We start from the raw sequence: 71036 nt of genomic DNA, 5'->3' as shown, positions 1-71036 counted from the left end.
GACTGTACAGCCCAGTCAAGTGCTAAGTCTCGATTAGCGAGCTGATCCTGCAGATGTCGGATGTCCCTTCTCAGTTCATTAATTCTATCTCCGTCGGCGACCCAAGCATCGGTCCTGTGTTGCAGCGCTGCTTGAAGTCGACTCACACGGGCTTCAAGATCTCCGATGGGGTCATTACTTCCACTGCTGCTGCTTTCATGTCGGGGAGCCAGTTGATGCCGAGGCACCCCAATTGGTCCCGTAGACTTGCGTGCTGTTAGCCTGGTGCGTGGCGGCATCTTTTCTAAGGGGGAAAATGTTTTTAGTATGATGCATGTATAATTACAGAATCAACCTTAGTCGATTCAACCTTCTATACATTGCACTCTTCCTATCTGGTCTTTAAGATAGACTCTTCAGAATACTCAGGTAAGAAGAGAAAAGAATTTTTAGGTAAGACTTTTGAAAATCCTTTTGAAGATGCCCCATAATATCTGCAAAGAAGGGCTACGCTCCGATACCAGCTGTGACGGAACCTCCCAAGTAATTAGGCCCACCTACAGTTGTCCTTGTCCAACGGACCTCAGACAACCCTGTAGGTGTCCCTGAACTACTTGACAAGTTCGGTATATTTCCTTACCTTACCAGGAACGTTTCACCCGTTTTGCAGACATTACAGAACATCGGAGATAAAGAAATGCGGAAGCAATTATGTAAACTTACATTTATTTCAAAAGCAAGCTTGAGTTATTTTATTACAGACCAGACTAAAAGTGAGTGCAGAGTAGTAATGTTATACAAACCAAGGGAGGCACAGACTCCTCCCGATAAGTTATAAACAAAAGATCCTATGTGGAGGACCAAGTCCTCCCGCACTTCAGTCTTGTTTTTCCTCATTTGGTACCACCTTGGAGCAAAAGCAACAAAAATTTGTCGCTTCCTCACCTAAAAACAACAAAGGGATAAACCCTGAGTATGGAATACTCAGCAAGTCTTACCCGACTAAGGAAAAGACTCTCAAGGGTATGCTGGATAAATAGGAGTCAAGGAGAGGCTTTAGCAAAAATCAACTTATACTTTTGCAGAAGTAGCTTACTAAAGTGAGTCCTTACTTTCAATCTTTTAACGCCATATTAAGTATTAATAGATTCTATTTGCATCTAGTCTAATTTCAACATCTCATCAATACAACATCATTTTTATCCATCGTGTTCACATCCTGACTTACGTTGTAGAAAAGTGACCAAGTCTTCATAACCGCGAAGGTACGGCGATCCGAATCGATTATACTCAGCTGAGGATCTCCAATCACACGACATATGTAGCACTTAACCCTTGCATATGTCAACCCGCCACCGGGGTTCTTAAGACCGGATCAGGTTCACGCAAACCGAGAGCACAGATACACCACCGTCCAGCCTCTTGCCACGGAGGGTACACGCTACTCTCGCCACCGCTCCACGCCCATTTCGTGTTATCTTATTCCGGCCTTAGTCTGCCCGAGGCAAGGCTTACCCATGACGAGGCATGTGACCAGTTAAAGGGTCCTCGGTCAGCACGCCTACAAACGCGTTAATCCTTAACCAACCTGGGTAGAACATCACCTGTTCCTAACCCAAGTCTCAATTTAAGTATTTCCATCCTTAGGATTGTGTCTGTTCCTTAGGATGAAAGAGCATCACAGGGAACTTTGCAGTAAGATCCCACTATTGCTCCAAATGAAAATATTCTTGCAGGTAGAAGCCATCCTCTCCATGGTTAAATTGAGGACAACCTCTATCCACAAGATCTAAGCAAGGCTAAGCATTTTTGTAAATCATATTTTGATACTTCACAGAAGTATCTATAAAGGTATGAATATCATGGAAAGTAATGCATTAAAGGGTTTCAAGTAACTCCTATGAACCTAATGCACATTTCACTAGACTTAAGTGTGCAAAAAGTATTTAAAAACACAAGGAAAGGGGTTGCATGCACCGGGGCTTGCCTTCGTTCACAGGTGAATCAGGCTCAGATCCGCAGATATCAAAGTAAAAACAATTCCCGGCCTGAGACTCCGAAGGTGGTGGTGTCTCCTCTTCAGTTACTTCGATTTCTTCTTCACGTTCTAACCATAACCATACATAGGTATAAGAATGGATGCCATGGGATGCTCATGAGGATGCAAAGATTATATAAACTTATTATCTATATCTTGAATACAACTTTCCTTCACGGAATTCCGGGAACTTAGGGTTTCCGGAGTCGGTAAAGGAGTTCATAGGGCAGGGGGGTGTTTTGGGGTTTGGTGATCAAACAAGGTCCAAATCAATTCAAACTCTACCCAAGGCTTCTAAATATTGTTTTAAGTTCCCATAAAAATTTTGGGCATTTTTGGACTTACCAATTATTTTCTAAAAATCCATAACTAATACTTTTAACTACTTTAAATACCCTAAAATTTCTTATTTCCACTAAAAATCACAAAACTATTTTTATTAAATTCCAGGGAAAATAACAAGTCTAGGAAAATTAGTTTCACAATTTTAGCATTTTTCTACATTTTTCTATAATTGTTTTGGCTCTGGAGATAAAAGAAAAAGAAAAACAATTAAATAGCACTAGGCCGAATCCAGCCCAGGCGGCCCAGCTAAGGTAGAAAGGCGCCCGCGCGCGCGCCCTGGCAGCTTTGCAGAAAGGGACTCGGGGTTTTTACTAATCGCAAACAGGTTCTCTCACTGTTTAACAGAGTCACTGACGATTTGCAGAAATGCCCTTGATGTTCTATTTCTTCACCCGACACATCCTCGACGCCGTTCACGCACGGCCGCGCTCCGGCGAGCACTTACACCGGCCGAACGGGGCAACGGCTGAGTTCTCCGAGCAACAGACACCGAATTGGATCGACCCTAAGCCTTTTCTCCAACCCAAATTCATCTAAGACCACCAAGGGAGCACTGGCCACGGCAACCGTGAACCCTACGGCCAGACAGCCGTGTTCCCGGCGATTAGGGGCGGTTTGGTTCGATTGGAAGGGTCGGAGAGCATCACCAATACGTAAGCATGCTAGAACAGGGATGAAAAAGGAATGAGCAGACCTGGGGACGGCTGGCCGCGGTGAGGGTGGGTTTCACGGCGGCGGAAAATGATTTGGGGGAAACTCCGAATTCGCGGACCTCAGCGAACGATCGGGGCTAATTCAAGGTGGCTGGTTAGCTTAGGACCTTACGGAACTGGTGGGGGCTCAATTTATAGGGAGCGACAGCGGCGGCGATCAATTCGAGCAGGTTGTGCTGGCGGCCGGAGGGGAGGAAGAACCTTGGCGCGCGGTTACGTGTCCTATAGCGTGGCAGTAACTCCGGTGAGCCACGGAGAGTTCAGAGGAGGTCACGGCGACACGGTGAAAGAGTTGAGCCACGCGGCACACGGCCGAGAGGCGGCGGTCGACGGTGAGCACTTTACCGCGGGCGGTGAGCCAGGGGAGATATGCCGTGGCCGATCGGGGTGGCTTCCAGCTCGGCGGTGACGACGATCTTTTGACGCCGCGAAGTTATCCACTTACCCGAGCGCGAATCGTGACGCCGGCGACGTGAATCACGGTGGAAAGCCACCGGCGGTGAAGACAGCCGCGCTGGCGACCTTATCTGTTTCGGCTACTGTACAATGGCGAACACCAATTCAGAGCAGCTGATAGAGTACTTTGGAGCTCCAATTTCTCTTAATTCCATGTGGCAACAGGTCCAAGTCTCTGCATCAAAGTTGTAGTGCTACATACCAGCTACAACTCGACTATAGGTTTTAAACTTATTTGAGCACTGGATCAAGGTTGAATTCATACTCAAAGTTGACCCTGTTACACTGAAAAGCTGAATTTCAGAATGAATCCAGCCTGACAGCCAAAGTTTGAGCATGATTATCTCCAAATTTTTCTTAACAACTGAGCTCACACTCTTTAGCAAAGTTGTTCTCCTATAATTGGGCTACAATTTTGATGTGGTGACCTAGGGCAAAAACCCTATAATTTGAAAGATGCAAAGCTCCTAAGTTGAGCCAATTCTCTGATTTCCAGACTTAGAATAGAACTCAATTGAGGTCCATTTTGCATTTAAGTCCAAAACTTAGGGTTTGGCTTTCAAGGCCACATATTTGTGAACCAAATGACTTTATATGTTTAAACATGGTAGTTTTTACACTTTAGTCCAAAGGTTCATCACTTTTGCACATAAGCCCCTAGAGTTTGGTTTCATGGTTTTCTAGGGCTCCAATTAGGGTTTCTGGAATCCCAGGGGTATAAATGTGATTCAACTTTATTTTTGGGGTCATTTTATGACTTTTACCCTAAAGCTTTTAGGTTTTCTCATCTTAGGTTAAGTTTTACCCCTTTAATCCCTATTTAGGGTTAAAGCTTCCTATCCAGGGTCCTATTTGCAAAACATTAAAACAATACAACTTGTTTGAAATTTTTGCCTAGTGAATGCACTCTAGGTGTATCAAACATATGCAATGCCAATGCTTATGATGCCATGCTCAAGTTTTAGTTACAGTAACACCAGGGGTGTTACAGCTTTTGCTGGATCGGCCTCGCCTGGGGATAAACCTTCAACTTGTGCTCGGCCAGTTCTCTTGGGACTCCCGGCATATCCGCAGGTTGCCATGCGAATACATCTCGGTTATCTTGCAGGAACTGGACGAGCGCGCTTTCCTATTTGTCGTCCAAGCTGGAGCTGATGATGGCTGTCTTGCGCTCATCAGCAAACCCTAGGTTGATTCGCTTGGTTTCTTCAGTCGGTTGCATAGAGGTCACGGCCTGAGCTTCGTTTGCCGGTACTGCGAGGTCCTCCTCAGGCTTAGAGTTCGCCAGTGTAGAAGGGACCGTTGACGGCTTGGTGGTGAGGGCTGCTTGGATGGCTGCGGCGCCTTGGAAGTCGGCGCGCACAGTTATGATCCCTTGCGGTCCTGGCATCTTTAGTATCATGTATGTATAGTGCGGAATGGCCATGAATTTGGCCAATCCCGGCCTTCCGATGATGGCGTTGTACCCGCAGTCGAAGTTCGCCACTTCAAACCTCAGGAACTCGGTTCTGTAGTTCTCCGGAGTTCCGAAGGTTTCCGGCATGTAGATGTGGCCCAGCGGGGATTCCCCCTCCGTCGGCACGATGCCGAAGAAAGGAGTGTCCGACTTGTGGAGCTCTTTGAGGTGAGCCCCCAAGCCTTGGAGTGTCCGAGGGAAGGTGACGTTGATGCTGCTCCCCCCGTCCACTAGCACCTTCTTCACCCGGCTCTCTCGGATCACCGGATCGACGAGGAGCGGGTATTTGCCTGGATGGTCGAAGTTGAGCCATTGATCCTCCCGAGTGAAGGTGATCGGGTGTTCTGACCACCGGTATGGGGCGGGAGGACCGGTGGTCGCCACCAGTATCTGGCGGTCGTTGAGCTTTTGTTGTCTTTTGTTCTCCTGCGACCCATGCCCGCCGAAGATGACGTTGACCTCCCTGTCGACGCGCGGGAAAGCTCCTCCTCCTCTCTCCTCCTGCTGATGGGGTTGTCGTGGTTCATCTGGTCCTCCCCTCGGCGGAGGAGGAGGTAGAGGTTGGAAGGGTCGGCTGTGCCCGACGGAGTGCTTGAAGTCCCGGCAGTTACGAAGAGTGTGGCGCATGTCCTTGTGGTACGGGCACTGGGCGTCGAGGATGTCGTCCAGCGTTCGTTCGCCTCCGCGAGGTCCTCCTCGGGCGCGAGAGGCAGGTGGTCCGGCGGCGTGTACTTCCTCGCGAGGCCTTTTCTCCCATCGTTTGTCGGGTTGCTGGTTCGCGTCGCGTCGTGGTGCTGCCGGTGCAGGCTTTGCTCCTCCGATGAGGTCCTGGGCCCGCTTGTCGGCGGTGATGTAGAGGTCAGCTTCCCGGAAGAGCTCCTCGGAGGTAGTCGGCGCCTTCTGTAGTATGGCTCGGACGAAAGCCGAGTCATTGGATCCTCTGTAGAAGTCCTCGATCACGGCCGCCTCCGTGACCTTGGGGATACGATTTCTCATGGTCTGGAACCTTTTGAGGTACGACCGGAGAGTTTTGTCCCCCCGGCGCTTGATGGATTTGAGGTCCCACGGTTGCGCTGGCTTGTCGGAGAGGGACTGGAAGTTGGCGGTGAAACGTCGACTGAAGTCTCCCCAGTCGTCGATGCAGTGTCGGGGTAGATGTCGTAGCCACTGTAGCGCATCTTGCCCAAGGACGATGGGCAAATACGCGGTCATAACGTCCTCGGATGCCCCGGCAGCTCGAGCAGCGGTAGTGTAGACGGCTAGCCAACCCCCTCGATCCTGCTTAGGTTCATATTTGTCGACATTGGATACCTTGAAGTTGGGAGGCCATTGGATGGCCCTAAGGCGTGGGGTAAGAGCGGACACTCCGCACGTGTCCTCCTGTCGTCGGGGACGATGTCTGTCCCGGGGAGGGGAGTTGTGATTGTGGTTCCTCGACCGTCCCCGGGTGGTACCGCCAGTTGAGGCCGTTGCCGACTCAGTCCTGGTGGCCTGGCTCTGAGTCGGGATGCCATGATCCCGGTCGTACTCCTCCCGACGGCGAATCTCGTTCTCATGCCGCCGTTCGCGCGAAGCATTGATGGAGCTTCGCGCGTCTCGGCGACTGTTGATGGCGTGTCGTAGGTCGTTTGGCGGGTGAGCGAGCGGTAGAAGATGGTTGGCCGCCTGGGTGAACAGACGTCGGTAGCCCTCGGCATCGTGAGTCCGAGGAAGTCCGTCAGCTATCCGAGCCAGTACCCCTCCAACTTCACTCGGCGTGTTCATAGCTCGGGCGAAGTCGGGATTCAGGTTGCGCCCGAAGAATGGATTCTCCCGGTGTTGCCTTGCGTCTTGCTCGGCCTGTTCCTGAGCCCGTCGGCGATCACGTCGTCGGGAGTTCCTTCGTTCTCTGTAAGCGCGTTCTTCCAGAGTTTCCCCTATCTCCGAGACCTCGTCTCGCGAGACAGGCTGCTCCGGATCCCGCTCTCCGGCCGCGTGATGTCGTCGAACGTTCCTGCGCCGGTTCCTCCGTCGGCGGGATTCTCGTTGAGGCGGTTCTTCTCCGGGCGCGGTCGGTTCGTCGTCGGAGACGGTGGGCGACTCCACTCTCCCGATGAAGAGGACGTCGGGGTAGAATGGTGCTGCTGTCGTGGCGACTTTCTTTCCGTTCTCCTTTGAGGCCGGAGGAACGGAAAGAACGACTTGCTTTTCCCCGGTTTCCTTCTTTCTTGCGATCCGTGTCCATTCTTTTGTCGGGGAAGTAGACAGCGGAGTCTTCCGGGTCAGCGAGCCCTCGGCCCCCGACTTTTCGGAGACGATCTTTTTCCGGAGAGCTAGAGGTGACACTTCTCCGACATTTTCGGAGTTTGTTGGAGGAGACTTCTTTTCCGGCGGATCCGCAATGCGGTGTAGAGTTCCCTCTTCATCTGCTACAGATGAGATTGTCCCGAAGCAGAATACGGATCCGGGACGCATGGTGATCTTGCTGTAGAAGGTGACGGCCATTGAGCTAGCTTGGATCGTCGACACACCCCCTACCTGGCGCGCCAGCTGTCGGTGTTTTGGGTCCGACCGCACACCCGGGGTTGCCCCTCGAGGTGTTTTTAGAAGTAGGACGGTGTCGACGACTGTAGCAAAATGGTTCGTGCTGACTGCACGAGGAACAGTAGACAAGGTTTACAGGTTTGGGCCGCTTAGAGATGCGTAACACCCTACGTCCTAGTGAGTATGTTTGGTGAATGTGGTTACAAGAGAGCTCTCCGAATTGAGAATACAGAGAGTTGACGCGGGTGGCTAAGTAATAGGGTCGATCGTTCTGAAGGGGTGCCCTCTAGGCCTTATATACTCGACCGTGGGGCAGTACACGTGGATATGATAACAACAAGTAGCTAAAAGGTAGTGAACCTCTTGAGTTTATCCCTACATAACCCTCGCCGACTTATCCTTGCATGGCTCCGTTGCATGGGGGCTTCAGCGCGGGAAAGTCGGGTCTCTGTTGCGATTTACTCGCTCGACGTTGTGGGCTGTCTGGGTTTGCTCCAATCCGGTCTCACGTCGCTCTGCTTTGTTGGTTGTTTCTCCCCAGGCCCACGAAAGAATGACCTTACGATTTATTGGGCCCTTGGGCCTTTCGTGAGGTCTTTTACTCCTTTAGTGGACCCGGGGGATATATATCCCCCACACCCATAGTGATCCATCGAGGTCTAAATAGCCTTTTCCCTTTTAAGTCGGTTCCCTTTTCTGCTATCATGCCGAAGCTCCCTTGCTCATAGCTTCGGCTCCGCGTCAACCTTCATATTCTTTGTGTTTCTCACACTGTGGTTCTGATCCGAGTCCGAAGGTACCTGTTCATGTATTACACTCCAGAAACATTGTTAAATCCTGTTTTTGAGGACCTTCGAAAGATGAAGGCCCCCAACAGACATAAACACAGTCTAGGTATGCCTTGAATAGAGGGGATTATAGGAAAGCTGGTATCACAAAAGTTCATTAGCTAGCTCTATAACGTCTTCATCCACTAGTTGTACTCTAATACCCTCTCGTGTGAATACAATGCCCTTGACATCAGGGAAACATCATTTTTAGTTTAAAAGATGATCTATTATTTTGAATTCTTTATATTCCTACTTATTAGCAACTGTTTGGTGGAAAGAAGATTCCTTACAACCTTAACCTATGTTTGGACAGTTCTCTTGTGCAATTTAGCTAAATTTTCCATGGTCTTTATTTTATTTTGACAAACGATGTGGCATAATGATGTGCGATGTTTTACTTAAGTGGACATAAACACATCAATATGAGTTTAAGTTCATGTGTGTTGTGTGGCCATTGATCATCGACCAGAGGCTCGTACACCTCACCCCACAAATGTTTCCTTGCCATAGATCAGATTTTTGGATTTTTGGTGGAGACCGTTTCATGGTCAAAATCCGTAGGTGTTAGCCTTCTGTATTATTGAAAATGGTCGTTCATGGCTATTTTCAGCAAAAATGAAGGTTGTGTGGCCATAGATCATCGATTGGAGGCTCCTACACATCACCCCACATACGTTTCCTTGCCATATATCACATTCTTGGTTTTCTGGTGGAGACCATTTTTTGGCCAAAAATCCGTTGGTGTTAGCCTTCGGTATTATTGAAAATGGTCCTTCATGCTATTTTCGATAAAAATGGGAGTTGTGTGGCCATTGATCATCGACCAAAGGCTAGTACACCTCACCCCACGTATGTTTCCTTGCCATAGACCACATTCTTGGATTTCAGGTGGAGACCATTTCTTGGTCAAAAATCAGTAGGTGTTATCCTTCGGTATTATTGAAAATGTTCGTTCATGCAATTTTCGACAAAAATGGGGGTTGTGTGGCCATTGATCATCGACCAGTTGCTCATACACCTGACCCCACATATGTTTCCTTGCCATAGATCACATTCTTGGATTTCTAGTGGAGACCATTTCTTGGTAAAAAATCCATAGGTGCCAAAGGTGATGGGCATAGACATTTTTCCAAGGGCCATGACTTGTTGCCCTCCGAAGCCACAGGGAGGGTAAGTTGAATCCTAGATTTTGTCCTCTGGCTCTTGCATCTGCTTGAAAGCCTTTGCAAATATGATGTCTACTGCACTGCCTGTATCAACCAAGACATTGTGGACCACGAAGCCTTTTATGACATATGAGATTACCATGGCATCTCTGTGTGGATAATCCTTAAGACAAAGATCCTCTTAGGAAAATGTGATGGGAATATGAGACCACTTAGTCTTGATGTAGGGTCCTTGGACACCCACATGTTGCACCCTTCTTTGGGTTTCTTTCCTTTGCTTCTTGTTGCTGGGTTCGAAGCTCGAGCCCCCAGTGATAGGGAGCGCAAGCTTCTTCAGGCCCGATGACGAAGCTTGGTGGTTCGTCATGCTCTTTGTTGTGGTCGTGGAATCACCGGAGGTGGGCGTCAATGTTGGTCACTTGCTTTTGATTACTACACGGTATCAAAAACAAGGCAACACAAGTTAGCATATTGTGATCTTCTCCCTTTAATTACTCCTTTCTAAAAGGATAATTCAAGGGAGAAGATATAAGATATGAAAGAACACATATGAATAAATGTAAGAAGTAACCAAAAGTAAAACATGTTACTCATCTCTTTGCCTCGGCACTTGTCACTTCATCCTTTTTAATATAACATGTTATTACAAACGTACCTTCGTCTTTACACAAGAAAGAGCATGAAGGTACTTCGAAGGCTAGGCTGAACGAAGCTACAGACCTCCAAAAGGTGAATTTATGCATGTCACTGTTCCTCTATTTATAGAGGAGAGGAACGGCTTTGTACAAAATTACAAGTATGTCCATAAAGGGTCTGTTTGGTTGGGTTGTGGCTGTGAAAAAAGCTGCTGTGGGCTGTGAGCTGTGAAAAAAGCTGTTGTGGCCTGTGAGCTGTTAAAAAGCTAAAAATCATTTGGTGGAAACCACTAAAAACTTCTAAAAGTTCTTCCATATATATTTTTTCACAGTTCCATTCGAAAGCCGCTAAAAGCAGGTCCAGAGGTGCTTTCAGTTTTGCACTACGAGAAAGTCGGCTTTTCAAAAAAGCTGCTTCCTAGATCCAGCCCTTTGGTTTGGCTTTTGGCTTTTAGGGGCCAAAAGCCAAACCAAACACACCCAAAGTTTACACATTCCATTCACAAGTATTACGGGGCACTATAGTCTTTTCTTCTTCTTTCTTGCTGTGCAAGCCTTCAACATCTCCTTTCTCTCTGATCCGTGCCGAAGCTTACGACTTCGTTGTGCGCCTTCGTCATGCACACATTCGGGCGAAGCTCCTCTTCTCTAGTTCACTAGTCGCTTCGGCCGAAGGTCAGCTTCGTGTGATCCCCGCATTGTACCTAAAACACACTTTACAAATTTGGGAACGAAGGGTTTTGAGGACCTTCGGCAATATAGGCCCCCAACACTAGAACTAGATCTAGCAACTCTGAATTCTTTACCTAAAGATAATGCCCATCTCTTGACTGCGTCCTTAACATCATCACCGCTCGAATATTTAGCTCCCTTCACTACCTCATTCTCTCTGTACTCGTGTTCTTGTTGCCTTGCATCAGATACCATAGGGTTACCAAATCCAGGATTGCTCCATTGTGATGGTATAGGATACTCTTCATCTGACGAATATTCATACTCCTCCATATGTGCAGCCTCCATACTTTCATTATGCATTTGCTGCACAATGCTCGGCAACACCTCACCTTCATCTGCCACACCTTCTGCTTCCGCCTCAGTACCTTTCCGTCCACCATCCTCAACTTCTCCTTCGACATCTGGAACCTCCTCATGCATATCTTCTTCCACCTCTTCCTCAGATTCATCATCCTCACCCGCCCCGTCTCTGTTGGTTTCTTCCTCGTCACCACCAACTGCACCTTGCCCATTCGGATAACACCGAACAACAATGGCGGTAGGTCAGTCACGTTGCAAGGCATTGTCAATATACATCTTCCACTCATCAGTGTTGTTGATCGTCATCAACTCCCATACTACTCCTTCATTAGCCCAATTCACAATGGTTTGTACCGACAGGAAATGTGTCTCCAGACTTGTTCTCAGTCCAAGGACCAGCCAATTATATATGGACTCGAAACTTCTTTGCCCTGGTCTATCAATATATTTACTTGTTCTTTTAAAATTATTTAATTGTACTCCATTTGGTCCATTGTCAACAGTACCATCTCCGAAATATATCGTGAACTGCACCTTGCTAGACATATCTGTTAAGACCAGATGTAGTTCATCACTTTAACTACCTTAATTGCATGTGTTATTCGATTAATAGCGTAATTAATTAGAGTGATAATATTACAAGGATAATCCTACAAAACAAAAATTTCTATCGTACATAAGTTAATTTAAATTTCTAATATATCGATTAAATTTCTAATATATAATTAAATTCTAATATATATATATATAATTAATTAATAGGGTAATTAATGTCTAATATATAATTAAATTCTAATGTCTAATTAAATTCTAATATATAATTAATTAATAGGGTACTTAATTAAATTCTAATATATAATTTAAATTTCTAATACAACTAAAACTATGTATAATTCAACTAATATCAATGAAAATATAATTATTATAACTATATTAATATACAGACAATAAATATTAAAAGTACCTTACCTCTACTCTATTAATTAAAGTAATAGTACTACAAAACTAAATTTCTCCTAAAATTATTCCAACTACCCTACATAAAAATATATTTACTATAAAGAATAAGACAGAGAAAAATATTTACCAGAAAGTGTCACGAAAATATTCCGGCAGAGGTGGTTTCCTACCTCTCCTTCACCCCTCTCTATTTCTAGCTAGTTCTGGTGACTCGTGCCTTCAAACGAGGGGGGGAGCGAACGCTTAGGCTATCTCCAACCATTTCCCCTCCAAATCCCCATATTCGTACTTTCTATTCATATTTAAATACCACCCCCTCAACCATTCTTCCCCTATTTCTCTTCCTCTCCAACCATTCCCCCTATTCAGCTCCCCCTTTACTCTTTAACTGAGCTATTTGCCTTTTATACATCAGTTTTCGAAGTTTTAAAAAATACTACCATATTTATAGTACAGTAATACACATTGTTATCTGGTAATTATATTGAAAAGGTATTAATTTCACAGTTAAAGCACTGATTAACGAAATGGGGGGAGATTACACAGGGTGAGCAGCCACCCTCCCCCTCCGAGGGGGCACGACAGGGGGGCGCCGTTGGAGCGGCCAGCACCCCATTCGTACACCGGCCAGGGGACAGGGGGAGGGGGCTGGTGTGCCGTTGGAGAGAGCCTTATATAGGCAAGGGGGGGCTGGCGCCAGGGGGCCTGGCGCGCCCACTCTCTAGCGCTAGGACCCAAATGCATTTGGGTCCTGGCGGCCTGGGGCCTGACGCCCAACCATCTGACGCTAGGCCCCCGGGGGGCAACTTTTGCAGATTTTCATATTCATCTATTATTTCCCGAAAAAACTTTAAAATAATTATAAAAATAAAAAACCGTTAATTGTGGGATGTGCATCATGTAAAACTAGGCCGCCCACTAAGACATTTGTATTTTCCCTTTGAAAACACAAATATTAACCACTAATCTACTAGGACTTTATAGTTAAAAATATTAGTATTCAGCGAACAACATTTTTTTAAAGTTTTAGTTATTTTTTAAAACATTCCGGATCCACCCAATCATATAAAACCCACTTGCTTGATGACGTCATAATTCTGAACTAGATTTAATGGAATTGACATTTTGATTGCAGTGTTTTATGTTTGACCAAAATGTTAACCGCTGCTATTAACTGCAGCTAGCAGCCCACCAGCCGAAGGATGTCGAACAGCAGCCGAACTGCCGCTCATTAAATTGAAGTAACTGGTCACGTAACTCAACAAGTACAAACCTCGAGGAAATTCCATCTTCCATGTAACTCCTTGCAGTTGCGTGTCCGCCCGCATGTTGCCAGCCTGCTTGATGAGAGTTGAGAGACAGTGCGTGCAGCTGGTACTGTTAGGCTTAATCTTGATATTTTATTATATTTTAATGTGTCTGTTAGTGAGAGTTTCTAGTGTGCATGTATTATTAGTGTGTGCTGCTGTGCAGCAAACTTGTGTACGAGTGAGTCCACAAGCTAGCTAGTGAATGTGTGAGTGCTCAACGACCAATGCAAGAGATGTGACCAGCGAGTCGTGTGAAGGAGCTGGTCATCCGGATCACAGTTGCATGCATGCACGTTGGAGGCGCTACAGGTGCGAGTGGTGGCGCATGCATGCAGACACCCAGGCGTGTCCGAGTCTCTGGCGGAGCAGTTAAGCGCGTGCATGCAGGACAGCAGGAGTTCGTGAGTGAGCGTGTGGCGGAGCAGTGGTGGCGCATGCAGGCACCCAAGCGAACGCCCCCGTTACTGTCTACTCCAAGGGCATGAAAGTAAAGAACTGGTAATATATTAATTTGGGTTCGATTGTGTCCAGCTCAATCGGCCGTAACCCTTCATCTATCTATATAAAGGGAGGAGGTCTGGACCCGTTACAAGGCGTTCTCCAACAGCTCCCACGTGATTAGAGGGATAAACACGCGAGAAGATAGGAGTTTTAACAGCCTGATCTAATCCTATCGCGGACCGTCCGCGCCTATGGGCGGACAGTCCGCAAGCCAGACCGTTCGAGCCTCAGGGCCGGACCGTCCGGTCGTGCCCAGTGCCACAAACGGTGCTCAACACATGCCCCCTGCCTTTTGGGGAAGCTGAGCGAACCAAAAGCATCGGTGCAAACTGGAGTCAACTCGATGTGACAACATCGGCTTTCCTAAGCATCTTGCCACATACTAGGATGATACTGTTTCAGGAAACGACCATTCAGCGCCTTAGGTAGATCTTCACCTTGCAAAGTCTGTAGCATGTAGGCGTTGCCAGCTATTACCTGTGTGATTCTGTAAGGGCCTTCCCAGCTCGGCGACCATTTGCCGAACTTCCGGTCCCTGCTCCTTAGTAGCAAGATGGTCTTCCATACCAGGTTTCCAACTTGGAATGACTTAGCCTTGACCTTCTTGTTGTAAGCTTTGGCAACCATAATCTTGTCCTTTTCGATCTCTCTCAGAGCCATCAATCTTTTGTCAGTCACTTCATCAATAGTGTCCATCATGAAATTATAGTAATCACCTACAGCTAAATCATTCTGTCTGGCGAACCTGACAGCATTTAGGCTTATCTCCACGGGCAAAACAGCTTCCTGCCCATAAACAAGCTCAAAAGGAGAGACCTTAGTAGCACGGTGTTTAGATATTCTATGAGCCCATAGAGCTTCAGACAAAACCTTATGCCAATGCTTAGGATGATCAGATATTTTCTTCTTTATCAGGCCAATCAATGTCCTATTACTAGACTCGGCCTGTCCATTGGCCTGAGCGTAATATGGAGATGAATTGAGTAGTTTGATCTTATACAATTCAGCAAACTCACGTACCTCTTTTGACATAAAAGAAGTCCCCTGGTCTGTAGTTAAAGTCTGGGGAATGCCGAATCTATGAACGATATGTTCAGTTATAAACTCAATGACCTCTTTATGTGTCATATTCTTCAGAGCAACGGCTTCAGTCCATTTGGTGAAGTAATCTGTGGCGACCAACACAAACTGATGCCCTTTTGATGATGAAGGATGAATCTCTCCTATAAAGTCCAAACCCCACCCCCTAAAGGGCCAAGGTTTGATAATAGGATGCAGTTCGGCTGCAGGGACTAGCTGCAGGTCGCCGAACTTCTGACATATTTGACATCCTTTGTAGTACTTGAAACAATCGGCTATCATATCAGGCCAATAGAAACCGGATCTTCTCAACAACCATTTCATTTTTGGAGCCGATTGATGAGTACCACAAATCCCCTCATGCACTTCGGCCATAGCTAGTGTAGCATCATCAAGGCCCAAGCATTTAAGCAAAATGTCGCCAACTATCCGGCGGTAAAGTTCATTATCAATCAAAACATACTTGAAAGCTGTACGCCGAACATTCTTGTCCGTCTTACCATTGTGATTACGTAGGTAGCTAATTATAGGTGTCCTCCAATCAATCGCCTCGGCTGTATTGTTAGCCGAACTAATCAAGGAGACGTTCCTGGTATATCCGGACGGTCCGGCCTCCTGGCCCGGACGGTCCGAGCCTATCGCGGACTGTCCGGATAGATAGCCTATCGGCACTACACCGGTTATCAGACTTTCAGAGCTGTGAAATCTTCCTCGCTTTATCCGATAACCTGATGCATCTTGTGCCAAGTCATTAGCTCTGCAATTCTCAGTTCTAGATATGTGCCGAATATCAAATTCGTCGAAAGAGCGGATTATGTCTCAACATTTTTCAAGGTAACTATTTAAAGTGCCATCCAAACATTGATATTCCTACATTGATATTCCTCTAAAATCTGTTGGACAACTAGCTGAGAATCACCCAAAACCCTCGCATGTTTCACCCCCATATAACTTAGCAGCTCTAAACCAAATAGGAGGGCTTCATATTCGGCCTGATTGTTAGTGCAACAAGTTTTCAATCGGCTTGAGAAGTCAAAAGAGGCATTCCTTGGTGAGACAAGCACGATGCCAATCTCTTGTCCTTCATTACAAACCGATCCATCAAAATACATGGTCCAGGGAGTAATAGTGATGTATGATGTGTCTAGCTCATGAGTATCATCAATCCGATGTTCTACAATAAAATCGGCTACGACCTGACCTTTCATAGATTTTAATGCTTCATAAGCCAGGTCATATTCTGTAAGTGCATAAGCCCACTTACCAATTCTACCACTCATGATTGGGTTTTGCAACATGTATTTAATGACATCGGTTTGACAGGAAACGGTGCAAGTGCTAGACAATAGATAACATCTAAGCTTGGTGCATGCATAAAACAGGCATAAACATAATTTTTCAACAAAGGTGTACTTTGTTTCAGCATCCACCAACCTCCGGCTTAAGTAGGTCACAACATGCTCCTTTTCTTCAGCCTCCTGAGTTAGAACAACTCCAATAACTTTGTCTTCGGCTGCAATGTATAATCTGAATGGTACTCCAAGCTTTGGAGCTTTTAATACTGGAGCCGAAGACAAATAGTTTTTAATAAGATCAAAAGCCTCCTGTTGTTCTGTCCCCCAAGTAAAATCGGCATTATTTTTAAGCCGAAGAATAGGAGTGAAAGCATCAACTTTCCCAGCCAAATTAGAAATAAACCTCCGCAAATAATTTACCTTGCCGAGAAATTTTTGCATTTCGAGCTTACAAGTTGGAGCTCCCACATTCCGAATGGACTTAATTCGGTTGGGATCTATCTCTATGCCATGCTCATGAATAATGAACCCTAGGAACTTACCAGTCGACACCCCAAAAGCACATTTACGTGGGTTCATCTTTAGACCATACTGACGCATCTTTTCAAAGGCCTTACGCAAATCAGCTATATGAGAATCAAATTCAGCCGATTTGACTACTATATCATCAATGTAAACTTCTACAGTGTTTCCTAATAACTCATGAAAGATCAAATTCATGGCCCTTTGGTAGGTGGCACCAGCATTTTTTAAACCAAATGTCATGACAACCCACTCAAATAAACCAATAAAGCCTGGACATATAAAGGCCGTTTTAGACGCATCTTTCTCGGCCATGAAAATTTGATTATATCCGGCATTACCATCAAGAAAGCTAATAACTCTATTTCCTGATGCATTATTAATCAACATGTCGGCCATAGGCATAGGGTATTCATCTTTAGGAGTTGCTCTATTTAAATTGCGGAAATCAATACAAACTTTGAGCTTACCGGAATCCTTCTTTTCTACCGGCACAATGTTGGAGACCCACTCTGCATACCTGCACGGCCTAATAAAGTTGGCTTCTAAGAGCCGGTGAATTTCGTCCTTAATCCTGGGGAGTAAGTCCGGACAAAACGGCCTTGGTCTTTGTTTAAAAGGCATGAAACCGGACTTAATAGGCAACCGATGCTCCACTAGCTCTCGGTTTAATCCTGGCATTTCAGTGTAGCTCCAAGCAAAGCAATCAGAATATTCTTTTAACAAACCGATCATTTTATCCCTAGAATCGGCTTTCAGGGTCTGGTTTACAAAAGTCGGCCTTAGAGTGTCTCCTTCTCCTATGTCGATCTCCTTCAAAGGATCGGTCGATGTAAATCCCTGTCCTAATTTGTCAAGATCCCTGAACTCCTCTATTGTGCTTACCTTAGAGGGGCTGGATGTTCTCTGCGTGGACGCGGACTGTCCGGCCTCAGGGTCCGGACCGTCCGCGATACTGGTCTGGGGCTGCGGTGCTCTCTCGCAGCAGCCGGACTGTCCGGCCTTAAAGGCCGGACCGTCCCGAAGAAGACCGGACCGTCCGGCCTTAGGGACCGGACAGTCCGCGAGGAGGGCTGGGCTCTGCGGCCGTCTCTGTTCTTCCTCGGACCGTCCGGCCTCAGGGGCCGGACCGTCCGTGACCTAGGACGTGTTCTCTTCAATTGTATGCATCATTTAAACTTTACTTGGGATTTAGCCGATTCTCAATCGGCTCTAGCATTACAGGAATGAAGCCTTTCCTGTCGATACTTATGAACTGATAATCAGAAAAATCAACTCCCATGAGACATGTCGCAGTCTCATAGGTCCAAAGCACAGGGGCATCTGCTATAGCAATGCAAGCCGATGAGTCAGCATGTACCTTTTCTACATCATCGCCTACCCATTGTAACAACATTTGGTGCAAAGTAGAAGGTACACATTGATTTGCATGGATCCAATCTCTGTCTAATATCAAACTATAATTCCCTTCTACCTCGGCGACGAAGAAAGCAGCAGCGAGGGTCTTTGTCCCGATGGTCAACTCAACGGACGTGACACCCTTGGCCTTGATCGGACTGTCGCTCCCAACGCCACTGAGCGTCATATTAGTCCGGATCAGATTGTCATCCTGCTTACCTAATTTTCTGTATAATGAATAAGGCATTAAATTTACGGCCGCCCCACCATCTACCAACATCCTAGCAATCGGCACTCCATCAATGTGACCGTGCACGAAGAGCGGCTTTAAATGGTTGACCGATTCTTTTGGTTTGGTGAAGACGGCCTCTTTAGGACCAAAATCGAAATGAGCAACTACAGGTTCATCATCGCCGATGATATCATAATCGGCTGAAAATGTAATAACATTCACATCCATACCTGTATGCCCGGGTGAGGCTTCGTAGTCGACCAGATCCTCTCCCAGCAGGTCGTCCTCCTCGATGTTATCTTCCTCCATAGGTGTTGGCGTGTCGTTGGCGGCCTCCTGGAGAGGGGCGGACGGTCCAGACTCTGGGGTCGGACGGTCCGCACTTGTATCGGATGGTCCGGCCTCTGGAGCTGAACAGTCCGTGATGCCCGCAGAGAGCTGTGCAACCTCTGTTTTGTCATCTGTTTTTGTGGCCGCTTGATTTGCTTCAGCATCCTTTGGCCTCCATCTCTTTTGTGGTGGTGGGTACTAGGGATGCGTATCATTAAATATTTTTTCCGCCTCATTTTTCTTGCTCTCCTTTGCTCTCAGGCGCTGTAATTTGCGCTTTTGAGACCATGTTAGACCCGATGGACACCATCGGGGCATGGAGTACTTTGGGTCAGATGCTTTGCTGGTCGCTCCTGTGTCTCTTACTACCTCTGTCTTGGTCGATTTACCAAAAACCATCGGCCCTTCGTTGCTCCCTTGTATGACGACATCTGCAGTGCCTATTTTGATGATACCTCCTTTCGTCGTCCTTTTGGTGCCCGTAGACATCTCCTCTCTATGGCCCCCTGCCGGATTGGTCGGCCTTTGCTGCCGAGTAGTCTGGCAATCTTGTATGACCCACGCCTGGTGACCGGATTGAGGTGAACCCAATCGGTCTTGCACTAGGGGTGCCAGTCTATCAAATACAGAAGTTTGGGGTGCCCCCAAGCGGGGTACTGCGGCATCCCATATGGATATGGTGGCATGCCGCACATTTGATTTTGGACATACGGTGGTGGCGGGTATGCATAATGATACGACATATATGGATATGGTGGTGGAGGTGTCCATGATGTTGGTGGTGGTGGTGTTAGCTGGGCAACATCTTGGGTCGATTTATCCGGCCCTGCTTGATGAGAAAACCTAATTGATCTTGCTTGTCCATCTTGGGCAGGTGAGCGAGGTCGCTTCGCTGGCCGGTCCATGGGGCCGGCCTTTTGTACATATTTAGATAATAGCTGATCAAATGTTGGGTCGGCCTTGACCAAACGGCCGGAGGCTTTAAGAGTGTTCATCTTCCACGTACCTATTTCTGGTCGTCGCGGTTTGAAAGTACGCGGTCGCCGCTGCCCCTGAGCATTGCCGGACTGTCCGCCGTACCCACCCGGACCGTCCGGCGGTGTCCCGGACCGTCCGCGTCTATGGGCCGGACCGTCCGCGATGCGCAGAACAGGGGGCCGAGCCTGGCTGCCTGGCTGCGCCTGCCCCCCAGCGTTGGAGGCTGCGATGGTGATCTTCAATGTCTCCCCTCCATCTGGGGTCTTCTCCGCCACCACTTTCCTGCAAGAAATTTTAGTATTCTCATCGGCTTCCCGCGGGTTGCCGATGATGATTTCCTTGCCTTTGCCCTTATCGGTCGCGCTAGGCCGAACCAGGACTTTCTTGTCATCCAAGTTGATCATATTCATCGGAAAAGGCTCAGTGTCCATTTGCATTTCCTGAAATTTCAATCGGCCCTCGTTGATGGCCGATTGGACCTGTCGTCGAAATACATTACAATCATTAGTGGCATGAGAGAACGAATTATGCCACTTGCAATAAGCACGACGTTTAAGCTCGTCGGCAGATGGCATAGTATGATTTAATTTTATGTTGCCGCTTTTAAATAATTCATCGAATATTTTGTCACATTTACTAACATTAAAAGTAAATTTAACCTCTTCTTGTTGTTTCTTTTGAACCGGCTGCAAAGAAGAACAAACTGGAGCTTTGGCTTATTTTGGCCAAACCATCTCAGCGGCGTACATATCTTGCGGTTCATCATCTGAGCTATTCTGATCACAGTCTACTATATGGACGTTGTGACGAACCGCTTTAGCTGTATCTTTGCATCGGCTTTCGCAAGCTAAAGCCTTCTGATGTAACTGACATAGCGTAAAAATTGAATGCTTTCTAATCTTTCTTTTAGATAATATCGCATTCCATGAAAAGCTAATCCCACCAGCTGCTTTTCTGCCAGGTTAATTTGGAAGCATCGGTTTCTAGTGTCCCGGAATCTCTGGATGTAGTCATTAACCGATTCATCCTTTCCCTGTCGCAGAGCCGCTAGATCTATCAAGTCTAACTCATAATCGCCGGAGAAAAAATGATCATAAAATTTTTGTTCTAAATCTCTCCATGAAAAAATAGAGTTATGCGGTAGTGTAGCGTACCAGGCAAATGCAGTCCCAGTCAGAGATAATAAAAATAAACGGACACGGAACGCCTCGGTATCGGCCAATTCTCCTAACTGTGCCAGGAACTGGCCTATGTGCTCGTGCGTGCTCTTTCCTTGGTCACCCGAAAATTTTATGAATTCAGGTATTCTTGTTCCCTAGGGGTACGGGTGATAGTCAAATCGGCTGTCATATGGTTTCCGATATGACTGCCCCCCAGGGGTCACGCTAACTCCGAGCTTATCTCGGAATGCCCCAGCTATTTCTTCCCTTACTATGTCAATGGCGGCCGGTGGTAGCCCACCGGCCCTTTAGTCCAACATGGGTGTGGGTGTTTGGGTATTATGTTGCCTTCTTGCCCATGAGTTTGGGTCTTGTGGGACATTAATGCTTACTCCAGGTATATCATATTGTTGGTCAGAATATTTTTCCGGTCTTATGGTGTCCGAAAAATGGTCACCCCCATGCATTTGTGGGGTGGGAAGTAAGGGGAAGCTTGGCTGAGGCGGGAGTATAGGTTACTGAATGTAACTATTATTACGTTCCACATACCCCCTGTTGGTCGCGTGCGCGGACGGTCCGGCGTTATGCGCGGACTGTCCGGTGAGGTGTTCGGACGGTCCGCCGTGATGCGCGGACGGTCCGAACGTGTCTGTTAGGGTTTGCACGGACTGTGGCGGCGCTGGCGTGAATCTCGGTGGTCCGTTTTGGTAAACAGGGCCAGCCGCCGGTGGGCCGGACGATCCGCGCTCATGTGCGGACGGTCCGGCCATGGGTAGATCAGCAGGTTTTTCCCATACCAGTGCAGGAGGTTGGGTTTGGCCGACGTATGAGTTCAACGGCATGCCATATAATGGTTGGGGTTGTACATGCCCGTTTGCAGCCGATGATTCTAGTGCGTCATGTGTGGTGCCTATATTGTGTGATGGAAAATTGGGCACAGTGGATTTTTCAAATGCGCGCGCTAATTTTCTATGGTCCTCTTGCATACCCCCTAGTATTTTCTGCATCTGTTCGCGCTGTTCATCAACGTAAGACTTGAGGGATTGGACATCGTTTGCGGTACTTACATTGGGGTTTGCTGCAGCAGGTTGGAGCGCGGCCGGATCAGTCGCCCGCACCCGGACGACCTTCTGATTCCTGTCCACCTTGAAGTTGGCCAGAAATTTCGCCTTAGCCTCCTTGATCAGCCTTTCCTTATGCTCCTCGAATTCCTGCTAGTCTTCAGTCGGCATGGCTTCCCATGCCGGCTCGATGATGTTGCTGGGAGAGACATCGGAAGGGCCCTTTGAACCGGCCATTGAGGGCCGATCTGATAGACCTTCACGCCTCGTCCCCAGCGGAGTCGCCAAAAAGTGTGTTGGCGCCGATCTGGGCGCCAATCACTACGAGTTGTACCGGCGGCGGTGCTCTCTGCGGAGGCACGGACAGTCCGCGGCCTAGGGTCGGACAGTCCGCGACCTGTGGCAGGAGCGGGGTCTTCTCTGCGGAGAGGCCGGACGGTCCGCGCCTGGGTGGCCGGACGGTCCGCGTGTGCGCAAAGGCGGCGGCGTTCGCCAATAGCACCTGGATCTGACCCCCCGGGAGGGACCCCGTCAGGGAGGAGAGATCCTAGGTTATGTCTTGAGGTCGGCAGGCCACCCAAGACGCCTACAGACGACGTAGAGCCGTAAAGAGGTGAAGATTGAGACGAAGAAGGCTACATTACTGTCTACTCCTAGGGCATGAAAGTAAAGAACTGGTAATATATTGATTTGGGTTCTATTGTGTCCAGCTCAATCGGCCGTAACCCTTCATCTATATAAAGGGAGGAGGTCTGGACTGCGTTCTCCAACAGCTCCCGCGTGATTGGAGGGATAAACACGCGAGGAGATAGGAGTTTTAACAGCCTGATCTAATCCTATCGCGGACCGTCCGCGCCTATGGGCCGGACCGTCCGGTCGTGCCCAGTGCCACAAACGGTGCTCAACACTCTTGTTTTATATATTTCCTACTCCGCAGGCTGAACACATTTCAGGCTGAACACATTTTCTGGATTCCAAAGTCAGTCTTTTCAACTCCATGTCTCCTGTTGTTTGTTTGTTTGTTTTACATATATAGAATAACCATTTCAAATTATTGGCAACCAAGTTCACAATACACATGCAGCATACCGCTGTCTCCCGAACCCAACTCATAACCCGACGCGGCTATAGCATGTGCAACTTGGGGGGTGTTTGGTTTGTAGGGACTAATGTTTAGTCCCTACATTTTATTCCATTTTAGTTCTAAAATTACCAAATATAGAAACTAAAACTTTATTTTAGTTTCTATATTTAGCAATTTATAGACTAAAAAGGAATAAAATGAAAAGACTAAACATTAGTCCCTAGAAACCAAACACCCCCTTGGTTACAACTTCGTACAGTGATTTAGGATGTTTGCCGTAAGTAAAACATCATTGCCTGTAACTCCATACACAGCAAGTGCTGAGGAGCCCATTTGCACCGCGCATGCCTGCTGTAGAAGTTTGTGGCACTGCTGTAGAAGTTTTTCCTACTGATGCCAGAAGTCACTTCAACGTTTTAAATCCAGCACGACGGTACAGAGGACGCTAAAAGGCAGACTATAAATAGATGATGATGATGCCTACGTTCACATTATGTACAAATTGTCGCCAAGCAAAGCGACGACAACAAATGGTTAGTCCACGTTACCGTTTATATTTATTTATTTATTTATTAGTAAAAGGAATGGAGGCACGAGAGCGTTTCCAGGGATGCTTCGCCAATATCGTCTTGACGCGTGTCACGTCGAAGCGCGGAGGCGTCGCGCGGGCGTAAATGCCGAGAAAAAGGGGCGAAAACACCGCACGGTCCAAGTGCGCAGCGTCGCGAGTTATTGCTCTACAGGCGGCCATCCTCTATGAACGAGTTTCTCAACCAGCTGCTACAGCGGCCTACAGCGCGCGGCATGGAGCGAGCAGTCCCCGCGTGTCGCCCATGCTGCTCGTGTGGGCGCTCAGGCTATCCGCAACCGTTACCCTTAAATTTTTCCCCCTATATCACTTTTTCCTCCTATTTTTCCCCCTATTTTTTCATCTCCCGCAGCGGTTCCCCCTAAATACTCCTCCTATACCCCACTACCACTATAAAATATCATTTTCTATACCACTATCAATTTTTTATCTACTAACAATTACTCGTGGACCCACAGCACAGTGTTTAGGGTGATGAACAGTGACACGCTAGATCTGGGGGAGAGAGAAGGGGGCCAGCACGTAGGGAGCGCTGTAGGGGACACCGCTGCGGCCGTGGAGTACCCCTACAGCCCCCATGCAAGGGGAGAGGGAAGGGGAGGGGGATGCGTTGCGCACAGCCTCAGCATCAGTGATTATTTTACGTCGCTGAGCGTGTTGCCCATGCTGCTCGTGCGCGCGGTCAGCATCGCACTGAGCAGCCATAGCCGCCTTCGGATTCGTTCCTCCTTCCAGCAGAGCAGCCTAGCCAAATGGCGCCGTGCGTGCTCAACATTTCCACCCAGTCGCTGCTGCCTGCTGAACCATCGTAGGTGTCAGCTCGGCTCTAGGCTCCCTCCCCCCCGCATCGCAGTCGCAGCAGCAGCAGTAACAACGACACGATACCAAAAACCTCGCGTATAGAAGCCACTCGCCATTTGGGCGCGCCGCGCGGGTGGATGGGATGAGTAGGTGGCGGCCGGTGCCGAAAGGACGGCAATGCCGGAGGCGGCGCGGGGTCTGCTGGATCCAGCGGACGAGGGGAAGGTGGAACAGAAGGAGTTCTACGAGTCGCTAGATCGGATCCTCTCCTCTCCTCCTCCTCCTCCTGCTCCTCCGCCTCCGACGACGCCGACCACCACCACCCGCTGTCCCCTGCATGCGTATGATGTCTGGATCTCTGAGCCCATGTCCGTCGAGGACGACGAGTGCCGCTGCCTCCAACTCCAGCACCGGCACAGTAATAGGAGCGAGTGAAAGTACTCCACACATGAACAATAGCAAAGCATCCATTCAGGACTCAGCTAAGAACAAGAAGATTTAAAAGCTGGTACGCCCCCTTCAAGCTTGACTTGTATCAATTTCACATGTGCCATGTATGTTTTACACGCTCGCTTTTACTCCAAGGGTAAGAGCAGGATTTAGCTGACAGAAGATGATGTGCTTCCATTCCTCTTCTCATTTGACGGTACTCGTATCTGAAACCAAAAATGATATTACCACCAGGGATTATTTTGAGGTCAACAATAGATAAAAAGGACCTTTGCATGCCTGGCATATGCTGTTTCAGTGACATGGTAATCAAACAACCAACTGTGTGACTATGTCTCCCTTTGCTCCTATCCTATACACAGAAGAGGCATGAAAGAGAAGAAATATGACTGATAACTAGATTTAGATAAGAGCATAACCATTAGCTAATTTTAGTTCTCACAATATCTCCCAGCCATTGTTTTCTGAACACCTGGTCGTTAGTAATTTCTAATTTTTTTGTTTTCTTTTGAGTTTTTTTTTCAAAAAATGAGTATTGCCTTGGAGACAGAAAAAAAAAGAAATTTGTCTATGAAACTCCCTTGCTGTGAAATCCCTATCTGTTGTTTGCAATCCAACTTTGTTGTGTATTGTTGTTTCTTGCACTCACTCTTCTCTTTCCAAGGACCAAAATTGGGAACTGGTGTCACACAATGGTCTACTGAAACGAAAAAACAGATTGATACCGGGTTCTTGTATCCACTAGTAACTGGTACGCGCTTCGCGCGCATTGGAAAAAAATATTCATATAAGTTAGCAGACACGGTTACAGTGAAATGGCAGAAGAACTGAATCTAAAAAAATAGGCTTCAACTTGGGTTCATAAATAGAACAAAACTTGGACGATGCAATACTTGTCTTGTCAGGAAATTCAAAAGGACTCTGCGAGAGAGAAGACAAAAAATAGTGTATTACCAAACATGAATGTTAGTTTGGAATTTCAATATAGGATAGATTACTAACAAAGTAATACACAAGTATTAGTAGCTGCAATGAACAATACCCGAATGTTATTGAAAACACATCTTTAGCAGTAGCTGGAAAAATTTACATAAACCTGAAATGTGGTCGTGGGCAATATAACTCTGTCTAGATCAGGTAAATGAGATTTCGAACCATGGGAAACCGGATAGAACCATGAATAGATATATTCTTTTTACTGACATAAAGCCTACAAAATGTGTTAAATTACTGAATAGATATATTCTTTTTACTGGCCTAAAGCCTATAGGAAAAGAGTTTAGTACTAAGAAGCATCACTTTTTCAGATGCAATCTAATTGGTCTGAAAACAGGTAAATCGCAGGACTACGGAGGAACGCATAGTATGAAACATGAGCATATCATTATATAAGAACGCATATAGTACTGTATATTGGACTGTTCATAATAGACGGCACTAATGCACACACAAAATCGAATGAAAAAAATAGAATCTTCAATTAATGGAGTGTATCAGGTTCATAGCAGGGTAGCCTCAGCTAAACTCTGTGACTAGGCAGCCAAGAAATCAGGCAGTTAACATCGGTTTTTTAAGGTGGTGCCCTTAGTTTTGCTGGTTGCATGCTTACAGGTTTAAAACACCCTGGCTACAAGCATTTTTTGCACTATATTCTTGGCTTGATATAAGCCTGTAGTTGAATAAAATTCAGTAATCAAGTGTGAAGCACAAAACAGTTTTCTTAGCTTAGGGTGATTAAAAACATAGACAACATTATTATTGACAGTCGTTATCTGATTAGAAAAACAACTCCGAACTTCTGATGAAGCAGTAACCAAGTGCGAAGCACAAAACGGTTTCCTTACCTCAGGGTGGTACATGTAGAATGCCACAAGCCTCTGCTTAATATTCCTTTTTGACGCTAGGTATGCCGTTTCACCCTCTTGCTTGAAGACATTGTCAGCAGCACCGAGTAGCAGGCTCACCTGAAAATCAGGGTACATGCAACATGTTGTGTCATTGCGAAAAGGACCAAATGTACAGAACAATCGCATGGAGCACTGGAGACCTTTGAATAACTCACGTAGCATCTCATAGCTACAATAGATAAATATATCACCACCAGAGAAACGAATCATCTAGGAATTATTGATGTTGTATTGTGTTAGATAAATCCGCAACTCAATATTCTGTTACCTAAATTCGCTGCTAATCAACCTAAAAAAAATGCCCTCCCCTTTCGTCGAGAGGTGTAATTCAGATTAGCGAAAGTAAAAGTCAGCATTACTGAAAACTTTTCTGCAAGCAGTTCGATTTTCCAAACGTGAACTGGATCCGAAATCACATCGGGGGAAGGATATTTACCTCTCCGGCAGTTTGACCTCCGCCTTGTGCAGTTGTGCTTGACGGGGCTCCGTGCAGCCCCGACGCCAATGCTGAGCTCCCGCTCGACAGACTCGAGGTCATCCGCTATCAGTGTTGTCGCCTCAGTCTGTGCCGCCGCAACCCAAGCGCGGCTCGACAGATGCCCTTAACGGAGAGCGCCATGCTGCAGCCGCGCGCTCTTAGCGCCTCCGGTTTCTCCGGCGTCAAGATCTGCTCTGCGGCCGACGCCGGCTCCTTCGCGTCTTGCTCCGGCATGCGGACCTCATCCACCAGGACGGCGGCCTCCCTCGGCCAGTGGCAGCCCACGCGTCAGGGGAGCAGCGACCAGCGGCGACAAGCTCTGGACGAATGAGGCGGATGGCGCTTTCAGACGGAGCGCTTGGCTGGGGAGGTAGAAGGAGAAGGGGACGGGGATTGGACATGTGGCATGTGATGGGCGCTTCGCGAAAGGATGACGACAGTAGCCGTTCACAAATACATGGCACCGTTTAGTTTTTTCGAAACCTTTGACTCGTCTTATTCAAAATATTTATTCAAAAATGTAAAATTTTAAGTCATATTCAAACTACCTTGAGTGATAAAATAAATCCCAATAAAATAAATAATAACTCATGATTAAACAAATCCTAATAAAATAAATAATAACTCACGATTATTTTGAATAAGACGAGTAGTCAAAGTTTTTTAAAAAAGTCAACGACGTCATATATTTATGAACGGAGGGAGTATTATTTACCTTGCCCGTCCGGCATCTTCTGGAAACGCCGTGTACTATGGAGGCTGGGAAACGATAAGCGATGGCGTGTCCGTTGTTTGAAGATCCGACGGCTGAAAAATAAAAGGCCGACGTGGACATCACGAACGGCGAGCTTTACCTCGCCCGTCTGGCATCTTCCGGAAACGTCGTGTACTATGGAGGCTGAGAAACGATAAGCGATGGCATGTCCGTTGTTTGAAGATCCGACGACTAAAAAATAAAAGGCCGACGTGAACATCACGAACGGCGAGCTTTGCTCCCGTCTCTATTATATAGAAAGAAATCTTCTGGAAACGTCGTGTACTATGGAGGCTGGGAAACGATAAGTGATGGCGTGTCCGTTGTTTGAAGATCCGGCGGCTGAAAAATAAAAGGCCGACGTGGACATCACGAACGGCGAGCTTTGCTCCCGTCTCTATTATATAGAAAAGAAATTCAATTTGCCTCATACCGCTCAGTAGCAGGTCCGTGTATCCCGCTTCCCGTTTCGCCGTCCCCGGCCCAAAATCCCCCCTCCTCGACACCGGCGCCGTCTCCGCCTCTGCCTTCTCCGATAGCCATGGCCGCCGCGGGACCCGGGCTCTACTCCGAGATCGGGAAGAAGGCAGAGATTCGAGCTGCCGCGACCAGTAGGCTATTCGATTACTTTGTCATATATGATCATAGATACTTTGTGCTATACCTATTTATCTCCTATTCATGTTATTCGATTACATATACAAGCAGTGAAAGCGGTTACTAATAATTGTACCTTTATCTATACACATCAAAGTTCTCAAAACTACAACCCTCTTACTCGCACGCTCGCGTTTCACGATTGTTCACCCGTTCGCTGTGCGAAGCGTGGATACGAAGTCACGGGTCTCTTTTCTCCCTCCGCGGTGTGTCACGCGGGCCCGTGCGGCACGCGCTCTCTCTCTCCTCTACCCATGGCGTCTGGACCTCTTCCCACCCCTCTGTCTCGTCCGTCGCTACAGCTGCCCTCCGGCGTCCGTCGCTACAGCTGCCCTCCGTCTGTCTCTTTGGGGGCTCGGGTCTCCGTCCATCCTTGGGGCCTCCGTCCGTCTCTCCTTGCCGCTCGCTGCTCCGTCCCAACTCTCGGGGGCGTGGGCGCTGGCCACGCCCATCCTCCGCTGACGGCGAGCTCGCGTCGAAGAAACGGAGGTAGCCTCCACCTAGTCGCGCGTCGTCGCAGATTCGTCGCTGCTGCGCGGGCCCACAGTCATTCGGTCACGGTCGTCGGCATGGGCGTCGTGGACGGTCGTCCTCCTGTGTGGGCGACGTGGCTCTCCACGCCCGGGTCCGATCTCCGGAACGCACTTTACTCCCCGTCGAGACGGATCTGCTGCTGCGGTCCTGGCCCCATGTTCCACGCGGGACCACAGTCAGCCGCTGCGGGAGGAGATTCTTGGCCCTGCTGACGCCTCTCCTCGCTAAGCCCGCCGAGACAAGCCTCTACAGCGTCCGCGTGTCTCAACGGTGACGAGGAATGGGCGTCTGCGAGGTGCTGGGCATAAAGTGGTACCTTCCGCTCCTTTGTTGTCTCCTTCCTCGTCCTCCCCTTCCCCGGTTCACGTTTCCGACGGCAGCGCATGCAGATCCCCAACATCTGTGTTCCTCATTCCTTCAGATTTGGGTTTCGTCCTTTATGCCGCCAGGTGCCGTCATCATGGGGTGGCTTGAGTTGGTGTTTCTTCTGTTCGTGACCTAGATCGTGTGGAGGTCTCCGTTGGTGCAGGTTTGTCTTGCTAGCGACGGCTGACTCTGCATCTTATTCGCCTGCTTCATGTGGTGTTCTTCGGTTCATGCTCTAGGCGTCCTGTGCCCCCATCAGCTTACTTGAGCGGGTTACATTCACCGTGGTTTCTTTTGCATTCACACTGATGTTTGGGTCCTGGCAACACAAGTGTCTATAGGTTCTGTTAGGCTAGGCTGTCCAGGCATTTGGTACATCCTAACAGTATGGAGAATCCTTCGATGAAAACTACAATGTATGGTGGTAGGCGACCTGCTATCCAGTCTATAGCATGAAGTGTAGGTGGTCGCGAAGGGGTTAGGACCTGCTGTGGATGAATGGACAATAGTTTTGTTTGCCATGGATATGTCCTATCAATCATGAGTGCCTTTTATCTTCAGTATCGTTTGCCACGTATATTTTTTGTTGATTAGGTGTCGTCTGCCTTTTCCCTTCTGTGATCTTCAGCTTCGTGGTTAGGTTCCTCCTTTTGATGAATCCTTAGAAATGTCGGTTCGAACCAGGTCAAATAAATATGGGCCCAAATAGATATGTCAATGTCTAGATTGCTCTCACTTGATGCTTATGTTGTTGTTGCTGTGTGCACTTTGGATCTATAGATGTCCAAACAATGCGGGCCGCCCGTTTGACCCGTGGCACGACACGAATTTAGCCCGGTCCAAACACGGCCCGACACGGTTGGTTACGGGCCCGGGCCGGCACGGCCCGTTTAGCGGGCCGAGTATGGACAGCTACGGCGACCCGCGTGCTTTGGCCCGGCCCGGCCCGGCCCGATATATGGATCGGCACGACGGCGGCCCGCGTATTTGACTCGCACTCCCGCAGGCCGCACTGCCGCGCCGGCCCAATTCGCGTGACCCCGGCCAAAAACAAACACCCGGCCGTCATTTTCCTCTCGCAGCCAGTCGCAGTCTCGCAAACGGCAAACCCTATCGCCTGACGCCTATCCCTCTCGTCTCGCCTCGGTCTCTGGCGGCGGCGCCGCCGTTTTCCCCCATCGTCTCGGCGACTCCTGAGTCCCGACCTCGACGCTACAGCGGCTGTGGTGATCCGTCCTCCACTCCTCCTTCGTCCATTCCTCTGGTGCAAGGTTTGTCCGGCTCTGGCCTCTGGTTCTTCTGCTTTGAAAGGTCCGTCTCTGCCTCTTCGTCTCTGGTCTGGTGTGCCGCGCCGTCCTGTTCGGCAGCCTCAGCTACGGCGCCATCCCGGTCGAATCTCATCGCAGCTGATCCCTCTGGATCTCGTCCGCGGCAACGGCGCCATCCCGGCCGAATCTCGTCAGCGTAGCTGGTCCCTTCGGATCTCGTCTGCGCACGGCACAGCTGCTCTGTCTCATGATTTAAAGGTATAAATATTATTCAGATTTATTACAAATTTAGTTTTGGAGATTTTACTTGCATCCATGATCCATCCTTGCTCACGGAGATACAAATCTCGTCAGCGCAGCTGGTCCCTCTGGAGATTTATTTTTGGAGATAATAGACACCGCGCATGCATGCTCCTGCCGTCCTGCGGAGCTCTCTCAGGCTTTTTGCATCAGATATTCAGATCTGCTCCGCGAAAAGAAGAGAAGAATTGGATGCTCCGTCAGAGCAGCAATCGCCTGGCTGTCTGTCATCAAGAATTAACGCCACGATCGGCTTTTGCTTTTGCAGCTCATCATATTTGTATCAATACGATATTATCATGTGAATTGATAAATGAATTTTGTTGCCTTAATATATGTAAATAATATGTTATTATATATGATTAATTCTGTTAAATGTATGTATTTATATACTGATCTACTGTTGGTTCGGGCCAGTGGCCGGCCCGGTACGTTAAGGCCCACTGGGCCAACGGGTCGGCCCGGCACGATTTTTCCCCTGTGCGTGCCGGGTTTGGACATGTCCCTAGACACGTGGGCTAGCACGACCCGGCCCGAAGCATCAACGAGCCGTGCCTGGCCCGGCCCTATTCGTACCGGGCCGAAATGGGTTCGGGCCAGGTCCGTGTTGGGTGGTCCGTTTGGACATCTATATTTGGATCTAAGCGAGCCATTTGTAAATATAGTTGAGCTACTTGTTTTAATGCCTGGCTCTTTCCTTGTTAGGTGACGGTTGGAGGATTCTGCAAGAGGACGCTCATCGCATATTCCTTTTCATCACTTTGGTGAGTTGACATGCTTGCAGAGTTGTACCTCGTGGCTTTTTAGCGTGTATGATTGCTTTGGTTCTACGTTATTCCCATAAGTTGATTCTGGACTATATATGTTCGTGATATCCTGATGCTCACCATAGTTCCTCCAGTTCGCTATGTGTCGGGTACCGTAATTAAGGGTACCCTGATTACGTCCCTAAAAATACCTAAACGCCTGGGTAAGAAGGGGTCGCAAAACAAACACGCTCCCATCCTACCAAGGCCACGCGGAACCTAAATCGCGACTCACCCGAGGCACCATAGGCCAACAGCACAACTACGTTTCGCCCGAGCCCAACCTCGGGCGAACAGTAATCCTACGTTTCGATAGAGCCTCGGGCGGGAAACGCATTTCTGACTCGCCCGAGGGCGTCTCGGGCAGTGCTCCGGGGCGTGCCCGCCTCGGCCAACCACTCCGATCCCAGAACATGCGCATTTAATGTAGTCTGTACGGTCACCTGTCCCGCTGCAGGTGCCAAAGTCAATACAGGGCGACACGACTACGGTCTAATCTACTTTTACCTCCCACGACGACGGTCAGAGCGAAAATACGGGGTACTGTTCCCCCACTCCGACCACTGTTTCAACCACTCAGAGTGTGACTACATGCAACATCTGATCCCGGCACTCGGCCTCGGGAGAAATCTTCGCCTCGCCCGAGCCCAGCCTCGGCCAACTGCTCCAACAGGGAAACATGCGATGCCACCTGCTCTCCCGCGAACCCCGCTGAAGACAGGATGGCTACAGAAACAACAAGACTGGCGTCCAATCTACTTTCCACCATCCCGGATGACGCCTGAACCAGATTACCACACACTTTTTCACCATACCGAGCGCTGTTTCAACAGCTCCGACTCGACACGCTTGGAAACGTCTCATCCGCACTCCTGAACGGGACAGGCTCGGACACGCCCATGCTCCCGACCCTGGCCTCGGCTCTCTACCTAATCAAAAGACAGGCTACAGGGATCAGGCGTCCTTCTGCTGACCGAAGACGACGCAAAGGACAAGGGCCATCCCGCCGGTCCTACCGCTACAGGGCTCGGACACGCCTCCTCCGACCACAACAATAGCATAGCTACACCTGTACACCTGGGCCCTCTCCTTGCGACTATAAAAGGAGGAGCCCAGGGCCTTCTCTAGGCAGGTCGAGGACAACACTTCACGGTGCACTCCTCACTCCACTCCTGATATTGGCACTTGCCTCAATCATACTCAGAGACTTGAGACTCACTCCCTCTCTCGACTCACTTGTATCCCCTACTACGAGCACTTAGGTGCAAGATAATACAAGTCTCCTCCCCCCCGCTGGAAGTAGGGCCTTCTCTTGCCCAAACTAGGATATACCTTGTGTGTCTTCTTGCATCAACCATCCGGGACAAGGGCACGCAGCACAAATTCACTGGTCGGTTAGGACCCATGGGTTCAAAACACCGACAGTTGGCGCGCCAGGTAGGAGACGCTGCGTGTTGACAACACATTTCCATCAAGGTTCCGGATGGCAAATCCTGAAAACCCTTTTCCGCTTGGCACGGTGATCTGGTTCGGGAGTCTTGAGTTCATGTCCCTTGGCTACGATTATGACATGGTACTCCTCCCACCTAGACATCACACCGACGACGACTACCGTTTCTCCCAACCGGGAGGAGCACGACCGCTCCTGCTCCCCTGGCCAGAGGAGGGACACCCAGACCTCCGCCGCCGTCCCTCTCGCCGGAGGAGACGGAGACGGAACAACCGCAACCGCACCGCGGGCGGTGCTTCCCGCCCGGCCGGCGCTTCTGGGCAGGCCGATGGCGCAGACTCCCTTGTGAGGGACCTGTCTGACGTTAGCCTCGCACCAAGAACGACGACGGCTACACACGTTGCTTCCACGATAAGTCCATCAGCCCCTCCTCCCGCAATCCGGGAGGTAGGATCGACGTCACGCTCTCTCCCTTTCGGGATGAGCAATGTCGCTGCAGGCTATCCTTCTTCAGTAAGTACCCACATGAGTGCATATACTGAACTTCCAGGACACCATCTGCAGTCAACACTGGACCTGCTTGCAACCACTCCAACCTCGGAGCACGTGGACTCCGAAGTAGGAGATGACCTAGATCCTGGCCTGGACTTTTTCGGGCTCTGCGATCTCGGGTCCATGCGGCACTTCCTGTCCGCGTGCGACTACTACCTCTCCGATGACTCCAACGACTACAGCTCCGACGATGAAGGTTACAACCCGACTCGAGAATGCTTCCACGCTGAGCACGAGGAGCATGGAGGAGAGAACCAGCTTGGCATGCCCAGGATCGACAACACCCCAACACCGGCGCCGCGCATCGAAGGCCCGAGGGAGCGGGATGTGGTTCGGGCCCCCGCGGGGAGTCAGGACGCACAACTCGAACAACTCCATGAGATTTAGGCCAAACTCGATGAGGAGCAGCAATGATTACGACAACTCCAGCAAGTCAGGAAAGGGCAGGCTGAGCCCCAACGGAGGGGCACGCGCCAGATCACGCGACGTCCACCATCGCATCGTCGAGGATGCAGGGGCCGAGCAACCCCTAGTCTTTAATAGGGCCAGTCAGAACCTCGCTGCGGCGGCAATCTTGCTCTGACCAATGCCGGAGCCATCCATTATCGAGGGGCACCGAGTCCAAAGCGAGATCAAGGGTCTCCTGGAATGCGCCGCGGTCCAGCAGACCGAGAGCTCTGCCTCCCGACTTCGAGAGCCTTCCTCGGAGCACCGAGCGGGGCCCTCCCGTCAGGAGCGAGAGGCCTCGGTCCATCCCGAGCCCGCAAGGGACAAAGCCCCCAAGGTCCGAGACCGCCTCTTCGACAACCGCCAGAATCACGATGTCTGAGCCCGCCTCGGCGAGCGACTATGTCACGATGACCGCCGTCACGCCACGCGAGGCTACCACCCTCGGCGGGGTGGGCGCTACGACAGTGAGGAAGACCGAAGCCCCTCACCCGAACCTCTGGGCCAACAAGTCTTCAGCGCGAGCTATACGCAGGGCACCATTCTCGGCTCAGTTCCGAGCACCGACTACCATCACCAAGTACTCGGGGGAAACGAAGCCCGAGCTATGGCACGCTGATTACCGCCTGGCATGTCAGTTGGGAGGTACGAACGACGACAAACTCATAATTCGCAACTTGCCCCTGTTCCTATCCGACGCTGCTCGAGCCTGGCTCGAGCACCTTTCGCCCGCACAGATTCACGACTGGGACGACCTGGTTAGGGTCTTCGAGGGAAACTTCCAGGGCACATACGTGCGCCCCGGTAACTCCTGGGACCTCAGGAGCTGCCGGCAGAAGCCGGATGAAGCCCTACGCGAGTACATCCGGCGATTCTCCAAGCAACGCACCGAGCTGCCCAACATCACCGACTCAGATGTCATCAGGGCATTCCTTGCCGGCACCACCTGCCGAGATCTCGTCAGCAAGCTGGGTCGCAAGACCCCCACCAAAGCGAGCGAGTTGACGGACATCGCCACCAAGTTCGCTTCAGGGCAGGAGGCCGTCGAGGCCATTTTCCCCGAGGACAAAGGCAAGGGGAAGCGGAAGGAGGACGCCCCCGAGGCGACCACCCAATGCAACCCCGAGAAGAATAAGAAGAAGGCACCACAGGGGAAGCACGAAGTCCTCAAGACCGATCTTGTCGCCGCTACGGACCGTAGAAATCCCCGAGGCACCCTCGGGGGTCCCAATGTCTTTGACAAGATGCTCAAGGAGTCGTGCCCCTATCACAAGGGCCCAGTCAAGCACACCCTCGAAGAATGTGACATGCTCCGACGCTACTTCAACAAGCCCAACCCCTCGGCGGACGATGGCAAGAAGGGCTTTGGTGACAAGGGCGACAACAAGGACGAGGAGTTCCTAGAGGTCCACAACTGCTTCATGATCTTCGGTGGGCCAATGGTGAACCTTTCAGCACGACAGCGGAAACAGGAACGATGGGAGGTCTTCTCGGTCGGGTCGAAGTGGCAATGCCGGTCTACCTAGACTAGTCAGACAAAGCCATCACCTTCGACCGAGATGACCACCCAGACTACATTCCGAACCCAGGAAAGTACCCGCTCATCGTCGACCCTGTCATCGGCAACACCCGACTCTCCAAAGTCCTCATGGATGGAGGCAGCAGCCTCAACATCATCTATGCCGAGACCCTAGAGCTCATGGGGATCAGCAAGTCCCAGATCCGAGCTGGCGCCGCACCATTCCACGGCATCACCCCCGACAAGCGAGTCCAACCCCTCAGGCAGATCGATCTGCCCGTTTGCTTCGGCATCCCCTCCAACTTCAGGAAGGAGGTCCTCATCTTCGAGGTGGTAGGGTTCCGAGGTGCCTACCACGCTATCTTAGAGAGGCCATGTTATGCCAAGTTCATGGCCATCCCGAACTACACCTACCTCAAGCTGAAGATGCCGGGCCCAAGGGGGTCATCACTGTCGGCCCCACATATTGCCATGCATACGAGTGCGACGTTGAGTGCGTCGAGTACGCCGAGGCTCTCATTGAGTCTGAGGCTCTCATCGCCGACCTAGAGAACCTCATCAACGAGGTGCTCGATCCCAAGCGGCACGCCGACAATTTCGAGCCGGTCGAGGCAGTCAAGTCCACCCCCCTCGATCCCAGCGGCTTCAGCGATAAGACGTTGAAGGTCAGCTCCGAGCTCGACCCCAAATAGGAAGCAGTGCTCGTCGACTTGCTCCGCGCGAATGCCGAAATATTCGCGTGGAGTCCCTCGGACATGCCTGACATACCGAGGGATGTCGCCGAGCACTCCTTGGAAAAGCGCAACACCTGCGCCGCTTCGACGAGGAAAAGCGCAGAATCATCGGGCAGGAGGTCCACAAGCTTTTGGCGGCTGGGTTCATCAAGGAAGTCTTTTACCCCGAATGGTTAGCTAACCGTGTGCTAGTTAAGAAAAAGGGAGGGAAATGGAGGATGTGTGTGGATTACACTGGTCTAAATAAGGCATGTCCAAAGGTTCCCTGCCCTCTGCCTCGGATCGATCAAATCGTTGACTCCACTGCAGGGTGTGAAACCCTGTCTTTCCTTGACGCTTACTCCGGTTACCATCAAATCAAGATGAAAGAGTCCGACCAGCTCGCGACTTCTTTTATCACACCATACGACATATATTGCTACACTACCATGCCCTTCGGCCTAAGGAATGCGGGGGCCACGTACCAGCAGTGTATGAACCATGTGTTCGGGGATCACATCGGCAAAACGGTCGAGGCTTATGTCGATGACATCGTGGTCAAGACAAGAAAAGCCTGCGACCTCATCTCCGACTTAGAGATAGCATTCACATGCCTGCGGGCAAAGTTGTGCTGTAAAGATTTCCATACCTAATGAACGATCTTACTCAGCATCAGAGTCATCATCAGCATATACAGCAGCTGACCTTGTGGGCAAGAATTCTTCTTCTCATTAGATGGACCAAAAATCTGTGCGAAGAGTCACACCCATCTCCTCATCTGACTTCACCGTAACATCCACTCGTCCAGCCACCTCAACTTGTATGATTCTCCTAGTAATACCAAACGCGCCTCCAATCTTGCCAGTGTCCCTAGCCACACAAAGGAACATTTCACCGTCATGGGAGCTCTTGACCAGCCAGACTTTTTGGCCGAGATCCGTCTCTCCATAGCCAATGACTAATACAGCATGAGCTATACCCTGATCTTCCGTGTCATCTAATGTATAGGCTGGTCCATCAAGGACTACCTGCAGATAAGTAAAAAAACAGAAAAGAATTATGATTTAATCTAAAAACACACACACAACATCAATACATGACAGTAAGCTCCAGGAAATCAAAAAAACCATATGTTTGGAGAAGTAAGAGAATACCTTTTTTTCGATCAGGAAACTGTCATCAGCCCCAATAGTTACAAGCACAGGGCTCTTGGCGACTGCCCACTTTAACATTCTTTCACTTCCATTTAATATGAGATGATAATCAACTATCTTAACACCAGGAGCCTATACAGTACAAACACAAGTAATTAAAAATTATGATGATACACAGTCACTTTACTACAAGGATCATCTTGCAAAAATTTATTATTCAGTAATCATAACACAGGTGGTACACAAACCATCTCATTACAGAAAGTGTGGTGGGGAGGTTGAATTATGTACCGTGATAGACCGGACAGGCCCTTGGGCTTCCTTGTATGGGTAACTTTCTGCATTGATAATTCCACCGTTTCTCATAATGTAGTCTAGGGCCTCAGAGCATGATCCATGTTTGCATCCAAAGTTCCTGAGGTTGTTTCCATCTATCAGGTGTTGCTTAGAAAGTTTTATTAACTCCTTGTTTTGTATGAAGTGAGCTGCCTCTATGAGACCGGTGACACCAAATGCCCAGCACGAACCTAAAGAACAAATTACAAGCTCAGGTCTAATAGTGTGCGCTCAGCAACTATGCATATAAGTTACAGTAGCGAATTGCTAATAGGTAGTGACATTGCATGCTTACCACAGTCTCCCTGATCTTGTATTGGTGTCACAGCTCCATAGGTACTCCAATTGACAAATGTCGGGAGCATGTCAGGACCTGGTGGTCCAAATGGGACATCTGTACCAAAAGGAGCACCGCCGCCACGAAAAGGGGCGCTAGGTCCTATAAGATGATAACATAGATATCTTTAGAATAAAGTAACAAAAGTATGGACAAATTGAGTCCCAGCCTCAGAATGAAGCAGTGACAAACCTAGCCTAGACTTATAATGGGGAGGACACCGATAAGACGATTAGTTGCAATTAGTAGTTTATAACCGATCGGCACCAAGGAAGCAATAAGCTTGACTAACAGATGACTAGATAACATTGCCCAGGCAGATTCCATTCACTTTTGTTTTTTTCCTTTTTGAAGGCTATAGTCCTACAGAAATGGACAAGTTGTGAGGTAAGGGTTTCTAGTGGCTCACACAGCTGTGCAACCCAGTACCACGCTGCCAACAACAAAACAAAAGTTGGACCAGCAGGATTTCCCCCCCTAAATTTTTTGCTAACCCATTGAACCTGTGGCCCAACATGGGGCACACCTTCCGTTCTTCTCTTGTCTGATTTCCGTTAATTTATTGCGGATGGCCCAACATGGGGTACCACCTTTCGTTCCTCCCATCTGATTTAAGATATCCATTGCATAGATGGCCCCCAACGTAGGGGCATACCTTTCGTCCTCCCCGCCACCCCCTTCCCCCCACGATGCATAAGCAAGCAGCTTCGGCACGGCCGCCTGGGGCATCAGAGTTCAAGCAGAAAAAAAGAAGGAAAAAAAAAACTGTCGCCGCTGGGGTTCACAACTTGTTCATTTCTGTAGGACTATAGCCTTCAAAAAGGAAAAAACAAAAGGGAATGGAATCTGCCTGGGCAATGTTATCTAGTCATCTGTTAGTCATGCTTATTGCTTCCTTGGTGCCGATCGGTTATAAACTACTAATTGCAACTAATCGTCTTATCGGTGTCCTCCCCATTATAAGTCTAGGCTAGATTTGTCACTGCTTCATTCTGAGGCTGGGACTCAATTTGTCCATACTTTTGTTACTTTATTCTAAAGATATCTATGTTATCATCTTATAGGACCTAGCGCCCCTTTTCGTGGCTGCGGTGCTCCTTTTGGTACAGATGTCCCATTTGGACCACCAGGTCCTGACATGCTCCCGACATTTGTCAATTAGAGTACCTATGGAGCTGTGACACCAATACAAGATTAGGGAGACTGTGGTAAGCATGCAATGTCACTACCTATTAGCAATTCGCTACTGTAACTTATATGCATAGTTGCTGAGCGCACACTATTAGATTTGAGCTTGTAATTTGTTCTTTAGGTTCGTGCTGGGCATTTGGTGTCACCGGTCTCATAGAGGCAGCTCACTTCATACGAAACAAGGAGTTAATAAAACTTTCTGAGCAACACCTGATAGATGGAAACAACCTCAGGAACTTTGGATGCAAACATGGATCATGCTCTGAGGCCCTAGACTACATTATGAGAAACGGTGGAATTATCAATGCAGAAAGTTACCCATACAAGGAAGCCCAAGGGCCTGTCCGGTCTATCACGGTACATAATTCAACCTCCCCACCACACTTTCTGTAATGAGATGGTTTGTGTACCACCTGTGTTATGATTACTGAATAATAAATTTTTGCAAGATGATCCTTGTAGTAAAGTGACTGTGTATCATCATAATTTTTAATTACTTGTGTTTGTACTGTATAGGCTCCTGGTGTTAAGATAGTTGATTATCATCTCATATTAAATGGAAGTGAAAGAATGTTAAAGTGGGCAGTCTTCAAGAGCCCTGTGCTTGTAACTATTGGGGCTGATGACAGTTTCCTGATCGAAAAAAGGTATTCTCTTACTTCTCCAAACATATGGTTTTTTGATTTCCTGGAGCTTACTGTCATGTATTGATGTTGTGTGTGTGTTTTTAGATTAAATCATAATTCTTTTCTGTTTTTTTACTTATCTGCAGGTAGTCCTTGATAGACCAGCCTATACATTAGATGACACGGAAGATCAGGGTATAGCTCATGCTGTATTAGTCATTGGCTATGGAGAGACGGATCTCGGCCAAAAAGTCTGGCTGGTCAAGAGCTCCCATGACGGTAAAATGTTCCTTTGTGTGGCTAGGGACACTGGCAAGATTGGAGGCGCGTTTGGTATTACTAGGAGAATCATACAAGTTGAGGTGGCTGGACGAGTGGATGTTACGGTGAAGTCAGATGAGGAGATGGGTGTGACTCTTCGCACAGATTTTTGGTCCATCTAATGAGAAGAAGAATTCTTGCCCACAAGGTCAGCTGCTGTATATGCTGATGATGACTCTGATGCTGAGTAAGATCGTTCATTAGGTATGGAAATCTTTACAGCACAACTTTGCCCGCAGGCATGTGAATGCTATCTCTAAGTCGGAGATGAGGTCGCAGGCTTTTCTTGTCTTGACCACGATGTCATCGACATAAGCCTCGACCGTTTTGCCGATGTGATCCCCGAACACATGGTTCATACACTGCTGGTACGTGGCCCCCGCATTCCTTAGGCCGAAGGGCATGGTAGTGTAGCAATATATGTCGTATGGTGTGATAAAAGAAGTCGCGAGCTGGTCGGACTCTTTCATCTTGATTTGATGGTAACCGGAGTAAGCGTCAAGGAAAGACAGGGTTTCACACCCTGCAGTGGAGTCAACGATTTGATCGATCCGAGGCAGAGGGTAGGGAACCTTTGGACATGCCTTATTTAGACCAGTGTAATCCACACACATCCTCCATTTCCCTCCCTTTTTCTTAACTAGCACACGGTTAGCTAACCATTCGGGGTAAAAGACTTCCTTGATGAACCCAGCCGTCAAAAGCTTGTGGACCTCCTCCTCGATGATTCTGCTCTTTTCCTCGTCGAAGCGGCGCAGGTGTTGTGCTTTTCCAAGGAGTGCTCGGCGACATCCTTCGGTATGCCAGGCATGTCCGAGGGACTCCACGCGAATATTTCGGCATTCACGCGGAGGAAGTCGACGAGCACTGCTTCCTATTTGGGGTCGAGCTCGGAGCTGACCTTCAACGTCTTATCGCTGAAGCCGCTGGGATCGAGGGGGATGGACTTGACTGCCTCGGCCGGCTCGAAATTGTCGGCGTGCCGCTTGGGATCGGGCACCTCGTTGATGAGGTTCTCTAGGTCGGCGATGAGGGCCTCAGACTCGATGAGAGCCTCGGCGTACTCGACGCACTCAACGTCGCACTCGTATGCATGGCGATATGTGGGGCCGACGGTGATGACCCCCTTGGGCCCAACATCTTCAGCTTGAGGTAGGTGTAGTTCGGGATGGCCATGAACTTGGCTTAACATGGCCTCTCCAAGACAGCGTGGTAGGCACCTCGGAACCCTACCACCTCGAAGATGAGGACCTCCTTCCTGAAGTTGGAGGGGATGCCGAAGCAAACGGGCAGATCGATCTGCCTGAGGGGTTGGACTCGCTTGCCGGGGGTGATGCTGTGGAATGGTGCGCCGCCAGCTCGGATCTGGGACTTGCTGATCCCCATGAGCTCTAGGGTCTCGGCATAGATGATGTTGAGGCTGCTGCCTCCATCCATGAGGACTTTGGAGAGTCGGGTGTTGCCGATGACAGGGTCGACGATAAGCGGGTACTTTCCTGGGTTCGGAATGTAGTCTGGGTGGTCGTCTCGGTCGAAGGTGATGACTTTGTCTGACCAGTCTAGGTAGACCGGCATTGCCACTTCGACCCGACCGAGAAGACCTCCCATCGTTCCTGTTTCCGCTGTCGTGCTGAAAGGTTCACCATTGGCCCACCGAAGATCATGAAGCAGTTGTGGACCTCTAGGAACTCCTCGTCCTTGTTGTCGCCCTTGTCACCAAAGCCCTTTTGCCATCGTCCGCCGAGGGGTTGGGCTTGTTGAAGTAGCGTCGGAGCATGTCACATTCTTCGAGGGTGTGCTTGACTGGGCCCTTGTGATAGGGGCACGACTCCTTGAGCATCTTGTCAAAGACATTGGGACCCCTGATGGTGCCTCGGGGATTTCTACGGTCCGTAGCGGCGACAAGATCGGTCTTGAGGACTTCGTGCTTCCCCTGTGGTGCCTTCTTCTTCTTATTCTTCTCGGGGTTGCATTGGGTGGTCGCCTCGGGGGCGTCCTCCTTCCGCTTCCCCTTGCCTTTGTCCTCGGGGAAAATGGCCTCGACGGCCTCCTGCCCTGAAGCGAACTTGGTGGCGATGTCCGTCAACTCGCTCGCTTTGGTGGGGGTTTTGCGACCCAGCTTGCTGACGAGATCTCGGCAGGTGGTGCCGGCAAGGAATGCCCTGATGACATCTGAGTCGGTGATGTTGGGCAGCTCGGTGCGTTGCTTGGAGAATCACCGGATGTACTCGCGCAGGGCTTCATCCGGCTTCTGCCGGCAGCTCCTGAGGTCCCAGGAGTTACCGGGGCGCACGTATGTGCCCTGGAAGTTTCCCTCGAAGACCCTAACCAGGTCGTCCCAGTCGTGAATCTGTGCGGGCGAAAGGTGCTCGAGCCAGGCTCGAGCAGCGTCGGATAGGAACAGGGGCAAGTTGCGAATGATGAGTTTGTCGTCGTTCGTACCTCCCAACTGACATGCCAGGCGGTAATCAGCGTGCCATAGCTCGGGCTTCGTTTCCCCCGAGTACTTGGTGATGGTAGTCGGTGCTCGGAACTGAGCCGAGAATGGTGCCCTGCGTATAGCTCGGCTGAAGACTTGTTGGCCCAGAGGTTCGGGTGAGGGGCTTCGGTCTTCCTCACTGTCGTAGCGCCCACCCCGCCGAGGGTGGTAGCCTCGCGTGGCGTGACGGCGGTCATCGTGACATAGTCGCTCGCCGAGGCGGGCTCAGACATCGAGATTCTGGCGGTTGTCGAAGAGGCGGTCTCGGACCTCGGGGGCTTTGTCCCTTGCGGGCTCGGGATGGACCGAGGCCTCTCGCTCCTGACGGGAGGGCCCCGCTCGGTGCTCCGAGGAAGGCTCTCGAAGTCGGGAGGCAGAGCTCTCGGTCTGCTGGACCGCGGCGCATTCCAGGAGACCCTTGATCTCGCTTTGGACTCGGTGCCCCTCGATAGTGGATGGCTTCGGCATTGTTCGGAGCAAGATTGCCGCCGCAGCGAGGTTCTGACTGGCCCTATTAAAGACTAGGGGTTGCTCGGCCCCTGCATCCTCGACGATGCGATGGTGGACGTCGCGTGATCTGGCGCGTGCCCCTCCGTTGGGGCTCAGCCTGCCCTTTCCTGACTTGCTGGAGTTGTCGTAATCATTGCTGCTCCTCATCGAGTTTGGCCTAAATCTCACGGAGTTGTTCGAGTTGTGCGTCCTGACTCCCCGCGGGGGCCCGAACCACATCCCGCTCCCTCGGGCCTTCGATGCGCGGCGCCGGTGTTGGGGTGTTGTCGATCCTGGGCATGCCAAGCTGGTTCTCTCCTCCATGCTCCTCGTGCTCAGCGTGGAAGCATTCTCGAGTCGGGTTGTAACCTTCATCGTCGGAGCTATAGTCGTTGGAGTCATCGGAGAGGTAGTAGTCGCACGCGGACAGGAAGTGCCGCATGGACCCGAGATCGCAGAGCCCGAAAAAGTCCAGGCCAGGATCTAGGTCATCTCCTACTTCGGAGTCCACGTGCTCCGAGGTTGGAGTGGTTGCAAGCAGGTCCAGTGTTGACTGCAGATGGTGTCCTGGAAGTTCAGTATATGCACTCATGTGGGTACTTACTGAAGAAGGATAGCCTGCAGCGACATTGCTCATCCCGAAAGGGAGAGAGCGTGACGTCGATCCTACCTCCCGGATTGCGGGAGGAGGGGCTGATGGACTTATCGTGGAAGCAACGTGTGTAGCCGTCGTCGTTCTTGGTGCGAGGCTAACGTCAGACAGGTCCCTCACAAGGGAGTCTGCGCCATCGGCCTGCCCAGAAGCGCCGGCCGGGCGGGAAGCACCGCCCGCGGTGCGGTTGCGGTTGTTCCGTCTCCGTCTCCTCCGGCGAGAGGGACGGTGGCGGAGGTCTGGGTGTCCCTCCTCTGGCCAGGGGAGCAGGAGCGGTCGTGCTCCTCCCGGTTAGGAGAAACGGTAGTCGTCGTCGGTGTGGTGTCTAGGTGGGAGGAGTACCATGTCATAATCGTAGCCAAAGGACATGAACTCAAGACTCCCGAACCAGATCACCGTGCCAAGCGGAAAAGGGTGTTCAGGATTTGCCATCCGGAACCTTGGTGGGAATGTGCTGTCAACACGCAGCGTCTCCTACCTGGCGCGCCAACTGTCGGTGTTTTGAACCCATGGGTCCTAACCGACCAGTGAATTTGTGCTGCGTGCCCTTGTCCCGGATGGTTGATGCAAGAAGACACACAAGGTATATCCTAGTTTGGGCAAGAGAAGGCCCTACTTCCAGCGGGGGGGGGGGAGGAGACTTGTATTATCTTGCACCTAAGTGCTCGTAGTAGGGGATACAAGTGAGTCGAGAGAGGGAGTGAGTCTCAAGTCTCTGAGTATGATTGAGGCAAGTGCCAATATCAGGAGTGGAGTGAGGAGTGCACCGTGAAGTGTTGTCCTCGACCTGCCTAGAGAAGGCCCTGGGCTCCTCCTTTTATAGTCGCAAGGAGAGGGCCCAGGTGTACAGGTGTAGCTATGCTATTGTTGTGGTCGGAGGAGGCGTGTCCGAGCCCTGTAGCGGTAGGACCGGCGGGATGGCCCTTGTCCTTTGCGTCGTCTTCGGTCAGCAGAAGGACGCCTGATTCCTGTAGCCTGTCTTTTGATTAGGTAGAGAGCCGAGGCCAGGGTCGGGAGCATGGGCGTGTCCGAGCCTGTCCCGTTCAGGAGTGCGGATGAGACGTTTCCAAGCGTGTCGAGTCGGAGCTGTTGAAACAGCGCTCGGTATGGTGAAAAAGTGTGTGGTAATCTGGTTCGGGCGTCATCCGGGATGGTGGAAAGTAGATTGGACGCCAGTCTTGTTGTTTCTGTAGCCATCCTGTCTTCAGCGGGGTTCGCGGGAGAGCAGGTGGCATCGCATGTTTCCCTGTTGGAGCAGTTGGCCGAGGCTGGGCTCGGGCGAGGCGAAGATTTCTCCCGAGGCCGAGTGCCGGGATCAGATGTTGCATGTAGTCACACTCTGAGTGGTTGAAACAGTGGTCGGAGTGGGGGAATAGTACCCCGTATTTTCGCTCTGACCGTCGTCGTGGGAGGTAAAAGTAGATTAGACCGTAGTCGTGTCGCCCTTTATTGACTTTGGCACCTGCAGCGGGACAGGTGGCCGTACAGACTACATTAAATGCGCATGTTCTGGGATCGGAGTGGTTGGCCGAGGCGGGCACGCCCCGGAGCGCTGCTCGAGACGCCCTCGGGCGAGTCAGAAATGCGTTTCCCGCCCGAGGCTCTATCGAAACGTAGGATTACTTTTCGCCCGAGGTTGGGCTCGGGCGAAACGTAGTTGTGCTGTTGGCCTATGGTGCCTCGGGTGAGTCGCGATTTAGGTTCCGCGTGGCCTTGGTAGGCTGGGAGCGTGTTTGTTTTGCGACCCCTTCTTACCCAGGCGTTTAGGTATTTTTAGGGACGTAATCAGGGTACCCTTAATTACGGTACCCGACACATAGCGAACTGGAGGAACTATGGTGAGCATCGGGATATCACGAACATATATAGTCCAGAATCAACTTATGGGAATAACGTAGAACCAAAGCAATCTTATACACGCTAAAAAGCCGCGAGGTACAACTCTGCAAGCATGTCAACTCACCAAAGTGATGAAAAGAAATATGCGATGATCGTCCTCTTGCAGAATCCTCCAACCGTCATCTAACAAGGAAAGAGCCAGGCATTAAAACAAGTAGCTCAACTGTATTTACAAATGGCTCGCTCAGATCCAAAGTGCACACAGCAACAACAACATAAGCATCAAGTGAGAGCAATCTAGACATTGACATATCTATTTGGGCCCATATTTATTTGACCTGGTTCGAACCAACATTTCTAAGAATTCATCAAAAGGAGGAACCTAACCACGAAGCTGAAGATCACAGAAGGGAAAAGGCAGACGACACCTAATCAACAAAAAATATACGTGGCAAACGATACTGAAGATAAAAGGCACTCATGATTGATAGGACATATCCATGGCAAACAAAACTATTGTCCATTCATCCACAGCAGGTCCTAACCCCTTCGCGACCACCTACACTTCATGCTATAGACTGGATAGCAGGTCGCCTACCACCATACATTGTAGTTTTCATCGAAGGATTCTCCATACTGTTAGGATGTACCAAATGCCTGGACAGCCTAGCCTAACAGAACCTATAGACACTTGTGTTGCCAGGACCCAAACATCAGTGTGAATGCAAAAGAAACCACGGTGAATATAACCCGCTCAAGTAAGCTGATGGGGGCACAGGACGCCCAGAGCATGAACCGAAGAACACCACATGAAGCAGGCGAATAAGATGCAGAGTCAGCCGTCGCTAGCAAGACAAACCTGCACCAACGGAGACCTCCACACGATCTAGGTCACGAACAGAAGAAACACCAACTCAAGCCACCCCATGATGACGGCACCTGGCGGCAGAAAGGACGAAACCCAAATCTGAAGGAATGAGGAACACAGATGTTGGGGATCTGCATGCGCTGCCGTCGGAAACGTGAACCGGGGAAGGGGAGGACGAGGAAGGAGACAACAAAGGAGCGGAAGGTACCACTTTATGCCCAGCACCTCGCAGACGCCCATTCCTCGTCACCGTTGAGACGCGCGGACGCTGTAGAGGCCTGTCTCGGCGGGCTTAGCGAGGAGAGGCGTTAGCAGGGCCAAGAATCTCCTCCCGCAGCGGCTGTCTGTGGTCCCGCGTGGAACATGGGGCCAGGACCGCAGCAGCAGATCCGTCTCGACGGGGAGTAAAGTGCGTTCCGGAGATCGGACCCGGGCGTGGAGAGCCACGTCGCCCACACAGGAGGACGACCGTCCACGACGCCCATGCCGACGACCGTGACCGAATGACTGTGGGCCCGCGCAGCAGCGACGAATCTGCGACGACGCGCGACTAGGTGGAGGCTGCCTCCGTTTCTTTGACGCGAGCTCGCCGTCAGCGGAGGATGGGCGTGGCCAGCGCCCACGCCCCCGAGAGTTGGGACGGAGCAGCGAGCGGCAAGGAGAGACGGACGGAGGCCCCAAGGATGGACGGAGACCCGAGCCCCCAAAGAGACAGACGGAGGGCAGCTGTAGCGACGGACGCCGGAGGGCAGCTGTAGCGACGGACGAGACAGAGGGGTGGGAAGAGGTCCAGACGCCACGGGTAGAGGAGAGAGAGAGCGCATGCCGCACGGGCCCGCGTGACACACCGCGGAGGGAGAAAAGAGACTCGTGACTTCGTATCCACGCTTCGCACAGCGAACGGGTGAACAATCGTGAAACGCGAGCGTGCGAGTAAGAGGGCTGTAGTTTTGAGAACTTTGATGTGTATAGATAAAGGTACAATTATTAGTATCCGCTTTCACTGCTTGTATATGTAATCGAATAACATGAATAGGAGATAAATAGGTATAGCACAAAGTATCTATGATCATATATGACAAAGTAATCGAATAGCCTACTGGTCGCGGCAGCTCGAATCTCTGCCTTCTTCCCGATCTCGGAGTAGAGCCCGGGTCCCGCGGCGGCCATGGCTATCGGAGAAGGCAGAGGCGGAGACGACGCTGACGTCGAGGAGGGGGGATTTTGGGCTGGGGGCGGCGAAACGGGAAGCGGGATACACGGACCTGCTACTGAGCGGTATGAGGCAAATTGAATTTCTTTTCTATATAATAGAGACGGGAGCAAAGCTCGCCGTTCGTGATGTCCACGTCGGCCTTTTATTTTTCAGCCGTCGGATCTTCAAACAACGGACACGCCATCACTTATCGTTTCCCAGCCTCCATAGTACACGGCGTTTCTAGAAGATTTCTTTCTATATAATAGAGACGGGAGCAAAGCTCGCCGTTCGTGATGTTCACGTCGGCCTTTTATTTTTTAGTCGTCGGATCTTCAAACAACGGACATGCCATCGCTTATCGTTTCCCAGCCTCCATAGTACACGACGTTTCCAGAAGATGCCGGACGGGCGAGGTAAAGCTCGCCGTTCGTGATGTCCACGTCGGCCTTTTATTTTTCAGCCGTCGGATCTTCAAACAACGGACACGCCATCGCTTATTGTTTCCCAGCCTCCATAGTACACGGCGTTTCCAGAAGATGCCGGACGGGCGAGGTAAATAATACTCCCTCCGTTCATAAATATATGACGCCGTTGACTTTTTTTAAAAACTTTGACTACTCGTCTTATTCAAAATAATCGTGAGTTATTATTTATTTTATTGGGATTTATTTTATCACTCAAGGTAGTTTGAATATGACTTAAAATTTTATATTTTTGAATAAATATTTTGAATAAGACGAGTCAAAGGTTTCGAAAAAACTAAACGGTGCCATGTATTTGTGAACGGCTACGGACAGTAGCCGTGGTCATCCTTTCGCGAAGCGCCCGTCACATGCCACATGTCCAATCCCCGTCCCCTTCTCCTTCTACCTCCCCAGCCAAGCGCTCCGTCTGAAAGCGCCATCCACCTCATTCGTCCAGAGCTTGCCGCCGCTGGTCGCTGCTCCCCTGACGCGTGTGCTGCCACTGGCCGAGGGAGGCCGCCGTCCTGGTGGATGAGGTCCGCATGCCGGAGCAAGACGCGAAGGAGCCGGCGTCGGCCGCAGAGCAGATCTTGACGCCGGAGAAACCGGAGGCGCTAAGAGCGCGCGGCTGCAGCATGGCGTTCTCCGTTAAGGGCATCTGTCGAGCCGCGCTTGGGTTGCGGCGGCACAGACTGAGGCGACAACGCTGATAGCGGATGACCTCGAGTCTGTCGAGCGGAAGCTCAGCATTGGCGTCGGGGCTGCACGGAGCCCCGTCAAGCACAACTGCACAAGGCGGAGGTCAAACTGCCGGAGAGGTAAATATCCTTCCCCCGATGTGATTTCGGATCCAGTTCACGTTTGGAAAATCGAACTGCTTGCAGAAAAGTTTTCAGTAATGCTGACTTTTACTTTCGCTAATCTGAATTACACCTCTCGACGAAAGGGGAGGGCATTTTTTTAGGTTGATTAGCAGCGAATTTAGGTAACAGAATATTGAGTTGCGGATTTATCTAACACAATACAACATCAATAATTCCTAGATGATTCGTTTCTCTGGTGGTGATATATTTATCTATTGTAGCTATGAGATGCTACGTGAGTTATTCAAAGGTCTCCAGTGCTCCATGCGATTGTTCTGTACATTTGGTCCTTTTCGCAATGACACAACATGTTGCATGTACCCTGATTTTCAGGTGAGCCTGCTACTCGGTGCTGCTGACAATGTCTTCAAGCAAGAGGGTGAAACGGCATACCTAGCGTCAAAAAGGAATATTAAGCAGAGGCTTGTGGCATTCTACATGTACCACCCTGAGGTAAGGAAACCGTTTTGTGCTTCGCACTTGGTTACTGCTTCATCAGAAGTTCGGAGTTGTTTTTCTAATCAGATAACGACTGTCAATAATAATGTTGTCTATGTTTTTAATCACCCTAAGCTAAGAAAACTGTTTTGTGCTTCACACTTGATTACTGAATTTTATTCTCCTACAGGCTTATATCAAGCCAAGAATATAGTGCAAAAAATGCTTGTAGCCAGGGTGTTTTAAACCTGTAAGCATGCAACCAGCAAAACTAAGGGCACCACCTTAAAAAACCGATGTTAACTGCCTGATTTCTTGGCTGCCCAGTCACAGAGTTTAGCTGAGGCTACCCTGCTATGAACCTGATACACTCCATTAATTGAATATTCTATTTTTTTCATTCGATTTTGTGTGTGCATTAGTGCCGTCTATTATGAACAGTCCAATACACAGTACTATATGCGTTCTTATATAATGATATGCTCATGTTTCATACTATGCGTTCCTCCGTAGTCCTGCGATTTACCTGTTTTCAGACCAATTAGATTGCATCTGAAAAAGTGATGCTTCTTAGTACTAAACTCTTTTCCTATAGGCTTTAGGCCAGTAAAAAGAATATATCTATTCAGTAATTTAACACATTTTGTAGGCTTTAGGTCAGTAAAAAGAATATATCTATTCAGGGTTCTATCCGGTTTTCCATGGTTCGAAATCTCATTTACCTGATCTAGACAGAGTTATATTGCCCACGACCACATTTCAGGTTTATGTAAATTTTTCCAGCTACTGCTAAAGATGTGTTTTCAATAACATTCGGGTATTGTTCATTGCAGCTACTAATACTTGTGTATTACTTTGTTAGTAATCTATCCTATATTGAAATTCCAAACTAACATTCATGTTTGGTAATACACTATTTTTTGTCTTCTCTCTCGCAGAGTCCTTTTGAATTTCCTGACAAGACAAGTATTGCATCGTCCAAGTTTTGTTCTATTTATGAACCCAAGTTGAAGCCTATTTTTTTAGATTCAGTTCTTCTGCCATTTCACTGTAACCGTGTCTGCTAACTTATATGAATATTTTTTTTCCAATGCGCGCGAAGCGCGCACCAGTTACTAGTGGATACAAGAACCCGGTATCAATCTGTTTTTTCGTTTCAGTAGACCATTGTGTGACACCAGTTCCCAATTTTGGTCCTTGGAAAGAGAAGAGTGAGTGCAAGAAACAACAATACACAACAAAGTTGGATTGCAAACAACAGATAGGGATTTCACAGCAAGGGAGTTTCATAGACAAATTTCTTTTTTTTTTCTGTCTCCAAGGCAATACTCATTTTTTGAAAAAAAAACTCAAAAGAAAACGAAAAAATTAGAAATTACTAACGACCAGGTGTTCAGAAAACAATGGCTGGGAGATATTGTGAGAACTAAAATTAGCTAATGGTTATGCTCTTATCTAAATCTAGTTATCAGTCATATTTCTTCTCTTTCATGCCTCTTCTGTGTATAGGATAGGAGCAAAGGGAGACATAGTCACACAGTTGGTTGTTTGATTACCATGTCACTGAAACAGCATATGCCAGGCATGCAAAGGTCCTTTTTATCTACTGTTGAATGAGAAGATAAATGAGAAGAGTACCGTCAAATGAGAAGAGGAATGGAAGCACATCATCTTCTGTCAGCTAAATCCTGCTCTTACCCTTGGAGTAAAAGCGAGCGTGTAAAACATACATGGCACATGTGAAATTGATACAAGTCAAGCTTGAAGGGGGCGTACCAGCTTTTAAATCTTCTTGTTCTTAGCTGAGTCCTGAATGGATGCTTTGCTATTGTTCATGTGTGGAGTACTTTCACTCGCTCCTATTACTGTGCCGGTGCTGGAGTTGGAGGCAGCGGCACTCGTCGTCCTCGACGGACATGGGCTCAGAGATCCAGACGTCATACGCATGCAGGGGACAGCGGGTGGTGGTGGTCGGCGGCGTCGTCGGAGGCGGAGGAGCAGGAGGAGGAGGAGGAGGAGAGGATCCGATCTAGCGACTCGTAGAACTCCTTCTGTTCCACCTTCCCCTCGGCCGCTGGATCCAGCAGACCCCGCGCCGCCTCCGGCATTGCCGTCCTTTCGGCACCGGCCGCCACCTACTCATCCCATCCACCCGCGCGGCGCGCCCAAACGGCGAGTGGCTTCTATACGCGAGGTTTTTGGTATCGTGTCGTTGTTACTGCTGCTGCTGCGACTACGATGCGGGGGGGAGGGAGCAACAGCGACGGGGTGGAAATGTTGAGCACGCACGGCGCCATTTGGCTAGGCTGCTCTGCTGGAAGGAGGAACGAATCCGAAGGTGGCTATGGCTGCTCAGTGCGATGCTGATCGCGCGCACGAGCAGCATGGGCGACACGCTCAGCGACGTAAAATAATCACTGATGCTGAGCGCCCACACGAGCAGCATGGGCGACACGCGGGGACTGCTCGCTCCATGCCGCGCGCTGTAGGCCGCTGTAGCAGCTGGTTGAGAAACTCGTTCATAGAGGATGGCCGCCTGTAGAGCAATAACTCGCGACGCTGCGCACTTGGACCGTGCGGTGTTTTCGCCCCTTTTTCTCGGCATTTACGCCCGCGCGACGCCTCCGCGCTTCGACGTGACACGCGTCAAGACGATATTGGCGAAGCATCCCTGGAAACGCTCTCGTGCCTCCATTCCTTTTACTAATAAATAAATAAATAAATATAAACGGTAACGTGGACTAACCATTTGTTGTCGTCGCTTTGCTTGGCGACAATTTGTACATAATGTGAACGTAGGCATCATCATCATCTATTTATAGTCTGCCTTTTAGCGTCCTCTGTACCGTCGTGCTGGATTTAAAACGTTGAAGTGACTTCTGGCATCAGTAGGAAAAACTTCTACAGCAGTGCCACAAACTTCTACAGCAGGCATGCGCGGTGCAAATGGGCTCCTCAGCACTTGCTGTGTATGGAGTTACAGGCAATGATGTTTTACTTACGGCAAACATCCTAAATCACTGTACGAAGTTGTAACCAAGGGGGTGTTTGGTTTCTAGGGACTAATGTTTAGTCTTTTCATTTTATTCCTTTTTAGTCTATAAATTGCTAAATATAGAAACTAAAATAAAGTTTTAGTTTCTATATTTGGTAATTTTAGAACTAAAATGGAATAAAATGTAGGGACTAAACATTAGTCCCTACAAACCAAACACCCCCCAAGTTGCACATGCTATAGCCGCGTCGGGTTATGAGTTGGGTTCGGGAGACAGCGGTATGCTGCATGTGTATTGTGAACTTGGTTGCCAATAATTTGAAATGATTATTCTATATATGTAAAACAAACAAACAAACAACAGGAGACATGGAGTTGAAAAGACTGACTTTGGAATCCAAAAAATGTGTTCAGCCTGCTACTGGAGTAGGAAATATATAAAACAAGAGTGTTGAGCACCGTTTGTGGCACTGGGCACGACCGGACGGTCCGGCCCATAGGCGCGGATGGTCCGCGATAGGATTAGATCAGGCTGTTAAAACTCCTATCTCCTCGCGTGTTTATCCCTCCAATCACGCGGGAGCTGTTGGAGAACGCAGTCCAGACCTCCTCCCTTTATATAGATGAAGGGTTACAGCCGATTGAGCTGGACACAATCGAACCCAAATCAATATATTACCAGTTCTTTACTTTCATGCCCTAGGAGTAGACAGTAATGTAGCCTTCTTCGTCTCAATCTTCACCTCTTTACGGCTCTACGTCGTCTGTAGGCGTCTTGGGTGGCCTGCCGACCCCAAGACAGAACCTAGGATCTCTCCTCCCTGACGGGGTCCCTCCCGGGGGGTTAGATCCAGGTGCTGTTGGCGAACGCCGCCGCCTTTGCGCACACGCGGACCGTCCGGCCACCCAGGCGCGGACCGTCCGGCCTCTCCGCAGAGAAGACCCCGCTCCTGCCACAGGTCGCGGACCGTCCGGCCCTAGGCCGCGGACTGTCCGCGCCTCCGCAGAGAGCACCGCCGCCGGTACAACTCGTAGTGATTGGCGCCCAGATCGGCGCCAACACACTTTTTGGCGACTCCGCTGGGGACGAGGCGTGAAGGTCTATCAGATCGGCCCTCAATGGCCGGTTCAAAGGGCCCTTCCGATGTCTCTCCCAGCAACATCATCGAGCCGGCATGGGAAGCCCTGCCGACTGAAGACCAGCAGGAATTCGAGGAGCATAAGGAAAGGCTGATCAAGGAGGCTAAGGCGAAATTTCTGGCCAACTTCAAGGTGGACAGGAATCAGAAGGTCGTCCGGGTGCGGGCGACTGATCCGGCCGCGCTCCAACCTGCTGCAGCAAACCCCAATGTAAGTACCGCAAACGATGTCCAATCCCTCAAGTCTTACGTTGATGAACAGCGCGAACAGATGCAGAAAATACTAGGGGGTATGCAAGAGGACCATAGAAAATTAGCGCGCACATTTGAAAAATCCACTGTGCCCAATTTTCCATCACACAATATAGGCACCACACATGACGCACTAGAATCATCGGCTGCAAACGGGCATGTACAACCCCAACCATTATATGGCATGCCGTTGAACTCATACGTCGGCCAAACCCAACCTCCTGCACTGGTATGGGAAAAACCTGCTGATCTACCCATGGCCGGACCGTCCGCACATGAGCGCGGACCGTCCGGCCCACCGGCGGCTGGCCCTGTTTACCAAAACGGACCACCGAGATTCACGCCAGCACCACCACAGTCCGTGCAAACCCTAACAGACACGTTCGGACCGTCCGCGCATCACGGCGGACCGTCCGAACACCTCACCGGACAGTCCGCGCATAACGCCGGACCGTCCGCGCACGCGACCAACAGGGGGTATGTGGAACGTAATAATAGTTACATTCAGTAACCTATACTCCCGCCTCAGCCAAGCTTCCCCTTACTTCCCACCCCACAAATGCATGGGGGTGACCATTTTTCGGCCACCATAAGACCGGAAAAATATTCTGACCAACAATATGATATACCTGGAGCAAGCATTAATGTCCCACAAGACCCAAACTCATGGGCAAGAAGGCAACATAATACCCAAACACCCACACCCATGTTGGACTAAAGGGCCGGTGGGCTACCACCGGCCGCCATTGACATAGTAAGGGAAGAAATAGCTGGGGCGTTCCGAGATAAGCTCGGAGTTAGCGTGACCCCTAGGGGGCAGTCATATCGGAAACCATATGACAGCCGATTTGACTATCACCCGTACCCCCAGGGAACAAGAATACCCGAATTCATAAAATTTTTGGGTGACCAAGGAAAGAGCACGCACGAGCACATAGGCCAGTTCCTGGCACAGTTAGGAGAATTGGCCGATACCGAGGCGTTCCGTGTCCGTTTATTTTTATTATCTCTGACTGGGACTGCATTTGCCTGGTATGCTACACTACCGCATAACTCTATTTTTTCATGGAGAGATTTAGAACAAAAATTTTATGATCATTTTTTCTCCGGCGATTATGAGTTAGACTTGATAGATCTAGCGGCTCTGCGACAGGGAAAGGATGAATCGGTTAATGACTACATCCAGAGATTCCGGGACACTAGAAACCGATGCTTCCAAATTAACCTGGCAGAAAAGCAGCTGGTGGGATTAGCTTTTCATGGAATGCGATATTATCTAAAAGAAAGATTAGAAAGCATTCAATTTTTTACGCAATGTCAGTTACATCAGAAGGCTTTAGCTTGCGAAAGCCGATGCAAAGATACAGCTAAAGCGGTTCGTCACAACGTCCATATAGTAGACTGTGATCAGAGTAGCTCAGATGATGAACCGCAAGATATGTACGCCGCTGAGATGGTTTGGCCAAAATAGGCCAAAGCTCCAGTTTGTTCTTCTTTGCAGCCGGTTCAAAAGAAACAGCAAGAAGAGGTTAAATTTACTTTTAATGTTAGTAAATGTGACAAAATATTCGATGAATTATTTAAAAGCGGCAACATAAAATTAAATCATACTATGCCATCTGCCGACGAGCTTAAACGTCGTGCTTATTGCAAGTGGCATAATTCGTTCTCTCATGCCACTAATGATTGTAATGTATTTCGACGACAGGTCCAATCGGCCATCAACGATGGCCGATTGAAATTTCAGGAAATGCAGATGGACACTGAGCCTTTTCCGATGAATATGATCAACTTCGATGACAAGAAAGTCCTGGTTCGGCCTAGCGCGGCCGATAAGGGCAAAGGCAAGGAAATCATCATCGGCAACCCGCGGGAAGCCGATGAGAATACTAAAATTTCTTGCAGGAAAGTGGTGGCAGAGAAGACCCCAGATGGAGGGGAGACATTGAAGATCACCATCGCAGCCTCCAACGCTGGGGGGCAGGCGCAGACAGGCAGCCAGGCTCGACCCCCTGTTCTGCGCATCGCGGACGGTCCGGCCCATAGGCGCGGACGGTCCGGGACACCGCCGGACGGTCCGGGTGGGTACGGCGGACAGTCCGGCAATGCTCAGGGGCAGCGACGACCGCGTACTTTCAAACCGCGACGACCAGAAATAGGTACGTGGAAGATGAACACTCTTAAAGCCTCCGGCCGTTTGGTCAAGGCCGGCCCAACATTTGATCAGCTATTATCTAAATATGTACAAAAGGCCGGCCCCATAGACCGGCCAGCGAAGCGACCTCGCTCACCTGCCCAAGATGGACAAGCAAGATCAATTAGGTTTTCTCATCAAGCAGGGCCGGATAAATCGACCCAAGATGTTGCCCAGCTAACACCACCACCACCAACATCATGGACACCTCCACCACCATATCCATATATGCCGTATCATTATGCATACCCGCCACCACCATATGTCCAAAATCAAATGTGGGGCATGCCACCATATCCATATGGGATGCCGCAGTACCCCGCTTGGGGGGCACCCCAAACTTCTGTATTTGATAGACTGGCACCCCCAGTGCATGACCGATTGGGTTCACCTCAATCCGGTCACCAGGCGCGGGTCATACAAGATTGCCAGACTACTCGGCAGCAAAGGCCGACCAATCCGGCAGGGGGGCATAGAGAGGAGATGTCTACGGGCACCAAAAGGACGACGAAAGGAGGTATCATCAAAATAGGCACTGCAGATGTCGTCATACAAGGGAGCAACGAAGGGCCGATGGTTTTTGGTAAATCGACCAAGACAGAGGTTGTAAGAGACACAGGAGCGACCAGCAAAGCATCTGACCCAAAGTACTCCATGCCCCGATGGTGTCCATCGGGTCTAACATGGTCTCAAAAGCGCAAATTACAGCGCCTGAGAGCAAAGGAGAGCAAGAAAAATGAGGCGGAAAAAATATTTAATGATACGCATCCCCAGTACCCACCACCACAAAAGAGATGGAGGCCAAAGGATGCTGAAGCAAATCAAGCGGCCACAAAAATAGATGACAAAACAGAGGTTGCACAGCTCTCTGCGGGCATCACGGACTGTTTGGCTCCAGAGGCCGGACCATCCGATACAAGTGCGGACCGTCCGACCCCAGAGTCTGGACCGTCCGCCCCTCTCCAGGAGGCCGCCAACGACACGCCAGCACCTATGGAGGAAGATAACATCGAGGAGGACGACCTGCTGGGAGAGGATCTGGTCGACTACGAAGCCTCACCCGGGCATACAGGTATGGATGTGAATGTTATTACATTTTCAGCCGATTATGATATCATCGGCGATGATGAACCTGTAGTTGCTCATTTCGATTTTGGTCCTAAAGAGGCCGTCTTCACCAAACCAAAAGAATCGGTCAACCATTTAAAGCCGCTCTTCGTGCGCGGTCACATTGATGGAGTGCCGATTGCTAGGATGTTGGTAGATGGTGGGGCGGCCGTAAATTTAATGCCTTATTCATTATACAGAAAATTAGGTAAGCAGGATGACAATCTGATCCGGACTAATATGACGCATACTTGTAATTTTGTACGAAGCCGTTCCTCTCCTCTATAAATAGAGGAACAGTGACATGCATAAATTCACCTTTTGGAGGTCCGTAGCTTTGTTCAGCCTAGCCTTCGAAGTACCTTCGTGCTCTTTCTTGTGTAAAGACGAAGGTACGTTTGTAATAACATGTTATATTAAAAAGGATGAAGTGACAAGTGCCGAGGCAAAGAGATGAGTAACATGTTTTACTTTTGGTTACTTCTTACATTTAGTCATATGTGTTCTTTCATATCTTATATCTTCTCCCTTGAATTATCCTTTTAGAAAGGAGTAATTAAAGGGAGAAGACCACAATATGCTAACTTGTGTTGCCTTGTTTTTGATACCGTGTAGTAATCAAAAGCAAGTGACCAACATTGACGCCCACCTCCGGTGATTCCACGACCACAACAAAGAGCATGACGAACCACCAAGCTTCGTCATCGGGCCTGAAGAAGCTTGCGCTCCCTATCACTGGGGGCACGAGCTTCGAACCCAACAACAAGAAGCAAAGGAAAGAAACCCAAAGAAGGGTGCAACATGTGGGTGTCCAAGGACCCTACATCAAGACTAAGTGGTCTCATATTCCCATCACATTTTCCTAAGAGGATCTTTGTCTTAAGGATTATCCACACAGAGATGCCATGGTAATCTCATATGTCATAAAAGGCTTCATGGTCCACAATGTCTTGGTTGATACAAGCAGTGCAGTAGACATCATATTTGCAAAGGCTTTCAAGCAGATGCAAGAGCCAGAGGACAAAATCTAGGATTCAACTTACCCTCCCTGTGGCTTCGGAGGGCAACAAGTCATGGCCCTTGAAAAAATGTCTATGCCCATCACCTTTGGCACCTATGGATTTTTTACCAAGAAATGGTCTCCACTAGAAATCCAAGAATGTGATCTATGGCAAGGAAACATATGTGGGGTCAGGTGTATGAGCAACTGGTCGATGATCAATGGCCACACAACCCCCATTTTTGTCGAAAATTGCATGAACGAACATTTTCAATAATACCGAAGGATAACACCTACTGATTTTTGACCAAGAAATGGTCTCCACCTAAAATCCAAGAATGTGGTCTATGGCAAGGAAACATACGTGGGGTGAGGTGTACTAGCCTTTGGTCGATGATCAATGGCCACACAACTCCCATTTTTATCGAAAATAGCATGAAGGACCATTTTCAATAATACCGAAGGCTAACACCAACGGATTTTTGGCCAAAAAATGGTCTCCACCAGAAAACCAAGAATGTGATATATGGCAAGGAAACGTATGTGGGGTGATGTGTAGGAGCCTCCAATCGATGATCTATGGCCACACAACCTTCATTTTTGCTGAAAATAGCCATGAACGATCATTTTCAATAATACAGAAGGCTAACACCTACGGATTTTAACCATGAAACGGTCTCCACCAAAAATCCAAAAATCTGATCTATGGCAAGGAAACATTTGTGGGGTGAGGTGTACGAGCCTCTGGTCGATGATCAATGGCCACACAACACACATGAACTTAAACTCATATTGATGTGTTTATGTCCACTTAAGTAAAACATCGCACATCATTATGCCACATCGTTTGTCAAAATAAAATAAAGACCATGGAAAATTTAGCTAAATTGCACAAGAGAACTGTCCAAACATAGGTTAAGGTTGTAAGGAATCTTCTTTCCACCAAACAGTTGCTAATAAGTAGGAATATAAAGAATTCAAAATAATAGATCATCTTTTAAACTAAAAATGATGTTTCCCTGATGTCAAGGGCATTGTATTCACACGAGAGGGTATTAGAGTACAACTAGTGGATGAAGACGTTATAGGGCTAGCTAATGAACTTTTGTGATACCAACTTTCCTATAATCCCCTCTATTCAAGGCATACCTAGACTGTGTTTATGTCTGTCGGGGGCCTTCATCTTTCGAAGGTCCTCAAAAACAGGATTTAACAATGTTTCTGGAGTGTAATACATGAACAGGTACCTTCGGACTCGGATCAGAACCACAGTGTGAGAAACACAAAGAATATGAAGGTTGACGCGGAGCCGAAGCTATGAGCAAGGGAGCTTCGACATGATAGCAGAAAAGGGAACCGACTTAAAAGGGAAAAGGCTATTTAGACCTCGATGGATCACTATGGGGTCATTAGCAAATGTAAAGGGCATGGATGTAATTTTACATGGGCTGCGTCCCGTGCCTATAAATAGATGAACAGTGCTCCCGTACTGTTCACGTGGACTTGGCATTTGCTTTTGCGTCACGCTCGTACCTTTACCTTCTTTCAAGCCGAAGGTACATTTGTAATTTAATATCATTTCTATTTTTCCATGATAATAAAATAGAAATGAGCTGATAATGCTACATAATTGTTCATGTTATCTCCTACATTCCATATGATTCTCCTTTTATTATCATATGTTGCAATGATGAAGGTATGTCCTCCATGACCTTCGTCTGAAGATCATTATATCCTAAGGGAAATAATGTCTCGAAGGACGAAGGACATTAATATTTAACATTTATTGTGTTGCCTTGTTCTTAACTCATAGCACTTGAGAATAAGTCCCCAACATTGGCGCCCACCTCCGGTGAATCCTTTTCGACCACCTTCGGCAAGCACTGACCTTCGTCATGCCACCGAAGAAAGCTTCAGCGACAGGGGCTGCCGCTCTGCAGCCACTGGACCCAAACCAGGAGACCCTTTCTCTTCGAGAGGCCCGAAGCCAGAAGAGGAAGGCCACTAGTCCAGCACCCCAGGAGGATGAGTTGGTCCAAGAAATCAGAAACATGGAGATGCTTCATCAACAAGTACAAAGGAAGAAGGAGAAGATGGCTTGACTAGCCGATCTTCAAAGGCAGATTGACGAAGCCACTGAAGAAGTACGCCATCTTGCTCAAGATGAACAAGAACGAAGGCCCCAACACAGGGAGCTTCATCAAGAAGGCTTGTTCGACGATGATGGATGGTATGATGATTTTAATCATGGTACCTTTACTTTTGACGATGCTTCTCCCTTGGCAGCAGAACTGCAGGCTATCCCATGGCCCCCATCATATAAGCCACCTCAGCTTCCAATGTATGATGGGCATTCAGACCCAAAGCAGTTTTTGATGAGTTATGAAGCAACCATATCTTCATATGGAGGCAACGCAGCTGTCATGGCCAAGTCCTTCATCATGGCAGTTAAGAATGTGGCCTAAACGTGGTATTCTTCTCTTCGGCCAGGAACTATTACTTCATGGCAGAAGCTCAAGGATATCCTGGTGACAAGTTTCCAGGGCTTTCAGACGAAGCCAGTCATAGCTCATGCTCTCTTTCAATGCACGCAAGATCATGAGGAGTATCTCCAAGCATACGTCCGAAGGTTCTTGCGCCTGAGAGCACAAGCGCCTACAGTGCCCAATGAAATTGTCATTGAGGCCATGATTAAGGGGCTTCGTCCAGGACCTACTGCCCAGTATTTTGCTAGAAAGCCTCCATAGACTTTGGAGAAGTTTCTTCAAAAGATGGATGAATACATCCGGGCTGACAATGACTTTCGCCAAAGAAGGGAGAAAGCCTACAAGTTCTCTAAGATGACCATGGGCTTTGGAGGAAGAATCCACCCAAGGCATGTCAGGTCAATTCATTCCACTCAGAGTGACGATAGAGGAAGTCAACAACAGAGGCCACAATATTCCTCGCAAGCTTCAGGGCAGCAACAAAGCTCTTTCCAGCCACCAGCTCCAAGAGGCAGAGGCGCCAGGGGCTTCGGAGGAAGGTTTGGGGATCAGCCTAGAAAAATTTATTGCCTATTCTGTGGTGAGGACAAGGGCCATACTACACGGATGTGCCATGTCATCATTCAGAAACAGAAGGAAATAGCAGAAGCCGTAGCTCAACAGAACCAGCCGAAGCAGGTCATGCACACTGCTTTGTATCACTCACCCTACATACCAGAGTATGTGGGTAACCATCCTGCAGCTTCTATTGCTTCGGCTAGCTAGCCACATGCATCTTGGAACCAGCCTCCACCTCAGCCACCACTACAACCTGTATTTTCACGAAGCCAGTAGCCATAAGGGAGCCAACAGACCCATCAGCAGCAAGACTTCAGGGAGGAGTCCGAAGCTCGTACAGTCAATAGTACTGTGCCAGAATCGAAGCATATCTATTGAGAGATATCCTACCCCTGAAATAGTTTTTACATTCATTGACATTTTCTTTTTTAATAAGGAACAATTATTGAAAACCTAGTTCTCTTGTCATTTTCCATTTCTTGTAATAGCTTCGTTCTTGCCATAGTGAAATATATCTTCTCCACAGACTCACGAAGTTCAAAAAGTCGCCGAAGCTACAAAAAGTCGTTCTAAGGAACACAACGTAAGTTTGCCGAAGCTACAAAAAGTCGTTCCTAAGGGAGCGCAGTGTAAGTTTTCTGCTCAAAAGTCGTTCCAAAGGGAATGCAGAGCCAAATACCACCGAAATAAAAGGCGAAGCACGAAAAGTCAACGCAAATACCACCGAAATAGAAGGCGAAGAAGTTCAAAAGACGTTCCTAAGGGAATGCAGAACTTACAGCAAAAAGTCAGCGCTGATACACCTCAAAATAAGCGGTGAAGCCGAAAAATAAGCGGCAAAGAGATTGTGTATTCCACTATGGGGGTGTGGGTGTGTATCTTCGGCATAAACATCATTTTTGCATAACATAACATCATCACATCATTTCACATAACATAACATCATACATCATATTGCATCAATGGCACAAGAAGGGGATACAATGTTGACCTTTGAAGAATGCTTCGAAAAAGTGAAATTGTGCTAAGGCACAAAATAAGTTTTGAAGAAATACAGCTTCATTAGCTCTGATGTGGAGGAAAAAAATCTATTGTTGATGAAGCATTAATGTTTTTGCGATGCTTGGAGGATTTTTTACGAAGCATAAAAGCTCTTCTTTACGAAGCATGAAAAGAAGGGAAGGTGTTTTTTTCGCCGAAGGCTCAAAAACGGTATGTACATAAAAGTTTCATGCATCGCAAAGAAATGAATTACAAAGCCATTCATATATTACATTCAAAACCCATGAGCACCAAATATTACAAACATAGTCTAGCAAATGTTACATTAATAATGTAGCAATGTTTTTACAATAGCTATTCTTCTTCTTTCAAAACTTTATCTGCAGCTTCGGTCAGCAGTTGGGTAACGACTTCGTCTACAATAGTTTCGGCCATGTTAATAATTTTTGTTGATTCCTTTACCTCTGGGTCGGCCAGTGACTCGAAGGGCTCTGGGGAAGAGATAGTTCAGCTGCGGTAGAAAACGTAAATCAGTTTGAAGTCACAAAAATAAACAACAAAGTTAAAAGCCATTAAGTAATACCTATCCGCCTTTCGAGTTCCGCAGCTTTTTCAGCTGCTTTCGTTGCTTCTCTAGTGTCATGAGTATCTTTTTCGCTTTCCTTTATTATTTCATGGGCCATTCCTCGGCCGCCATTTTCCCATATGTCAGTGAAAAATTTTCCACCTATTAAGCTTGCTTCGGCCGAGGGGTCCTTCGTATCATCAATGCAGAGGGCAGCTTCTACCTGAGCCAAGGTTTTAACATGTTCACAGCCTGACTTTTCCAAAATAGCTGCAACTCCCCTCGCACCAGAGAACACGCATACATCCCCGCGGTCACTTAGAATTTCTTCAAAGGCTTCGGCCTCCCCACTTAACCATTCAATAACGCCTTCGGGGTCGCCTTGTATGAAGTTTTCTTCGGAAGAATAGGCGCCCACGTTGGCAAAACTGGTTTTTATTTTCTTCACACAATCCATAGATCTTTCAAAGCATCTTTCCTTGGATGTGTGAAGTTCTTCAACGTTTTTCTCTAAAAGATTTGTCCAGTGTTCGCTAATTTCTCATTTAGCTTCTGCGACTGCGCATTTCTCTTTAGCTTCGGCTAGTTGCTTTCGAAGGTCTTCAATCTCAAATTTTTGGGCATCAGATTGGGTTTTGAAGTTAGCTTCATCTTCTTTTACTTTATCCACCAATGTAAGTTGAATTTTGTCTTTTTCCAAAGCTTCGTTCCTCAGCAATAGTGCATTCTTTTGCGCCCTTAAGGCGTCGCTAAGTATTAAGCCCTACACGAAAGAATGAATGGATCAATATAAGAACAAAAGACTAAATCGAAATTCATTAATTTCCAAATTCACAATTTTCGTTCCTTCAGACTGTTGTATGCAAGGCTATCCACGAGATCGTCCTTCGTCATGGCACAAAGGCCAACTTCGAGCTTCGGAAACCCCATACTTCTGGCCATCTCCCGGTAGACAGATGATTCTTTGTTGTCTGTGAGGCAATATAAGAAGTCGTCTTCGTCTGTGCCATTAAACACTAAGGCCCCTTTCGGGTATTTCAGTTCTCGGGCATAGTGTTTAGCTTCAAAAATTTCTTCTTCAGATAATCTTTTTCCTGAAGCGTGTCGAATAATATAATCAAGGACTTCGGAAGACGCTTCGGGAGCAGGAGCAGCTGCTTTTTCAGGCAAAATCTGTTCTATACCATCTTCTTCCGCTGCCTTTTCTCCAGTTTTCGAGGATTTCTCGTTGGTGGGCACTGAAGGCCCAGCTTCAGTGTCAGCATGGCTCAGAATAGCTTCGGCTTTGGTCAGCTTTGTCTCGATTTCAATCTGTGTTTTCGAAGCCTTGGCAATTTTTTCTAGAGTAGAGCTTGAAGTTTTTATTGTCTCCAGTACATCTAATACACTAGCCATCCTTTTTCTCTTGGGGGTTGCTGCTAGACCTTTTTGTGTCTTTGGCACCTCCACTCCTGCCGAAGGGCTTAGAACTTCTAATGTTTTCGTCCCTTCGGTTCTCGGTTCTTCAATTTTGTCAGTCTTCAGCATTGCAGCCGGCTCTTCAATCCTCTGCGTAAGAGCAGGTCCTTTGGCTTCAATAGCTGAAGAGGTCTCACCGCCAAATTCAGGCACTATGGCCGGTTCAATGTGGAGCGGTCGGTGAGTAAGGACCTTCAACTTTTTCCTCTTCGGCGCAGGCTTGCTTGAAGCAGCTGAAGCAGCATCCATCCCAGAAGTTGCACCCTTTCTTTTCTGCCCCCGCGGCGGGTACCGATAGTCAGGGTACACAAATCCAATAGCATCAAAAACTCTATTTAGTCTTTTCTTTTTTCGGCTCCCGAAGGCCGCAGATAGTGCATTATCTTCAGACTTGGAGTATGCTCCAAGTAGTTCATCACTAGTATTTTCAACACACTTCAACCAGTCATCGTCTGGTTCGATAAACTGGTCCCCAAACCTGAAGGTATATTTCAATCGAACTAAACCACCTTCGCTAGGGTTAGTGATGCTCTCTGTTGGCATTTCCCAGCTGTCTATCAATGGCCATATCCTGTAGGATACATGTCCTTGAACTAAATCCCTTGTCCCTATAAAAGCGCAAACTGTGCTGAAGGCCCTTTGGCATGCTTCGGCTGCCTCATCAATCTCTACCTTCGGTTTGCGGAGGCCGAAGTGGGACTAGATGGGGTGCATGATGATCTCTTTATTATCTTCTCTCGCCTTCAAATCATTTTTTTACATAAAACCACTCTTCCAACCAGGCCCCAGGCCACCTCTTCCGAAAAGTTGGCACTGGGCAGCTTGAGCCAGAATGAGCAACGAAGCCATAGCAACCAAAATTGTTATGATATTGTTCTTTACCCCAGGGCTTCATCTCATACGAAAGTTCGTGCATGCTGCAAAAACATTTTGCACTTGGCTCCAGACCTTGACTTCTCACAGCCCAGACAAAGATCCCCATTCTAATAATTGCTTCAGGAGTGATCTGGTGGAGAAAAATCTGATATGTCTTCAAAACTTCAACAACAAATCTGCTCAATGGGAACCGAAGCCCAGCTTTGAAGAAGCTTCGGTAGATCACGACTTTGTTTTCTTTGGGAGCAGGAACGGCTCTGTCTGCGTCAGCCCTCACAATAGACAAATCTAAAAAATACCTTCCTCTCATATTATCAAGATGACTCTGTTTGATAGTCGATTTCCCAAAGACTGCATGACTTGGTCGCCAGGGCCGATCTTCAGAGTCTTCACCTCCACTTTCCGCATCATAACTGTCGCTGTCATCAGTATCTTCAGATAAGCCTTCTAGAATATCCTTAGTAATCTTTTCTGTATTTGTCTTTGCTATTAATTCAATAAATCCAGCAGTCTTCTCCTCTAGGAGCTTCTCCTCTTCGCTCAGCTTTGTCTCAGCAACAGCTTTTTTGTCTTGAGACATCTTCTCTTTGGAAATGGTGAAAATGTGTCCTTAAAGCCGAAGCTTAGAAAGTCTAAAAAACCAAGCAAGCGTTGGTAGACAAGAGCTAAAAAATTGAGCAAGCAAAGCAGGCGGCAGAGAGCGTACCAAATGTACTCGGGGTGAGTTCCTATTTATACGCCTAGTGCGTTCCAAATTGGAGGGCACCGTCTGTTATCGACTGTTGCTATTCTAGCAAAGGGAAGGTGTTTTTTTGGACCTTCGACTTAAGGCCTTCGTCCATATCGCAATTTGAATTCGTTATTCTAACAAATTAATATTGCGAGGGGCTACTGTTGGGGGCCTTCGTCTTCCGAAGGTCCTCAAAAACATGATTTAACAATGTTTCTGGAGTGTAATACATGAACAGGTACCTTCGGACTCGGATCAGAACCACAGTGTGAGAAACACAAAGAATACGAAGGTTGACGCAGAGCCGAAGCTATGGGCAAGGGAGCTTCGGCATGATAGCAGAAAAGGGAACCGACTTAAAAGGGAAAATGCTATTTAGACCTCGATGGATCACTATGGAGTCATTAGCAAATGTAAAGGGCATGGATGTAATTTTACATGGACTGCGTACCGTGCCTATAAATAGATGAACAGTGCTCCCGTACTGTTCACGTGGACTTGGGCATTTGCTTTTGCGTCACGCTCGTACCTTTACCTTCTTTCAAGCCGAAGGTACATTTGTAATTTAATATCATTTCTATTTTTCCATGATAATAAAATAGAAATGAGCTGATAATGCTACATAATTGTTCATGTTATCTCCTACATTCCATATGATTCTCCTTTTATTATCATATGTTGCAATGATGAAGGTATGTCCTCCATGACCTTCGTCTGAAGATCATTATATCCTAAGGGAAATAATGTCTCGAAGGACGAAGGACATTAATATTTAACATTTCTTGTGTTGCCTTGTTCTTAACTCATAGCACTTGAGAACAAGTCCCCAACAATGTCCACTCAAGAAAAACAACACACATCAATATGCCACATCATTTCTCAAAATAAAATAATGACCATGGAAAATTTATCCAAATTGATTGAGAGAACTGTCCAAACATAGGTTAAGGTTGTAAGGCACATTTTTTCCACTATACCGTTGCTAAAAAGTTGGAATATAGAGAATTCAAACAATATATCACCTTTTAAACCACAAATGACGTTTCTATGATTTTGAGGGCACTATATTCGCATGAGAGGGTATTAGAGTGCAACTAGTGGATGAAGACGTTATTGGGCTAGCTAATGACTTTTGTGATACCAAGTTTCCAATAATCCCCTCTATTCAAGGCATACCTAAATGGTGTTTATGTCCACTCAAGTATAACACCATACATCATTATGCCACACCGTTTCTCAAATAAAAAAAAGACCATGGGAAATTTACCCAAATTGCGTGAGAGAACTGTCCAAATATAGGTTAATGTTGTAAGGCACCTTTTTTCCACCGTACAATTGCTAAAAAGTTGGAATATAAAGAATTCAAAACAATAGATCACCTTTTGTACCACAAATGACATTTCCCTGATGTCAAGGGCATTGTAATTGCACGTGAGGGTATTAGAGTACAACAAGTGGATGAAGACGTCATTGGGCTAGCAAATGACATTTTGTGATACCAGGTTTCCTATAAACCCCTCTATTCAAGGCATACCTAGACTGTGTTTATGTCAACTCAAGAAAAATAAAAGACATCAATATGCCACATTGTTTCTCAAAATAAAATAATGACCTTGGAAAATTTAGCCAACTTACGTGTGTGAACTGTACAAACATAGGTTAAGGTTGTAAGGCACCTTTTTGCAACCATACAATTGCGAAAAAGTTGGAATATAAAGAATTCGAAACAATAGATCACCTTTTAAACCTCAAATGACGTTTCTATGATATTGAGGGCATTGGATTCACACGAGACGGTATTAGAGTACAACTAGTGGATGAAGATGTTATTGGGCTAGCTAATGACCTTTTGTGATACCAGGTTTCCTATAATCCCCTCTATTCAAGGCATACCTCGATGGTGTTTATGTCCACTCAAGTAAAACACCGCACATCATTTTGCCACATCGTTTCTCAAAATAAAATAAAGACCATGGGAAATTTATCCAAATTGCGTGTGAGATCTGTCGAAACATAGGTTACGGATATTAGGCACCTTTTTCCACCATACAGATGCTAAAAGGTTTGAATATAAAGAATTCAAAATAATATATCACCTTTTAATCCTCAAATGTCGTTTCTATGATATTGAGGGCATTGTATTCACACGAGTGGGTTTTAGAGTACAACCAGTGGATGAAGACATTATTGGGATAGCTAATGACCTTTTGTGATACCAGGTTTCCTATAATCCCCTCTATTCAAGGCATACCAAGTCGTGTTTATGTACACGCAAGAAAAACAAAAGACATCAATATGCCACATCGTTTCTCAAAATAAAATAATGACCATGGAAAATTTAGCCAAATTACGTGAGTGAACTGTCCAAACATAGGTTAAGGTTGTAAGGCACCTTTTTCCACCATACAGTTGCGAAAAAGTTGGAATATAAAGAATTCAAAAAATAGATCACCTTTTAAACCTCAAATGACGTTTCTATGAAATTTAGGGCATTGTATTCACACGAGACGGTATTAGAGTACAACTAGTGGATGAAGACGTTATTGGGCTAGCAAATGACCTTTTGTGAAAGCAGGATTCCTATAATCCCCTCTATTTAACGCATACCTAGATGGTATTTGTGTCCACTCAAGTAAAACACCGCACATCATTATGCCACATCGTTTCTCAAAATAAAATAAAGACCATGGGAAATTTAGCCAAATTGTGTGAGAGAACTTTCCAAACATAGATTAAGGTTGTAAGGCACTTTTTTCCACCATACGGTTGCTAAAAAGCAGGAATATAAAAAATTCAAAACAATAGATCACCTTTTAAACTAAAAATGATGTTTCCGAGATGTCAAGGGCACTGTATTCGTACGAGAGGGTATTAGAGTACAACTAGTGGATAAAGATGTTATTGGGCTAGCTAATGACCTTTTGTGATACCAGGTTTCCTATAATCCCCTCTATTCAAGGCATACCTAGACGGTGTTTATGTCCACTCAAATAAAACACCACATATTAATATGCCACATTGTTTCTCAATAAAAAAAAGACCATGGAAAATTTAGCCAAATTGAGTGAGAGAACATTATCGACTAGAAATCCAAGAATGTGATCTATGGCAAGGAAACATATGTGGGGTGAGGTGTACGAGCCTGTGGTCGATGATCAATGGCCACATAACCCCCATTTTAGTCGAAAATAGCCAAGAACGACCATTTTCAATAATACCAAAGCCTAACACCTACAAATTTTTTGACCAAGAAATGGTCTCCACCAGGATTCCAAGAACGTGATCTGTGACAAGGTAACCTATGTGGGGTGAGGTGTACGAGCCTCTGGTCGATGATCAATGGCCACAATACCCCAAATTTTGTCAATAATAGCATGAATGACAATTTTCAATAATATCGAAGGCTAGCACCTATGAACGAGCCTCTAGTCGATGATCAATGGCCACACAACAGACATTTTTGTTGAAAATTGCATGAACGACCATTTTCAATAATACCGAAGGATAACACAAACGGATTTTTTTGATGAAGAAATGGTCTCCACCAGAAATCCAAGGATGCAATTTGTGGCAAGCAAACATATGTGGGGTGAGGTGTACGAGCCTCTAGTCGATGATCAATGGCCACACAACCCCCATTTTTGTCAACAATAGCATGAACAAACATTTTCAATAATACTGAAGGCTAGCACCTACAGATTTTTGACCAAGAAATGGTCTCCCCTAGAAATTCAAGGTTGTCGAAAATTGCATGAATGACCATTTCAATAATGCCGAAGGCTAACCCCTACGGATTTTTAATAAGAAATTGTCTCCACCAGAAATCCAAGAATGTGATCTATGAACAGGAAACATATGTGTTGTCAGGTGTACGAGGCTCTGGTCGACGATTAGTGGCCACACAACCCCCATTTTTTCGAAAATATTATGACCAGCCATTTTCAAAAATACCAAAGGCTAACACCTACGAATTTTTGACCAAGAAATGTTCTCCACCAGAAATCCAAGAATGTGATCTATGGAAAGGAAACATATGTGGGGTGAGGTGTACGAGCCTCTGGTCGCTGATCAATGGCCACACAGCCCCTATTTTTGTCGAAAATAGCATGAACGACCATTTTCAATAATACGGAAGGCCAACACCTACGGATTTTTGACCAAGTAATGGCCTCCACCAGAAATCCAAGAATGTGATCTACGGCAAGGAAACATATGCGGGGTGAAGTGTACGAGCCTCTGGTCTATGATCAATGGCCACACAACCCCTATTTTTGTTGAAAATAGCATGAACGACCATTTTCAATAGTATCGAAGGCTAACACCTACAAATTTTTGACTAAGAAATTGTCTCCACCAGAAATCGAAGAATGTGATCTATGTCAAGGAAACATATGTGGGGTGAGGTGTACGAGGCTCTGGTCGATGATCAATGGCCACACAACCCCCATTTCTGTCGAAAATAGCCATGAACAACCATTTTCAATAATACTGAAGGCTAACACCTACGGATTTTTGACCAAAAAATGGTCTCTACCAGAAATCCAAGAATGTGATATATGGCAAGGAAACATATGTGTGGGGAATTGTACGAGCCTCTGGTCGATGATCAATGGCCACACAACCCTTATTGTTTGTCGAAAATAGCATGAAGCACCATTTTCAATAATACCGAAGGCTAACACCTACGAATTTTTGACCAATAAATGGTTTTCACCAGAAAACCAAGAATGTGATCTATGGC

The 71036-nt window shown here is 48.1% G+C and overlaps 3 protein-coding genes and 1 pseudogene across 10 annotated transcripts; 2 read left to right on the top strand and 2 right to left on the bottom strand.

Moving 5' to 3' along the window:
• Nucleotides 1–24360: 24360 nt before the first annotated feature.
• On the top strand, nt 24361–37732 carry LOC118472281 (uncharacterized). Of its 3 annotated transcripts, none has more exons than XR_004850434.1 (2): nt 24361–24985; nt 25063–25498. XR_004850434.1 is itself a non-coding variant. In XM_035960260.1 (2 exons), exon 2 carries the CDS (start codon nt 34821–34823, stop codon nt 35970–35972), a length of 1152 nt encoding a protein of 383 aa, XP_035816153.1. In that variant the 5' UTR covers nt 24554–24985; nt 31897–34820; the 3' UTR covers nt 35973–37694. The 3 variants fall into 3 exon arrangements, 2 of the variants coding, with proteins under 2 accessions (XP_035816153.1, XP_035816152.1); XM_035960260.1 differs by lacking the exon at nt 25063–25498 and adding an exon at nt 31897–37694 and having other exon boundaries at nt 24554–24985; XM_035960259.1 differs by lacking the exons at nt 24361–24985; nt 25063–25498 and adding exons at nt 27954–31149; nt 31251–37732.
• Nucleotides 24961–27866, bottom strand: LOC109940246 (uncharacterized). Of its 4 annotated transcripts, XM_020539684.3 has the most exons (4): nt 27271–27866; nt 26772–26891; nt 25207–25279; nt 24961–25133 (listed from the first exon to the last, which is right to left on the bottom strand). In XM_020539684.3, the coding sequence occupies exons 1-4, from the start codon at nt 27370–27372 to the stop codon at nt 25114–25116; spliced, it is 315 nt and encodes a 104-aa protein (XP_020395273.1). In that variant the 5' UTR covers nt 27373–27866; the 3' UTR covers nt 24961–25113. The 4 variants fall into 4 exon arrangements, with proteins under 4 accessions (XP_020395273.1, XP_020395270.1, XP_020395274.1 ...); XM_020539681.3 differs by having other exon boundaries at nt 24961–25279; XM_020539685.3 differs by lacking the exon at nt 25207–25279 and having other exon boundaries at nt 27271–27855.
• A 10062-nt stretch (nt 37733–47794) lies between the features above and the next one.
• LOC100278010 (uncharacterized) lies at nt 47795–51734 on the top strand. 2 transcript variants are annotated; one of them, XM_020539687.3, is made up of 3 exons: nt 47795–49450; nt 49829–49948; nt 51443–51734. In XM_020539687.3, the coding sequence occupies exons 1-3, from the start codon at nt 49349–49351 to the stop codon at nt 51548–51550; spliced, it is 330 nt and encodes a 109-aa protein (XP_020395276.1). In that variant the 5' UTR covers nt 47795–49348; the 3' UTR covers nt 51551–51734. The 2 variants fall into 2 exon arrangements, with proteins under 2 accessions (XP_020395276.1, XP_020395275.1); XM_020539686.3 differs by lacking the exon at nt 51443–51734 and adding an exon at nt 50872–51109.
• LOC112694682 (uncharacterized) lies at nt 51205–52072 on the bottom strand (annotated as a pseudogene). Its single transcript, NR_157322.1, has 2 exons — nt 51710–52072; nt 51205–51632 (listed from the first exon to the last, which is right to left on the bottom strand). The product of NR_157322.1 is annotated as an uncharacterized protein (transcript).
• Nucleotides 52073–71036: the final 18964 nt, after the last annotated feature.

The sequence above is a fragment of the Zea mays genome, chromosome 6 (assembly GCF_902167145.1).
Source record: "Zea mays cultivar B73 chromosome 6, Zm-B73-REFERENCE-NAM-5.0, whole genome shotgun sequence".
Taxonomy (NCBI): Eukaryota; Viridiplantae; Streptophyta; class Magnoliopsida; order Poales; family Poaceae; genus Zea; species Zea mays.
This window is presented reverse-complemented; position numbering and strand designations above follow the sequence as displayed.

Coding starts and splice junctions, on each gene's coding strand:
- LOC109940246 (XM_020539681.3), bottom strand. CDS start 27,372: ATGACCTCGAGTCTGTCGAGCGGGAGCTCAGCATTGGCGTCGGGGCTG. Junction 26,892..27,270: donor GAGGTCAAACTGCCGGAGAG/GTAAATATCCTT, acceptor CCTGATTTTCAG/GTGAGCCTGCTACTCGGTGC. Junction 25,280..26,771: donor TCTACATGTACCACCCTGAG/GTAAGGAAACCG, acceptor TTCTGTGTATAG/GATAGGAGCAAAGGGAGACA.
- LOC118472281 (XM_035960259.1), top strand. CDS start 34,821: ATGTCTGAGCCCGCCTCGGCGAGCGACTATGTCACGATGACCGCCGTC.
- LOC100278010 (XM_020539686.3), top strand. CDS start 49,349: ATGACCTCGAGTCTGTCGAGCGGAAGCTCAGCATTGGCGTCGGGGCTG. Junction 49,451..49,828: donor GAGGTCAAACTGCCGGAGAG/GTAAATATCCTT, acceptor CCTGATTTTCAG/GTGAGCCTGCTACTCGGTGC. Junction 49,949..50,871: donor TCTACATGTACCACCCTGAG/GTAAGGAAACCG, acceptor TCTCTCTCGCAG/AGTCCTTTTGAATTTCCTGA.